General features: G+C 44.0%; 1 protein-coding gene and 1 pseudogene across 1 annotated transcript; both read right to left on the reverse strand.

Annotated features, from left to right (window-relative positions):
- Positions 1-5,467: 5,467 nt before the first annotated feature.
- Positions 5,468-12,961, reverse strand: LOC135567653 (guanylate kinase-like; annotated as a pseudogene).
- A 6,933-nt stretch (positions 12,962-19,894) lies between these two features.
- On the reverse strand, positions 19,895-49,646 carry LOC135567654 (uncharacterized). The gene is made up of 22 exons (XM_065014958.1): positions 49,544-49,646; positions 47,883-47,924; positions 46,771-46,866; positions 46,435-46,626; positions 46,030-46,269; positions 45,790-45,933; positions 45,604-45,693; positions 45,312-45,455; positions 44,945-45,167; positions 44,695-44,737; positions 44,525-44,617; positions 44,412-44,454; positions 43,986-44,066; positions 40,283-40,326; positions 35,174-35,255; positions 34,339-34,441; positions 34,107-34,190; positions 33,930-33,985; positions 33,039-33,129; positions 25,466-25,572; positions 24,693-24,766; positions 19,895-19,936 (listed from the first exon to the last, which is right to left on the reverse strand). The coding sequence occupies exons 1-22, from the start codon at positions 49,644-49,646 to the stop codon at positions 19,895-19,897; spliced, it is 2,217 nt and encodes a 738-aa protein (XP_064871030.1).
- Between the last annotated feature and the right edge of the window lie 15,760 nt (positions 49,647-65,406).

Here is a 65,406-nt window from a genome sequence, read left to right on the forward strand (position 1 = left end):
CCCTGCCCAACCCCTCCACGCCACTCCGCCAACCACCAGGATGCCCGGCATCAGAACATTCCAGGCATTCCCGTGATTGGCAGATAGCAGGTTGATTGACATGTCGGACCTCACGAACACCGGGTACTGGTCAGTACAACACAACCACCTCCTAGCCTAACACATAACACACAGCTGTCTGTGCGGGTCGCTACAATACATTCAATTAGTATTTGGTAGCATGGTCTTTAAATTGTTTAACTTGGGTCAAGCTTCTAGGGTAGCCTTCCACAAGCTTTCCACAATAAGTTGGGTGAATTTTGGCCCATTCCTCCTGACAGAGCTGGTGTAACTGAGTCAGGTTTGTAGGCCTCCTTGCTCGCAAACGCTTTTTCAGTTCTGCAATCTATGGGATTGAGGTCAGGGCTTTGTGATGGCCACTCCAATACCTTGACTTTGTTGTCCTTAAGCCATTTTGACACAACTTTGGAAGTATGCTTGGGACCATTGTCCATTTGGAAGACCCATTTCCGACCAAGCTTTAACTTCCTGACTGATGTCTTGAGATATTGCTTCAATATATCCACATACATTTCCACCCTCATGATGACATCTATTTTGTGAAGTGCACCAGTGCCTCCTGCAGCAAAGCACCCCCACAACATGATTCTGCCCCGTGCTTCAAGGTTGGGATGTGTTCTTCGGCTTGCAAGCCTCCCACTTTTTCCTCCAAACATAACGATGGTCATTATGGCCAAACAGTTCTATTTTTGTTTCATCAGACCAGAGGACATGTCTCTAAAAAGTACGATCTTTGTCCCCATGTGCAGTTGCAAAACGTAGTCTGGCTTTTTAATGGCGGTTTTGGAGCAGTGGCTTCTTCCTTGCTGAGCGGCCTTTCAGGTTATGTCGATATAGGACTTGTTTCACTGTGGATATAGATACTTTTGTACCCGTTTCCTCCAGCATCTTCACAAGGTCCTTTGCTGTTGTTCTGGGATTGATTTGCACTTTTTGCACCAAACTACGTTCATCTCCAGGAGACAGAACACGTCTCCTTCCTGAGCGGTATGACGGCTGCGTGGTCCCATGGTGTTTATACTTGCGTACTATTGTTTGTACAGATGAACATGGTACCTTCAGGCATTTGGAAATTGCTCCCAAGGATGAACCAGACTTGTGGAGGTCTGAGGTTGTTCTGAGGTCTTGGCTGATTTTTTGATCTTTTGATTTCCCATGATGTCAAGCAAAGAGGCACTGAGTTTGAAGGTAGGCCCTGAAATACATCCTCAGGTACACCTCCAATTGACTCAAATGATGTCAATTGCCTGTCAGAAGCTTCTAAAGCCATGACATCATTTTCTGGAATTTTCCAAGCTGTTTAAAGGCACAGTCAACTTAGTGTAGGTAAACTTCTGACCCACTGGAATTGTGATACAGTGAATTATAAGTGAAATAATATGTTTGTAAACAATTGTTGGGAAAATAACTTGTGTCATGCACAAAGTAGATGTTTTAACCAACTTGCCAAAACTATAGTTTGTTATTAACAAGAAATGTGTGTAATGGTTGAAAAACGAGTTTTAATGACTCCGACTTCAACTGTATATAGGGGGTCCCGTGGGGATCAGTTAGTAGATCGTTGTGCTTGCAACACCAGGGTTGTGGATTTGATTCCCAAAAGCCATAAGAATCTAGTCAACACAAATGACTGGTTACTGTAATGTAAAGTTTCTCTGTAATATGTCATGCAACTACATGCATTATCTGTCCTGCATTTCCTGCAGTCAAATTACCTCGTGGCCTCATAGGTGAAACGTTATTCAAATTGTTCATAATTTCATAATTAATAAACATTATTTAAATGTTTCCATGTCAAAGGGTTCTGTGATGTATATAAATTGTAATATTGGGATGAAAACTATAAATGGAATACATTTCAACTCTACAGTGCCTCCCGGAAAGTATTCAGATCCCTTGACTTTTTCTAAATTTTGTTATGATACAGCATTTTTCTCAAATGTATTAATAAAAAATACCTTCAGCAATCTGCACACAATGACAAAACGAAAACAGGTTTTTAGGAATGTTTTCAATTTTAGCAAAAAAATAAAACAGAAATACCTTATTTACAAGTATTAAGACACTGTTATGAGACTCGAAATTGAGCTCAGATGCATCCCTTTCCCAATAATCATCCTTGAGATGTTTCTACAACTTGATTGGAGTCCACCTGTGGTAAATTAAATTAATTGGACATGATTTGGAAAGGCACACAACTGTCTATAAAAAGGTTCCACAGTTGACAGTGTATGCCACAGCGAAAACCACGCCATGAGGTCAAAGGAATTGTCCGTAGAGCCCAGAGACAGGATTGTGTCCTCCATCATTCTTAAATGGATGAAGTTAGGAACCACCAAGACTCTTCCTAGAGCTGGCCTCCTGGAAAAACTTGGCAATCGGGGGAGAAGGGCCTTGGTCAGGGAGGTGACCAAGAACCAGATGGTTACTCTGACAGAGCTCTAGAGTTCCTCTGTGGAGATGGGAGAACCTTCCAGAAGGACAACCATCTTTGCAGTACTCCACCAAACAGACCTTTATGGTAGTGTGGTCAGACAGAAACCACTCATCAGTAAAAGGCACATGACTGCCCGCTTGAAGTTTGCCAAAAGATACCTAAACACTCTCAGACCATGAGAAACAAGATTTTCTGGTCTGATGAAATCAACATTGAACTCTTTGGACTGAATGCCAAGAATCAAGTCTGGAGGAAACCTGGCATCATCTCTATGCTGAAGCATGGTGGAGGTAGCATGGGGATGTTTTTCAGTGGCAGGGACTGGGAGTCTAGTCAGGATCGAGGGAAAGATGAACGGAGCAAAGTACAAGTCTCTGAATGTCCTTGAGTGGCCCAGCCAGGGCCCAGACTTCAACCTGATTGAACATCTCCCGAATGGTGCAGCAGTCTAAGGCACTGCATCTCAGTGCTAGAGGCATTCACTACAGACCCTTGTTCGATTCCAGGCTGTATCACAACTGGGCATGATTGGTAGTCCCATAGGGCGGCGCACAATTGTCAGAGTGTCGTCTGGGTTAAGGTTTGGTTGGCCGTCATTATAAATATGAATTTGTTCTTAACTGACTTGCCTAGTTAAATATATTTTAAAAATTAACATCTCTGTGAGACGTGATAGTAGCTGTGCAGCAACGCTCCCCATCCAACCTGACAGAGCTTGAGGATCTGCAAAGAAGAATGGAGAAACTCCCCAAATATAGGTGTGCCAAGCTTGTAGCATCATACCCAAGAAAACTCTACGCTGTAGTCGCTGCCAAAGCTGCTTCAACAAAGTACTGAGTAAAGGGTTTTTGCTTTGTCATTATGGGGTATTGTGTGTAGATTGAGGGGGGAAATGATTTAATCAATTTTAGAATAAGGCTGTAAATGTAACAAAATGTTGAAAAAGTCAAGGGGTCTGAATACTTTCCGAAGGCACTGTATGTCTGACATGGTACACTTAGAAAAAAGGGTTCTTCAGCTGTCCCCATAGGAGAACCCTTTTGCGTTCCATGTAGAACCCTCTACAAGGAACCCAAAGAGTTCTACCTGAGTATGATGAAACCAAAAGGGTTCTTCTTGGGCAGATCCTCTAAAGCTCTGTCAGGTTGGACAGGGAGCATTGCTGCACAGCTATTATCAGGTCTCTCCAGAGATGTTTTTAAAAAATATTAAACTAGGCAAGAAGGTTAAGAACAAATTCTTATTTAGAACCCTCTACATGGAATGCAAAAGGGTTCTACCTGGAAAGAAAATTGAGTTCTTCAAAGGGGATTCCTTGGGGACAGATAGCATCTTTTTTATAAGAGCGTACAGGTGACTTTTTAAGCCCATAACCATGTGTGTGAGGTGTGTACTTTTGTTTCAAAGTAGATTTGTTTAAGACCACCAAGAAATCACTGTAGTAAAAGGTTAATCATTGTCTCCAGTCTTTACTAGGACTTATTTACGATAGAAAACACAGCTGTCGCCTGAACAGTCTATTCGGAAATACAGCAATTGTGAGCAGATAGCTTCCACCACACTCAACATGGCATGCCAGGTCTGAGCAAAACGTAGGAAATTTGACTAAAATCCGGGCCATTCCATTTGGTATGGTACTGTATGTTACTTTGTTATATTACATTACATTGGGCTACGTAAATCCGGGACACTTAAATTAGTATGATATGTTATGTTTGGTATGACAGTAGGTTACTTAAGGCAAATATTAAAGGAGTTTAGCTGGTCATGGTGGTTGGGTGGCTACATAGAGTGAAAGTTTAGCAACCGAAAGGTTGCATGCTCAAATCTCATCAAGGACAATTAGCTACTTAGCATATTAGCTAAGCCCTCCCCTAACCTTAACCCTATAACCTAACCCTAACCTTAATCCTAATCTTAACCCCTAACCTAATGTAGTTTATCATACTAAATCAGTCAAAAGTAGCATATCATACTGAACTATCAATACATGGGACATAGAGTATATACAATTCATTACATTGTATGACTGCTATTACATTCTTAGGCCAATGTAATGTAACCTATTATACTAAATGGAGTGACACAGATTTTTGTAAAATATAATACATTTTGCTCTGAGACCAGGTTGTCATGGCACTGCAGCTACAAGACAATGTTACTAGCCTAAGGAGCAGCAAGAGGAACTGCCCATCTCTACCTTCAGACTATGCACAAACCCTACACCTCAACTTGAGCATTTCGTTCTGCCACCGCTGATTTCTTGGCCCTCCCACCCCTATCGTTTTTTGTGTGCAGTGTGAACACTCCAAAGGAACTCAGACCCCACAAAATGTTGTACAAATCCAGAGTGCATGTCGGAAAAAGATCTTGGTTCCTTTCTAAACATAGCAATGTGAATGCAAAGAGGACTCGGTCCACAAACTAGGTGAAGTGAACTGGCAAAAGAGTTGAATCCTCATTCAAAGGCAGTGTGAATACAAAGAGAACTGAATTCTTTCTGGTTTTTGTATTTTTTTGTACCCCAGTTCACTTTAAAGAGGACTGAGATCAGTTCTTTTAAAGAGGACTATATGTGAAAACACCCTTAAATAATCCCACAGCACCCCCATCACACCCACTCCTTACCGCCCTCACCACCCCCAAATAATACCCCAACCCCAAAAAATTATAATAAAGTAATGCCTTAAAGTTGACCCCCTTACTAGCTCTGACTTTGCTGATACAGTAGCTACTTTATTGAGGAAAAATGTACTTACTATGACATGTGGTTGCTATCTCTGTATTGGAGTGTCTGCTAAATGACTAAAATGTAAAAATGTAATACATTGAATTCCAGTCTCTGCGTTCATACAGTAGGCATTTCTTACTAAAGATGGAAGCTTCATTCTGGGCCTGGAGAGCGCCACTGAAATCTTTCTGGGCTTACTGACATGATTCTGTGTTGTGACTGAAAACATTATACTGTACCTTTGCCATCTACCTCTCCTGGACGTGGATCCCGGTTGTATCTGCAAGGACACATTCAGTGAGCATCAATTCAACATCCATCCTATTCTGTGATCATATGATACAGAATGATATCAATAGCCTCAACCCTGACTGTATATGGCTTCTTTAGTGTTCATTGGTCTTCCTCGTGGTCCAGTCGCACCGGGAGATAGATACTGCAGCCCTACTGCTGGAAACTACATCTGGTGATACGAAACGTGACGTGACACGCTGAAGCCGAAGACTCTTGTAGTCCTTCAGCAGTTTCTTTAGCAGAGTGCTCTTCCCTGCTCCTGAGGCCGCTCAGAACAACCGGCCTGGGTCCTGACATACACTGGAGGAGAGGGAGAGGGTTCAACAAAGTGGAAAACATTAAACACGTGAAAAGCTATACTTTTACATTGAATAGTGAAACTTGTTCTCAATTGAACTAACTAGTTTTCTATTGAAAATGTGTGGCTGTGATATGCATAATAACAAATAGCTTCTTACGAATTGCATCTTTCTTTCTTGGTCGACTGAACCTTCGTTATTTCCTGTTGAGACAAGTATAAGAATATCAAGTTTAGTTACAAAGCCATCACATAAATATGACTCAACACTTACTACCGACCACAGGAGATTGGTGGCACCTTAATTGTGGACCACAGGAGATTGTGGCACCTTAATTGTGGACAACGGGCTCGTGGTAACGTCTGGAGGCGGAATATTTGGATATCAAATACGTACATGGTTTCAATATGTTTGATACCATTCAATTAACTCCATTCCAGCCATTATTATGAGCCGTCTTCCCTCAGCAGCCTCCACTGCTACCACTGACTGACAATTATACTTTGTCCCCATACTACATGCAGACAACCATCCTCTTCAGACTCACCTCAATAAGAACACTTTGCAGCTTCTCACGCCTCTCTAAGTCTTCATTGACAATAAGCGCGCCAATTATTCCTGGCTCGTTGCCTGAAATAGAGAGTGATAAATGAATGAAAGCTCTTCTCAAAATCATTGTTAAAGGCATATACGGATAATTCATTGTTCCATCCATATTCTTCAAACATTTGTAGTATGGCCATGTCTATATGGGACAGTAAGGGGGACCTACTAGGCTCCATGTCAACTCGCGCTGTCTCCAGGCGGCTTTCTGCAGACTCTCCTCTGTCTAGTATTTCTGTCCCTCAGACGCTTTTCCTGTAAACATCAATGGTCCCCAAATATATTACAATTTGTAAATTTCAAAGTCTCATATCCGACTCAGGATGACCAGCCCAGTCTTAATACTTTTAGCTACTTAGCATGTTTAGCTAACCCTTCCCTAACCTAACTTCAACCCTTTCAGCTAGCCCTTCCCTAACCCTAACTTCAACCTTTTTGGCTAGCCCTTCCCCTAACCCTAACTTCAACCTTTTTAGCTAGCCTTCACTAACCCTAACTTCAACCCTTTAGCTAGCCTTCCTCTAACCCTAACCCTTTAACTCCTAAACTTAACCTAACCCTAAACCCTAGCCTAGCTAACATTAGTCAGCTACCCACCTATTTAGAATTCGTAGCATATTATACATTTTGCAAAATCATAACATATTGTGAATTTTTCTAATTCATAACATATTGAATGTTACGCAAAATCATAACATATAATACAAATTGTAATTCGTAACATATATGAAATTGGTGATGGACATCAACAAACGAATACATACCATACGAAACATAACATATCATACTAAATTGAGTGTCTCGGATTTACTAAATGCTCTGAGACCAGGTTGGCTTGACATGTCTAAGGATGATTATCATATAGAGAAAATAATAGGGGTCCAAGCTCAAAACCTTAAGAAACGCCATAATACAGTAAAACTCTCTGCGTTGTATGATTGTTGACTAGTTACAGAGTTTACAGACGCAGAGCCACGATAGTCTGTATTCCATCGTGACATATATCTGCACCTCAGTAAGAGCATATCAAATGAGTTCGTAAATGTTTTCTATTGGACCATGCGGACTATGGAAGCTCTGAACTCTGAATTGGACTTTACCAGGATCTCAATAGAGGGGGGCTGGATAGAAACATAGATGGGGTCCAGATCAGTCTCCTTGATGTTCTTCACTCCCTGGATCTCCACATCTAAGATGCAGATGAGGCCCTTGGCCCTCACGTCATCTACAGAAGACTTGCTGTGTAGAAAATAGACAACATAAATGATGCTCATTAATTGTTTAAGGATCCCATTGAACAGCACAAGAACGCACCTTTCCACCTAGGTATGTACTATAGGCTTATAACAGGGGATGGGGAGTGACATTAGACCAGTGACTATTCCTCACATGCGACAGAATAGCTAGGGTAAGAGGATAGTAACATTAATCATAACACCAAAAGCTATTATCAGGGTTTAGTTGTTCAGATTAAGAGTGACACTGCAGGTGTTGAGTTCTGTGTGCTATCAAGTGCTATCCTGATATGTACAGTGCATTCAGAAAGTATTCAGACCCCTTGAATTCTTCCACATTTTTTTGCGTTACAGGCTTATTCTAAAATTGATTAAATAGTGTGTTTTTTTCACTCACCAATCTACACACAATACCTCATAATGACGAAGTAAAAACAGGTTTATAGAAATGTTTTTAAAAAATGTATTCAGGCCCTTTACTCAGTAATTTTTTGAAGCACCTTTGGCAGCGACTCAAGTCTTCTTGGGTATGATGCAATAACATCTGCTAAACATGTGTGTGTGGCAAATAAAATTAGATTTTTAAGCTTGGCATACCTGTATTTGGGGAGTTTCTCCCATTCTTCTCTGCAGATACTCTCAAGCTCTGTCAGGTTGGATGTGGAGCGTTGCTGCACGTCTCTCCAGAGATGCTCGATTGGGTTCAAGTATGGGGTCTGGCTGGGCCACTTCAAGGACATTCTGAGTCTTGTCCCGACGCCATTTCTGTGTTGTCTTAGCTGTGTGCTTAGGGTCATTGTCCTGTTGGAAGGTGAACCTTTGCCCAGTCTGAGGTCCTGAGCGCTCTGGGCAGGTTTTCATCAATGATCTCTCTGTACTTAATCGTTGTTCATCTTTCCCTCAATCCTGACTAGTCTCCCAGTCATGCCACTAAAAAACAATCCCACAGCATGATGCTGCCACCATGCTTCCCCATAGGGATGGTGCCAGGTTTCCTCAGATGTGACACTTGCTATTCAGGCCAAAGTGTTCGATATTGGTTTCATCAGACCAGAGAATCTTGTTTCGCATGGTCTGAGAGTCTTTAGGTGCCTTTTGGCAAAAAACTGTCGGGCTGACATTTTTACTGAGAGTGGCTTTCGTCTGGCCACTCTCCCATAAAGGTCTGATTGGTGGAGTGCTGCAGGAGATGGTTGTCCTTCTGGAAGGTTCTCTCATCTCCACATAGGTACTCTGGAACACTGTCATAGTAACCATCAGGTTCTTGGTCAGCTCCTGACCAAGGCCATTCTCCCCCGATTGCTCAATTCGGCTGGGTGGCCAGCTCTAGGAAGAGTCTTGGTAGTTCAAAACTTCTTCCATTTAAGAATGATGTAGGCGGTGTGTTCTTGAGGACCTCCAATGCTGCAGAAATGTTTAGTACCCTTCCCCAGATCTGTGCTTCGACACAATCCTTTCTCTGAGCTCTACAGACATTTCCTTTGATCTCATGGGTTGGTTGTTGCTCTTACATACACTGTCAACTGTGGGACCTTATATAGACAGGTGTGTGACTTTCAAAATCATATCAATCAATTGAATTTACCTCAGGTGGACTCAGTCAAGTTGGAGAAACATCTCAAGGATGATCAGTGGAGACAAAGGTGGACCTAAGCTCACAGCAAAGGGTCTTAATACTTATGTAAATATGGTATTTTTAATTGATGTATTTATTTTTTTGCAACCATTTCTAAAAACCTTTACTTTGTTATCATAGGATATTGTGTGCAGCTTTTGATGAGGAAACATGTTTTTATTTAATCCATTTTAGAGTAAGGCTGTAACATAACAAAATGTGGACAAAAGGAAACTTTTCTGAACGCAGTGTATTTAAAAAACAAAAATTAAATATATATATTTTTTTACCTTTATTTTACTAGGCAAGTCAGTTAAGAACAAATTCTTATTTTTCAATGACGGCCTAGGAAGAGTGGATTAACTGCCTGTTCAGGGGCAGAATGCATAGATTTGTACCTTGTCAGCTCGGGATTTGAACTGCAGCCTTTCGGTTACCAGTCTCAACGCTCTAACCACTAGGCTACCCTGGAGGATAAAGCTCATTCTGTCCCCGCCTGTCTCTTTTGCTAATCTAGCTGGACTCTGCATTTAAAGATATCTTTACAAAGCAATGACAGGAGAAAACCCTACTGGATTCTAGTCACCAGTGGAGCAAGTACTCTGCTTGTTCATTTTTGATGTATCAATATCACCGGTAGGGCAACATAAAAGCAAATTAACTAGCATACTGTTCCAAAACTCCAGTAATGTTCCCAAAATTATCAGGTTTTCAGAAATCCAGGTTAGAGAGTTCTTGTATTTCTGGTTATTCCCTCTTGATTCCAGGAATCCTCCATCTGGGATTTCTAGAAAGCCTGAGAATTGTGGTGTCATCAGAAGGGTACAAAGCCTACATGTAATTCAAGATATTTTTGGGTGTCAACAGAGGTTATCAACATGTACTCTACCTTGTTCCCACCTTACAGGTTGCCGGAAAACTCAACATTCTCAATGTATTTTCCCATCATCAATATCCTCCTGCATAGCCTCCCTGTTTGAGAAGTGGTAATCTTCAAATGGACAGAGAGGAGAATGATCAATTCATTGTCATTCAGGCTTGAAAGCAGATTTGAAGTTACAAAACCAGCTTGGATTCAAATCAGGAGAGCGTCACTGATATCCTTCTTGGTTTACTGACATGATCTGTGTGCAAGGATCGACGCTGGTAGACGAGAAGCAGGGACAGGAGGAACATTTCCATTTAGCAACAGACATGGAACAGGACAAGACAGCGTCAAGACATGACACATACCGACATTAATGCTGACATAGGAACAAACGGGAGCAGACAGAAATAAGGGGAAGGGCAATCAAAAAGTGAAGGGAGTCCAGGTGAGTCCAGTGAACGCCAATACGTGTAATGATGGTGACAGGTGTGCGTAATGAAGGGAAGCCTGGCAGCCCTCGAGCACCAGAGACAGCGGGAGCAGGCGTGACACTGTGTTTATGAGTCAGAGAATATTACTGTACCTTGCCATCTACCTCCTGGACGTGGCCCCGTGTTGTATCTGTAAGGACACATTCAGTAAGTATCAACATCCATCATCCATATCCATCATCAACATCATTCATCAACCTCCATCATCAACATCCATAATCAACACCATTCATCAACATCCATCTTCAACACCATTCATCAACATCCATAATCAACATCCATAATCAACACCATTCATCAACATCCATCATCAACACCATTCATCAACATCCATAATCAACATCCATAATCAACACCATTCATTAACATCCATCATCACACCATTCATCAACCTCCATCATCAACATCCATCATCAACACCATTCATCAACCTCCATAATCAACATCCATCATCAACACCATTCATCAACCTCCATCATCAACATCCATCATCAACACCATTCATCAACTTCCATCATCAACATCCATCCTCATAATCACCATCATCAACCTCCATCATCAACATCCATCATCAACCTCCATCATCAGCCTCCATCATCAACATCTACCATCATCCTCCATAATCAACATCCATCATCAACATCCATCATCAACCTCCATAATCAACATCCATCATCGACATCCATCATCAACATCCATCATCAACCTCCATAATCAACATCCATCATCAACATCCATCATCAACCTCCATAATCAACATCCATCATCCACATCCATCATCCACTCCATAATCAACATCCATAATCAACATCCATCATCAACCTCCATAATCAACGCATCCATCACTTCAACCTCCATCATCAACATCCATCATCAACATCCATCATCAACCTCCATAATCACATCCATCATCAACATCCATCATCGACCTCCATAATCAAATCCATCATCAATCCATCATCATCCATCATCAACATTTTATCATCAACATCATCAACCTCCATAATCAACATCCATCATCGACATCCATCATCAACATCCATCATCAACCTCCATAATCAACATCTATCATCAACATCCATCATCAACCTCCATAATCAACATCCATCATCCACATCCATCATCCACCTCCATAATCAACATCCATCATCAACATCCATCATCAACCTCCATAATCAACATCCATCATCAACATCCATCATCAACCTCCATAATCAACATCCATCATCCACATCCATCATCCACCTCCATAATCAACATCCATCATCAACATCCATCATCAACCTCCATAATCAACATCCATCATCAACCTCCATCATCAACATCCATCATCAACATCCATCATCAACATCCATCATCGACCTCCATAATCAACATCCATCATCAATCTCCATCATAACATCCATCATCAACATTTATCATCAACATCCAGCATCAACCTCCATAATCAACATCCATCATCAACCTCATAATCAACCTCTATAATCAACATCCATCATCCACATCCATCATTCACATCTATCATCCCTCATAATCAACATCCATCATCAACATCCATCATCGCCTCCATAATCAACATCATCATCAACCTCCATCATCAACATCCATCATCAACATCCATCATCGACCTCCATAATCAACATCCATCATCAACATCCATCATTTACCTCCATAATCAGCATCATCATCAATCTCCATAATCAACATCATCATCAACATTTATCATCAACATCCATCATCAACCTCCATAATCAACATCCATCATCGACCTCCATAATCAACATCCATCATCAACATTTATCATCAACATCCATCATCAACCTCCATAATCAACATCCATCATCAACCTCCATCATCAACATCCATCATCAACCTCCATCATCAACTCCTGGTCATAAGGAAGGCTATCAATAACCTCAGCGATGTGCATTCAAAGACATGCCAGCCGACCCTAAAGGTGTGCCGTTTCTGTAGTGTTCAGTGGTCTCCATTGCAACCAACAAGAAGAAGAATGGAGATAGAGGACATCCTCTCTCGTACCAGTCAGCACAACTATAACTAGTTATAATTGTGCTTGAATATGGATTGGATACAGAGCTCTCCCACATCAAAATCCTTTGGCAAACTTGGCCTAGAGTTTGATAAGGCTGAGAGTACCGATAGATAGGGCTTAATGCTGTCCCACTTCCTCCCTGACAGGATATACACAAACGTACGTGACACGCTGAAGCCGAAGACTCCAACATAATCCCTCAGTAACATCTTCATGAGAGTGCTCTTCCCTGCCCCTGAGGGGCCGCTCAAAACAACCGGCCTGGGTCCTTCCATAACACTGGAGGAGAGGGAGAGAGGAAGTACAATGAAAGATACAGTGGAAAACCTTTCATATTGTCACATAGTGTTCCTTTAGCTATACATTTGCTACACATTTTTGGGTCATTTGGGCATTAAATTAAAACATGCTAACTTTTGGACAAAAATGCTAAAGTTAGCATTTGTGCAAGCAGCCAGCTAAACAGAAATAAGACATTGCTCTCTCTCTTTGTCCAAAGACTATTTATAGGGTAACCAATATGTAATTTGTAATTCGGGTGAACAATGCATTTATACAGTTTTTTTTAGGTATAAACAGTGGGCAAAAAAGTATTTAGTCAGCCACCAATTGTGCATGTTCTCCCACTTAAAAAGATGAGAGAGGCCTGTAATTTTCATCATAGGTACACTTCAACTATGACAGACAAAATGAGGGAAAAAAAACCAGAAAATCACATTGTAGGATTTTTAATGAATTTATTTGCAAATTATGGTGGAAAAAGCAAAGAGCTGAGTCCGTGTACCTATGATGAAAATTACAGGCCTCTCTCATCTTTTTAAGTGGGAGAACATGCACAATTGGTGGCTGACTAAATACTTTTTTGCCCCACTGTATGTAAACAAATCTTTCCACTACTGATTTTTGAGAAAGCTATGTACTAGATACTTATACGTCAACTGTGCATTTTAGTTTTGACCTCTACATGGACCTTGTGCTTTTGTCTTCGTGGATTACCTAGGAGATCTGTATTGGTTGCACCAGTCCACTCATGAACTCCAATGCCTTTCAGTAGCCTACTGCTGTCTGGCCGGACACTACCACAACAGATATACCAAACAAAAGGGAATCAAGCACTACCAGGTCTTCTTCTGTAACCTTCAAAATAACCCTCTCTTGCCCAGATTAAGTCTGGCTAACTCAGGAGCCAATCTGTTTAGAGTGCTTGGAGGGTAAACAGCTAGCGAACCTAAAGCTGAGCAGCTCTTCCTTTGGTCCCAGGCTCAGACGCTAGAGATAATCCACTGATCCAGGGAATAAACTCATCTGATGGAATGGCTATGGCACAATGATATATGGGGGACAGCCATTGGGACTGCACTTCAGGACCACACAGGGACCACACATCAAGAGTGTCCAGACGTTAAGGGTTAAAAACAAAACCCACAGAAACCTGAAGAAAGATTCAGCAAATTGCCCTGACTGTTTAATCTAGCAGGTGGTTATAATCACTTCTATAATGTAGCTCATCCATGTGCTGCCATTCTAGTAACACTCTGTTAGCACTATGGGAATTATGTAGCTCTTCCATGAAACCAACATTGGGGACATAGACAATTCCTCACTTTAGCAAAAACCCAACTCAACATTAGGCAAATAAGTCGGAATGCACTAATGAAGCAGATTGGATGATAGGACTTTGTAAAAGGGATTAGGAATAGATTTCACGGTCCAGTACAGACAAGTACCATGCACGCCTTTACTTAAGTCAATCTGGGCCAATGAGGTTGATTAATAGAAAGTGGGCCAAATGGAACACCCGGCACTGAGCTGCGTCAACACTGTATGTCTGCATCATCACCATATATCTGCCTGCAGGAAGTCATATTGGTTGTTCTATTGTGACTCTGAAAATAAGGACATTCCCAGATATAAACCATGTTCAAATAGGCACATTTCAAGTCAATCAGCAGTGGCAAAACATTCGAGTAATGGGCGGATCGCTCTTCATACTGTTGGTGAAATGATGTTGTTGCTGACAGAGTCAATGGCTAATCAGGCAGTCTGACCTATTTCGTGTCCTGGTTGACTCTCTATATTAATGTGGTCCTTAACATTCAAAGATGTTGCATGGGTATAGCACACTAAAGACTATCAAACAGATTGACTTATTTAATTGGAGGGGATACCAGAATCCACTCTAAGATACTCATAGACCAATAAAACCCAGATTCCTGTCTGCTGACCTTAGTTAGGCTTTTTTTTTTTTTGCTATGGGATTGTGGTCATAATTGAATAATTAAGTAAAGGGTCTATTGCCTAGCCCTTAAAAGGACACAACTTTCCAAAGACAACAAATCCTACTGCATGTAGGTACCTGAAATTATACCAAATCATTGTATAATCTTTGTCAATATTTAGGTGCATCTTACGTACGCACAAAACGTATATTTCCAAGCATAGCAACTAAAGAACACTTTAGTGTTCAAAAAACAACATTTCCTGTTTAAATTGATTACTGAAGACAGACCACTTGATGTACTCTAGGCATGTCTCTGCTACCCTGCACTCTTAGAAAAAAAGGTGCTACCTAGAACCTGGCTATCCCCATAGGAGAACCCTTTCCCATAGGAGAACCCTTTCCCATAGGAAAACCCTTTCCCATAGGAGAACCCTTTCCCATAGGAAAACCCTTTCCCATAGGAGAACCCTTTCCCATAGGAGAACCCTTTCCCATAGGAGAACCCTTTCCCATAGGAGAACCCTTTCCCATAGGAGAACCCTTTGATTAACTGTTTTTGTTTGCAAACCCTTTCCACGGAACCCAAAGGGTTGTAGCTGGAACCAAAAAAGGTTATCCTATGGGGATAGCCAAATAACCCTTTTGGAACCCTTTTCTCAAAGAGTGTACAGTATATGAGCTATTCCTGTCCTACAGTATATTAGCTATTCCTGTCCTACAGTATATTAGCTATGTCTGTCCTACAGTATATTAGCTATGTCTGTCCTACAGTATATTAGCTATGTCTGTCCTACAGTATATTAGCTATTCTGTCCTACAGTATATTAGCTATTCCTGTCCTACAGTATATTAGCTATGTCTGTCCTACAGTATATTAGCTATTCCTGTCCTACAGTATATTAGCTATGTCTGTCCTACAGTATATTAGCTATTCCTGTCCTACAGTATATTAGCTATGTCTGTCCTACAGTATATTAGCTATGTCTGTCCTACAGTATATTAGCTATGTCTGTCCTACAGTATATTAGCTATTCCTGTCCTACAGTATATTAGCTATGTCTGTCCTACAGTATATTAGCTATTCCTGTCCTACAGTATATTAGCTATGTCTGTCCTACACTATATTAGCTATTCCTGTCCTACAGTATATTAGCTATGTCTGTCCTACAGTATATTAGCTATTCCTGTCCCACAGTATATTAGCTATTCCTGTCCTACAGTATATTAGCTATGTCTGTCCTACAGTATATTAGCTATGTCTGTCCTACAGTATATTAGCTATGTCTGTCCTACAGTATATTAGCTATGTCTGTCCTACAGTATATTAGTTATGTCTGTCCTACAGTATATTAGCTATGTCTGTCCTACAGTATATCTACAGTATATTAGCTATGTCTGTCCTACAGTATATCTACAGTATATTAGCTGTGCCTGTCCTACAGTATATTAGCTATGTCTGTCCTAAAGTATATTAGCTGTGCTTGTCCTACAGTATATTAGCTATGCCTGTCCTACAGTATATTAGCTATTCCTGTCCTACAGTATATTAGCTATTCCTGTCCTACAGTATATTAGCTATGTCTGTCCTACAGTATATTAGCTATGTCTGTCCTACAGTATATTAGCTATGTCTGTCCTACAGTATATTAGCTATGTCTGTCCTACAGTATATTAGCTATGTCTGTCCTACAGTATATCTACAGTATATTAGCTGTGCCTGTCCTACAGTATATTAGCTGTCTGTCCTAAAGTATATTAGCTGTGCTTGTCCTACAGTATATTAGCTATGCCTGTCCTACAGTATATCTACAGTATATTAGCTATGCCTGTCCTAAAGTATATTAGCTATGCCTGTCCTAAAGTATATTAGCTATGCCTGTCCTAAAGTATATTAGCTATGCCTGTCCTACAGTATATTAGCTATTCCTGTCCTACAGTATATTAGCTATGTCTGTCCTACAGTATATTAGCTATTCCTGTCCTACAGTATATTAGCTATGTCTGTCCTACAGTATATTAGCTATTCCTGTCCCACAGTATATTAGCTATTCCTGTCCTACAGTATATTAGCTATGTCTGTCCTACAGTATATTAGCTATGTCTGTCCTACAGTATATTAGCTATGTCTGTCCTACAGTATATCTACAGTATATTAGCTATGTCTGTCCTACAGTATATCTACAGTATATTAGCTGTGCCTGTCCTACGGTATATGAGCTATGTCTGTCTAAAGTATATTAGCTGTGCTTGTCCTACAGTATATTAGCTATGCCTGTCCTACAGTATATTAGCTATTCCTGTCCTACAGTATATTAGCTATTCTGTCCCTACAGTATATTAGCTATGTCTGTCCTACAGTATATTAGCTATGTCTGTCCTACAGTATATTAGCTATGTCTGTCCTACAGTATATTAGCTATGTCTGTCCTACAGTATATTAGCTATGTCTGTCCTACAGTATATCTACAGTATATTAGCTGTGCCTGTCCTACAGTATATTAGCTGTCTGTCCTAAAGTATATTAGCTGTGCTTGTCCTACAGTATATTAGCTATGCCTGTCCTACAGTATATCTACAGTATATTAGCTATGCCTGTCCTAAAGTATAGCTATGCCTGTCCTAAAGTATATTAGCTATGCCTGTCCTAAAGTATATTAGCTATGCCTGTCTACAGTATTAGCTATGCCTGTCCTAAAGTATATTAGCTGTGTCTGTCCTACAGTATATCTACAGTATATTAGCTGTGTCTGTCCTACAGTATATCTACAGTATATTAGCTATGCCTGTCCTACAGTATATCTACAGTATATTAGCTATGCCTGTCCTAAAGTATATTAGCTATGCCTGTCCTAAAGTATATTAGCTATGCCTGTCCTACAGTATATCTACAGTATATTAGCTATGCCTGTCCTACAGTATATTAGCTATGCCTGTCCTACAGTATATTAGCTATGCCTGTCCTACAGTATAATAGCTATGCCTGTCCTAAAGTATATTAGCTGTGTCTGTCCTACAGTACATTAGCTATGCCTGTCCTAAAGTATATTAGCTATGCCTGTCCTACAGTATATCTACAGTATATTAGCTATGTCTGTCCTACAGTATATTAGCTATGCCTGTCCTAAAGTATATTAACTGTGTCTGTCCTACAGTACATTCCTTTATGCCTGTCCTACAGTATATTAGCTATGTCTGTCCTACAGTATTTTAGCTATGTCTGTCCTACAGTATATTAGCTATGCCTGTCCTAAAGTATATTAGCTGTGTCTGTCCTACAGTACATTAGCTATGCCTGTCCTACAGTATATTAGCTGTGTCTGTCCTACAGTACATTAGCTATGCCTGTCCTACAGTATATTAGCTATGTCTGTCCTGCATCGTTCAAGTTGTATGTTGTCTTACCTTCTCTCAGTGGCAGTACTGTGTGGCTGTAGAGGAGGTGTCTTAAGTGATTGGGATGGAGGAGAGGAGCTTGCACGGGTGTTTGAGGTGTGTGTGAGAGTGTGTCTAGGTTGTGTGTGTGTGTGTGTGTGTGTGTGTGCGTGTGTGTGCGTTTGTGTGACCTGTGGCTAGTGTGTGTTTGTCACACTGATTGACAGAGACAGCTTACTGTCAGCATCAATTACCACCTCCTCCCATCAGCTCATCAGCCATTTGCACACCGGCATGCTGGCCTTGTTTACCTGCGGTGTCTAAACAGGTAGCGGCTTAATTACTTCAGGTCATCATGATTGGCTCCGTTGGCTGCATCTTCCCCACACTTAAGGCCTCACAGCTCTGTCAAAACAGTGTAGCCAGTACCTCTCTTAATCCGTTGGTTGACCAATGTAGCCTCAGGCCACCATTGTAAATAATAATTTGCCTCTTAACTGACTTGCCTAGTTAAATGAAGGTTAAATATATATTTTTTTTAAATCACTGGTCAAGAACGTTGTCCTCAGCTCTTAAGCTACCAAACACTGTTTAATGATAACCCTTAATGAAGGAGGAAATGTGATTAAGGGTAACAACAGGCATCCCATCATCTACTTTAAGTACCACAGACACAGTCAGAAGTATAGACCGTGTTGTTTTTGTGTTTTTGTTGTTGTTTGTGGGTAGATCAGCTTTAATGTGCAGATAGATTGTGGCTTCTATCAATGTAATTGTCTGCATTATTTCCGATCCCCATATATTTTTGGGTAAATGTATATATTATTTTATATATGTATTTTTAAAATATATTTCCCTTCTTTATTACTTTCCTAACCCTACCACCCCTCCCCAAATTGGAGTAAGTGTGGACAACAATACTTAGGCTTCCACTTCCCAGCTACATATATTTCACAGACAGTATATTTTCCAAAAGTGATCTTTAGTTTGTTTTTTTAGTCCCATCCTTCAGCTATCCTCACCCCTCCCTCTCTGAAGACCATCCAATTTCTAGCTGACACATACACTACGGTTCAAAAGTTGAGTCACTCAGAAATGTCCTTGTTTTGAAAGAAAAGCAATTTTGTTTGGTCCATTAAAATAACATCAAATTGATCATAAATACAGTGTAGACATTTGTTAATGTTGTAAATGACTATTGTAGCTGGAATATGGAATATCTACATTGGTGTCAGAGGCCCATTACCAGCAACCATCACTCCTGTGTTCCAATGGCATGTTGTGTTAGCTAATCCAAGGTTATCATTTTAAAAGGCTAATTGATCATTAGAAAACCCTTTTGCAATTATGTTAGCACAGCTGAAAACTGTTGTCCTGATTAAAGAAGCAATACAAATGGCCTTCTTTAGACTAGTTGAGTATCTGGAGCATCAGCATTTGTGGGTTTGAATTACAGGCTCAAAATGGCCAGAAACAATTTACTTTTTTCTGAAACTCATCAGTTTATTCTTGTTCTGAGAAATGAAGTCTATTCCATGCGAGAAATTGCCAAAAAAACTGAAAATCTCATACAATGCTGTGTACTACTCCCTTCACAGAATAGCGCAAACTGGCCCTAACCAGAATAGAAAGAGGAGTGGGAGGCCCCGGTGCACACCTGAGCAAGAGAACATGTACATTAGAGTGTCTAGATTGAGACACATACACCTCTCACAAGTCCTCAACTGGCACCTTCATTAAATAGTACCTACAAAACACCAGTCAACAGTGAAGAGGCGACTCCGGGATGCTGGCCTTCTAGGCAGAGTTTTATAAAGATAAAGCCCCATCTCTGACTGGCCAATAAAAAGAAAATATAGGCTAAAGAACACAGACACTGGACAGAGAACTCTGCCTGAAGGCCAGCATCCTGCAGTCGCCTCTTCACTGTTGGCGTTGAGACTGGTCTTTTGTAGGTACTATTTAATGAAGCTTGATGTTTCCAGCTACAACAGTCATTTACAACATTAACAATATCTACACTGTATTTCTGATCAATTTGATGTTATTTTGATGGACAACAAATGTGCTTTTCTTTCAAAACAAGGACATTTCTAAGTGACCCCAAACTTTTGAACAATAGTGTATATTTCCATTGTGCTGTGGTTTCACAAAAGTTCTGAACCTTTCTATTCTCAAAGTTTTTACAGATTGTGAATTAAAGTTAAACACTTTTGCTAAGACTTTATTTATTATTGATTGATTGACTCTGACCAGCAGTGCTATTTCTTCTGTCTTTTTCTGGTTGATGAAACTGAAATTGCAACCACATTTATATTGCTTGTTTAAAAAATAGCGATATTTTGGAGATAGGCCATATAGACCATGTTTGATCTGGTAGATTTGCAGTCTGTATGTAAGAGGTGGCTGTCGTGTTGTTTGCAGTTACGTGTGACATTGGTGTCACATAGAGGATTCTTCAGATGCTCCACCCACTCTCTCTCAGGTGTCAGGTGTTTGTACAGTATTACATGTGTTGTCACATGTGACACTGGTGTTACAAACTCAAATCATAGAGGGCCGAGTGTCTGGAGTTTTTCCCTCCTCCCTTGTACCTGATTGACAAATTAAGGTCATTGATTAGTTAGTAACTCCCTTACCTGGTTATCTAGGTCTGAATTGAGAAGAAAAACAAACACTAGTAGACAGACAGCCCTCCGGGTTTGACACCCCTGATAGAGATAGATGGGTCCTGATGCTACTTGTGCCTTATTGTGAATACTTTTACTTTAGCTCAGCCCATGAAAATAGTTCCCAGCTATGTCTTCCTTCTCTCTCCATCCCTCCTTCCTGCCCTAGAGGGTCAGACTCTTAGCTCATATATCCTTTGTCTTGGCAAGAACAGTGGATGGGCATAACCTTAGGAAAGCTCAGAATAGCAGGATTGAATGGGCTAGTCTTGACCTGACCAGGGCTGGACTAATCCTTAAGTGGTCCAATTGTTTCTTAAAGGACAATCACAAACACATATAACAAGGCTCTGGATTGGCCAAATCAACATGCAAAGGGCTGTTTGGCATTTAATGATGAGACATTTCATAACATAGAGAAGGGCAACAGGTCAGGACTTATTCTTAGACAATATTCTTGCCTACAGGGCTTTGAACATCATTTAGATAAAGATAATTCAGTAAAATGTCATAACTTTCCAGAATCAGCATTAACTATTTATTAACTAAATAAGTAATACATGTTTTTGTTTGAAAATGTAAATGTATATAAACATAACATCAATAATCATTTACAAAGCATTTATAAACATTTATAAGCAGTGGTGGAACAACCACTCAGTTCTCATACTTGACTAAAAGTAAAGATACCTTAAAAGAAAATGTAAGTAAAGTCACCCAGAAAAAATACTACTGAATAAAAGTGTAAAAGTATTTGGTTTTAAATGTACTTAAGTATCAAAAGTTAAAGTATAAATCATTTTAAAATGTCTTATGTTAAGCAAAAACCAGACAACACTATTTTATTTTTCCATTTTTATTTACTGATAGCAAGGGGCACAGTTCAACACTCAGACACAATTTACAACAAAGCATTTTGTTTAGTGAGTCTGCCAGATCAGAGGCAGTAGGGATGACCAAGGATCTCTTGAGAAGTGCGTGAATTGGACCATTTTCCCATCCCTGCTAAGTATTCAAAACTGTAACGAGTACTTTTGGGTGTCAGGGAAAATGTAACTTGTAAAAAGTACATTGTTTTCTTTTGGAATGTAGTGGAGTAAAAGTTGACAAAAATATAAATAATCAAATAAAGTATAGATACCCCAAAAATAGTACCTAAAAGTATTTTTACACAAGTACTTTACACCACTGTGTATAAGCATTTATAACGGCTAACCAGTGTTCATCAAAGTTATAATAAAGACAGATTGTGGTGGTGATCTTTAACATTGTACACACATTGCATCTTCGATGATATCTACAGTGCATGTACCTGTATGTTTTTATGTATTAATGCAATAACCAACATCATTAAAAACCTGATTTTATTTTTGTAACATTTACTAATTACACTTTGTACGCCAGTACAAAGAAACACAACCTCAATGACAAACACAAAATCATTAATCTCAAATTATTACAATTGTTATGTTCACACTTCCTAACTAACTTCCTAACTAACTAACTAACTAAAACCATGACTTCATAAAAAACATGACTGTAAACACAATGGCAGTGTTAATCTATTTCACATACAGCACCAGTCAAAAGTTTGGACACACCTACTCAATCAATGGTTTTCTTTATTTTTTACTATATTCTACATTGTAAAATAATAGTGAAGACATCAAAACTATGAAATAACACATATGGAATCATGTAGTAACCAAAAAAGTGTTAAACAAATCTAAATATATTTTAGATTCTTCAAAGTAACCAGCCTTTGCCTTGATGACAGCTTTGCACCCTCTTGGCATTCTCTCAACCAGCTTCACCTGGAATACTTTTCCAACAGTCTTGAAGGAATTCCCACATATGCTGAGCACTTGTTGGCTGCTTTTCCTTCACTCCGCGGTCCAACTCATCCCAAACAATCTCTATTGGGTTGAGGTTGGGTGATTGTGGAGGCCAGGTCATGTGATGCAGCACTCCATCACTCTCCTTCTTGGTCAAATAGCCCTTACACAGCCTGGAGGTGTGTTGGATCATTGTCCTATTGAAAAAGCAAATGAGAGTCCTACTAAGCGCAAACCAGATGGGATGGCGTATCGCTGCAGAATCCTGTGGTAGCCATGCTGGTTAAGTATGCCTTGAATTCTAAATAAATCACAGACAGTGTCACCAGCAAAGCTCCCCTACACAATCACACCTCCTCCTCCATGCTTCATGGTGGGAATTACACATGCAGAGATCATCCGTTCACCTACTCGTCTCACAAAGACACGGCGGTTGGAAGCAAAATCTCAAATTTGGACATCAGACAGATTTCCACCGGTCTAATGTCCTTTGCTCATGTTTCTTGGCCCAAGCAAGTCTCCTCTTCTTATTTGTGTCCTTTAGTTGTGGTTTCTTGCAGCAATTCGACAATGAAGGCCTGATGCATGTAGTATCCTCTGAATAGTTGATGTTGAGATGTGTCTGTTACTTGAGCATTTATTTGGGCTGCGATTTCTGAGGCTGGTACCTCTAATGAACGTATCCTCTGTAGTAGAGTAACTCTCGTCTTCCTTTCCTGTGGCGGTCCTCATGAGCCAGTTTCATCATAGCGCTTGATGGTTTTGGCGACTGCACTTGAAGAAATGTTCTAAGTTCTTGGCATTTTCCGGATTGATGACCTTCATGTCTTGAAGTAATGATGGACTGTCGTTTCTATTGCTTATTTGAGCTGTTCTTGCCATAATATGGACTTGGTATTTTACCAAATAGGGCTATTTTCTGTACACCACCCGTACCTTGTCACAACACAATTGATTGGCTCAAACGCATTAAGAAGGAAAGAAATTCCACAAATTAACTTTTAACAAGGCACACATGTTAATTGAAATGCATTCCAGGTGACTACCTCAAGAAGCTGGTTGAAGGAATGCCAAGAGTGTGCAAAGCTGTCATCAAGGCAAAGGTTGGCTACTTCGAAGAATCTCAAATATAAAATATATTTTGATTTGTTTAACAATTGTTTGTTTACTACATGATTCCATATGTGTAATTTCATTGTTTTGATGTCTTCACTATTATTCTACAATGTAGAAAATAGTAAAAATCAAGAAAAACCCTTGACTGAGTAGGTGTGGCCACAGAGTCCTCCTCTTAGAAATGGCTCACTAAATGATGAGGTGAGCTTGATACAAATGAATGCTATCTAGGTGGGCAAAGCAAAGGTCAAATGTCAAACCTAAAAGGTCAAATGACATGAAGACTAATCATTGTGCAATACCCAGTCATGGGTGCCATTTTGTCATGGGGTGGCCCCATACGTGGTTTGGGAGGGGGGTTTAGAGGACAGGTTAAGGTGCAAAGACAAGGGTAATCTCTGACAGGCCAGCTGTCCTTATGTCCCCTTCAAAGGTCAAAGGTTAATACTTCAGAGGTCCTGCCCCCTCAGGGGTCTGTGCTTCTCTGGCCCTGCCCAGTCACAAAAATACCTGTCTCAGGTCCCCAGGAGAAGTGATGGTGTTACATTGTGGACACAGCTTCTTAGCCCCTAGAACATAAACACTGCAATTTGAGACTGCTTTGGGCTCAACAAACATCTGTATGAAATTTGTGCACATTACATTGTGTTGTATGAAAAAAATCTAATGGGCTGTAACAATCAATCAAACTTTATTATCCCTGAAATGTAGGAAGAAAGCAGGGTTAACGTGATAAAATACAATAGAGTCATGTGTATTATAGCTTTATAGCATTATTTGACAAACATCTTACCAGAGTGCGGAGCCAACACTCCTCACAGTGGGCATGCCAGCACTGGATGGAGGTGAGGGTGTTGTGTAAGTGTCCTACAGAGAGAGAGAAAGAGAGGTGGGGGAGAGAGTTAGAGGGGGGGATGGAGACAGAAGATGTAGAAAATTAAAAACGACCCGTATGGATGACATTATAGGGCCTCATGCAGCAACACACAGTTGTGTGTTAAATGTATCGATTGCATGAAAGAGTGTTGTCACTAGATGGTGCTAAGTGCCTGTATCTGCTGTGTCAGTGCAGCTGGAGGAGGATAGGTGAGACAAGGACCTAGGAGACCTATGATACCTAGCTGTGGGACATTCAGCAACAGGCCAGATTTAAACAAATGTTCAAAATGTTTCTATTTGTTTGCTTTGGGGCTCCGTTTTACCCATACTGAAATTAAACTATTCACAACTATGCTTATCGATAGGTTGAATGAAAGGTTCTGTGTGGCTCAACTGGTACGGCATGGCACTTGCAACACCAGGGTTGTGGGTTTGATTCCATGGGGGACCAGCACAGGAGTATGTGTCCACTCTCTACTGCAAGACACTCTGGATACATAATGTAAAATTCTTAAAGGATACACTTCAGTATTTCTATTGAATTAGCTTGATTCCTGTGCAACGATCTACTCACTAGCCCGGTACCAGACCTGTTAGAGCTCTTCCCAACTCCATTGCTCATTGTCAAGGTAAACAATGAAAAGGAGTTGGCATGACAACACAAACAGACTGGGACTCAGGCTATACTCCTCACCCTACAGATAAGACAGCTGTGTCTGTCTCCTCTGGACAGCTGCTTCTCTAGGTCCCGTATACGACTTCTTAGTGAATCCAACGTCGTCAGCTCAGAGACCCTGAACATATGCACCACACACACACACAGAGGAGGGGAGTGAGGGGGACAGGAGAAGAAGATGCCAGAGAGTTAATCAAAAATCAAAGACAGATTAAATGATTTGTTGGCCAACATGGACATGGAGCATGACATTTAACTGCAGTCACATAGGCAGCATCCACTGTCTCATTCATCATTGGAAGAGGAAGGTGAGCTGAGAGAGTGGAGGGCAAGTAACCCCACACACCACAGGCTCACCACAGGCACACCACAGGCTCACCACAGGCACACCGCAGCCACACCACAGGCTCACTACAGGCTCACCACAGGCTCACTACAGGCTCACCACAGGCACACCACAGGCACACCGCAGCCACATCACAGGCTCACTACAGGCTCACCACAGGCACACCGCAGCCACACCACAGGCTCACCACAGGCACACCGCAGGCACACCGCAGGCTCACCACAGGCACACCGCAGCCACACCACAGGCTCACTACAGGCTCACCACAGGCACACCACAGCCACACCACAGGCTCACCACAGGCACACCACAGGCACACCGCAGCCACACCACAGGCTCACTACAGGCTCACCACAGGCACACCACAGGCTCACCACAGGCTCACCACAGGCACACTACAGGCTCACCACAGGCACACCACAGGCTCACCGCAGCCATGCCACAGGCTCACTACAGGCTCACCACAGGCAAACCGCAGCCACACCACAGGCTCACCACAGGCACACCTCAGCCACACCACAGGCTCACTACAGGCTCACCGCAGCCACACCACAGGCTCACTACAGGCTCACCGCAGCCACACCACAGGCTCACTACAGGCTCACCACAGGCACACCGCATCCACACCGCATCCACACCACAGGCTCACCGCAGGCACACCGCAGGCTCACCACAGGCTCACCACAGGCTCACCACAGGCACACCACAGGCTCACCACAGGCTCACCGCAGGCACACCGCAGGCTCACTACAGGCTCACTACAGGCTCACCACAGGCTCACTACAGGCACACCGCAGCCACACCACAGGCTCACCGCAGGCACACCACAGGCTCACCACAGCCACACCACAGGCACACCACAGGCTCACTACAGGCACACCAGGCTCACTACAGGCTCACTACAGGCACACCGCAGCCACACCACAGGCTCACCACAGGCACACCACAGGCACACCACAGGCATAAAGAGTCGTCCTGTCTGAGTTGAGCAGGACTTATGCCTAACTCGTTCATTGGTTAACTCTTGAGGTTTCCAGGGTCTCCACCGTGCTAGGAAAATCTGATTTGAGTTTTAATTCAGGATATTGCTGGATATTGAAGTTCTAAATACATTTTAATCTTGATGTTCTGGTGCCGTTACGGCAATTTAAAGTATTGATTGGGGACTTCTTTTGGAGGATTATAACTGTTTTGCTGGGTGATTTGTGATGTCTTACGTGTGCTTCCATGATAATATACACATTATACACAAACTATGTTGCATATACAGGACACATATGCAAAAGAGACCTAGGTCACATAATTAAAATGAATATATAGCTGAGCTTTTTTGTAAATATATATATATATAGAGTGCATTCAGAAAGTATTCAGACCCCTTGACTTTTTCCACGTTCTGTTAAGTTATAGCCTTATTCTAAAATGGATTAAATAGTTTTATTTTTCTTCATTAATCTACACGTAATACCCCATAATGACAAAGCAAAAACAGGTTTCTATAAATTTGTGCAAATTTATAAAAAATGTAAACTGAAATATCAGATTAACATAAATATTCAGACCCTTTACTCAGTACCTTGTTGAAGCACCTTTGGCAGCGATTACAACCTCAAATCTTCTTGTGTATGACACTACAAGCTTGGCACACCTGTATTTGGGGAGTTTCTTCCATTCTTCTCTGCAGATCTTCTCAAGCTCTTTCAGGTTGGATGGGGAGCGTCGCTGCACAGCCATTTTCAGGTCTCTCCAGAGATGCTCGTCGGGTTCAAGTCTGGACTCTGGCTGGGCCACTCAAGGACACTCAGAGACTTGTCCGAAGCCACTCCGGCATTGTCTTGGCTGTGTGCTTAGGGTTGTTGTCCTGTTGGAAGGTGAACCTTTGCCCCAGTCTGAGGTCCTGAGCGCTCTGGAGCAGGTTTTCATCAAGGAACTCTGTGTACTTTGTTCCGTTCATCTTTCCCTCGATCCTGACTAGTCTCCCTGCCACCGAAAATCATCCCCACAGCATGATGCTGACACCACCATGCTTCACCATAGGGGTGGTGCCAGGTTTCCTCCAGATGTGATGCTTGGCATTCAAGCCAAAGAGTTCAATCTTGGTTTCATCAGACCAGAAAATCTTGTTTTACATGGTCTGGGAGTCGTTTAGGTGCCTTTTGGCAAACACCAAGCCGGCTGTCATGTGCCTTTTACTGAGGAGTGGCTTCCGTCTGGGAACTCTACCATGAAGGCCTGATTGGTGGAGTGCTGCAGAGATGGTTGTCCATCTGGAAGGCTCTCCCATCTTCACAGAGGAACTCTGGAGCTCCGTCATAGTAACAATCGGGTTCTTGGTCAGCTCCCTGACCAAGGCCCTTCTCCCCCGATTGCTCAGTTTGGCCGGGCAGCCAGCTCTAGGAAGAGTCTTGGTGTTTCCAAACTTCTTCCATTTAAGAATGATGGAGCCCCCTGTGTTCTTGGGGACCTTCTATGCTGCAGACATTTTTTGGTACCCTTCCCCAGATCTGTGCCTCGACACAATCCTGTCTCGAAGCTCTACAGACAATTCCTTCGACCTCATGGCTTGGTTTTTGCTCTGACATGCACTGTCAACCGTAGGACCTTATATGGACAGGTTTGTGCCTTTCCAAATCATGTCCAATCAAATGAATTTACCACAGGTGGACTCCAATCAAGTTGTAGAAACATTTCAAGGTTGATCAACGGTAACAGGATGGACCTGAACTGTAACAAAATGTGGAAAATGGTTAAGGGGTCTCAATATTTACCGAAAGCACTGTATATATATACTACCATTCAAAAGTTTGGGGTCACTTAGAAATGTCCTCGTTTTTGAAAGAAAAGTTAATTTTTTTGTCGATTAAAATAACATAAAATTGATCAGAAATACAATGTAGACATTGTTAATGTTGTAAATGACTATTGTAGGTGGAGACAGCAGATTTTTTATGGAATATTTACATAGGTGTACCAGAGGCCCATTGTTAGCAACCATCACTCCTGTGTTCCAATGGCATGTTGTGTTAGCTAATCCAAGTTTATCATTTTAAAGGCTAATTGATCATTAGAAAACCCTTTTGCCATTATGTTAGCACAGCTGAAATCTGTTGTACTGGTTAAAGAAGCAATAAAACAGACGGGCGGCTCTGGCGGCTCAGGACAGACGGGCGGCTCGGCTCAGGACAGACGGGGAGGCTCCGGCTCAGGACAGGCGGGAGGCTCCGGCTCTCAGGACAGACGGGAGGCTCCCGGCTCAGACAGACAGGGAGGCTCCGGCGGCTCAGGACAGACGGGAGGCTCCGGCGGCTCAGGACAGACGGGAGGCTCCGGCGGCTCAGGACAGACGGGAGGCTCCCGGCTCAGGACAGACGGGAGACTCCGGCTCAGGACAGACGGGAGACTCTGGCGGCGCTGGGCAGGAGGAAGGCTCTGGTAGCGCTGGACAGGCAGGAGCACCTGTAGGCAGAAGACAAAGAGACAGCCTGGTGTGGGGGGCTGCCACCGGAGGGCTGGTGCGTGGAGGTGGCACTGGATAGACCGGACCGTGCAGGCGCACTGGAGCTCTTGAGCACCGAGCCTGCCCAACCTTACCTGGTTGAATGCTCCCGGTAGCTAGGCCAGTGCGGCGAGGTGGAATAGCCCGCACTGGGCTGTCCTGGAGAACCGGGGACACCATGCGTAAGGCTGGTGCCATGTACGCCGGCACAAGGAGACGCCCTGGAGACCAGATGTGTAGAGCCGGCTTCATGGCACCTGGCTCGATGCCCACTCTAGCCCGGCCGATACGAGGAGCTGGAATGTACCGCACCGGGCTATGCACACGCACTGGGGAAACTGTGCGCTCCACCGCATAACACGGTACCTGCCCGGTCCCTCTCGCTCTCCGGTAAGCACGTGAAGTTGGCGCAGGTCTCCTACCTGGCTTCGCCACACTCCCCATGTGCCAACCCCCAATAAATGTTTGGAGCTGCCTCTCGGGCTTCCAGCCGCTCTGCCGTGCTAGCTCCTCATAATGCTGCCTCTCTGATTTCGCTGCCTCCAGCTCTGCTTTGGGGCGGCGATACTCCCCTGGCTGTTCCCATCCTTTGCCGTCCAAAATCTCATCCCAAGTCCATTTCTCTAAGTATCGCTGCCTCTCCTGCTGCCGCTGCTGCTGCCTGTTACCACCCTACTTGGTCCTTGGTTGGTGGGTGTTTCTGTAACGGCAGATCTCCTTTTCGTCTGAAGAGGAGTAAAGATCGGACCAAGATGCAGCGTGGTAAGTGTCCATAATGTTTTTAATACAGACAAATGAACACTCGTACAAAAACAATAAACAATAACGTGAAATCTACAACAACCGAAACAGTACCGTGTGGCGACAAACACACACACGGAAACAAACACCCACAAACCAACAGTGAAACCCAGGCTACCTAAGTATGATTCTCAATCAGAGACAACTAACGACACCTGCCTCTGATTGAGAACCACACTATGCCGAAACAGAAACCAAACATAGAAAAACAAACAGACTTCCCACCCCAACTCACACCCTGACCACACTAAATAAAGACAAAACAAAGGGAATAAAGGTCAGAACGTGACAGCTTCATTAAATAGTACCCTCAAAACTCTGGGATGCTGGCCTTCTAGGCAGAGTTGCAAGAAAAAGCTATTTTTTCTACAGCTGATGTATTCGGTGCATGTGACAAAAAAAATTGATCTTATTTTATTTTGTTGTTTTTAGTCCTACCCTTCAGCTCCACTCAAACCCTCCCATCAATCTCTTAACACCATTCATTTGTACATATATTTTTTAACTGTGCTGTTTCACAAAAGTTCTGAACCTTTCCATTCTCATAGTTTCTACAGATTGTAAATTAAAGATACAACATTTTCTTAAAGTATTATTATTTTATTGATTGACTATGACATTTCAAATCACCCAGCAGTGCATTTTGCAATTCTTCAGCCATTGCTGGACCTGCGACCAAAAAAAGCTACATATGGACAGTCCCCAAACAAATTCTCTAATGATTCTGTCTCTTTGCAGCAAAATCTGCAGAGCAGGATGGTTGTATCCCCCATAATATATAACATTCTACTGGTTGCAAGAATTTTGTATAATCATTTTAATTGAAAACATCTACGTTTTGAATCTGGCGTTGTTTTACATATCAGTACATAAACCATGTGCCATGGAATCAGTGCCAGGTGCCATGGAATCAGTGCCAGGTGCCATGGAATCGGTGCCAGGTGCCATGGAATCGGTGCCTGGTGCCATGGAATCGGTGCCTGGTGCCATGGAATCGGTGCCTGGTGCCATGGAATCGGTGCCTGGTGCCATGGAATCGGTGCCTGGTGCCATGGAATCGGTGCCTGGTGCCATGGAATCGGTGCCTGGTGCCATGGAATCGGTGCCTGGTGCCGGTGCCTGGTGCCATGGAATCAGTGCCTGGTGCCATGGAATCAGTGCCAGGTGCCATGGAATTAGTGCCAGGTGCCATGGAATCTGTGCCAGGTGCCATGGAATCAGTGCCAGGTGCCATGGAATTAGTTGAGAAATCTCTTCCCAACTTTTTTGCAATCTATATGGCACAGATGTAAATGTGTTGGTCCTTACATGAAACCGGGATACTTTTTTATTCATCACAAATTTCTTTAAACAATTTTGGTCTTTAATGCAGGGCCGACATACGAGTTCCTTACTTTTTCCCCCTTCCACTTGCATCTTCCATTTTTGCAGTAATGCTGTTGGTTGTAATTTTGGGTAGAGCAGACATTTCCATATATTTTTGTTAGCTGAATGTGTGATGTAACTCCACCAGTCATATTTATGATATCATTTACAAAGATTATACTTTTTTTTTTTCCCCCAAATACATATTTTTTTTATCAATTAGTATATTTGACTTTAACCATAATATTTGTTGTATTATTTGTTCTGTCTTTTCTGTTGGATTAAAATTGAAACTGCAACCAACTTTCTATGGCATGTGTTAAAAATAAATAAATATTTTGGAGATGATTTCATTTTCAAATCACCAAAAGTGAGAGGTAGTAATCTGAATAAAGGGAAAAAGACCATTCTTGAATATGGTGTGAGACATTCTTATTAATCTGCTAGATAATTAGTTTGGATTTAAGTATAACTTTTGTATGACTGAAGCCTTTAGTAAGAGGTTTAATGCTTTAATATTAAATCATTTCTGCCCTCCGAATTCATCTTCATTATATGAATAGGCCCATTAAATTTTGTCTGGCTTGCCGTTCCAAATAAAATTGAATAATTGTTGCTCATAGAATTTTAAAAAACAGGTTGCTAGGTGTAGGCATGGCCGTAAGCAAATAGGTAAACTGGGATATGACTAAAGAGTTAATCAGGGCAATTTTTTTCACAAATAGACAGGCATTTTCCTTTCAATGTTAGAAAGATCTTCTCTATTTTTGCAAACTTTCTATTCACATTTACAGTAGTGAGATCCTTTCTTTCTTCCGGGATATGAATACTGAATACTGAGTATGTCCACATCATCGTCAGAACATTTCATTGGTAAACTACACGGTTATGTAAAATATGTATTTTTTTTATGATCCAATACGTAATATAGTAAGTAGTACACTTCATTTGGTTGTAATCCAGAAGTTAGAAAAAGGATCTAGATCCTCCATGAGGCTGTGGAGGGATCCAAATAGTGGATTTAAAGAAAACATGAATCATCAGCGTCCAATGACACCTTTGTTTTTAATCCCTGGATTTCTAGCCCCTTGATATTAATGTTGGATCTAATTGTAACAGCTAACATTTAGATGGCAATAATAAATAGATATGCCGATAGTGGACAACCTTGTTTTACTCCTCTTGACAGTTTAATACTTTCTGAGATGTATTCATTATTTAGTATTTTACACCCAGGGTTACTATACTTAACTTTAACCCATTGATTCTCCAAAATTGAAATATTCGAGGCATTATATATAAATTCCAGTCATACGTTATCAAAAACGTTTTCAAAGTCAGTTATGAGTACCAGGCCTGGTTTCCAAGAGTTTTCCATTGTTTCCAGTACTTGTCTTACAGTATATTATATCCAATGTATCCAATGTCCATGTAAAAAAAAACTGTTTGATTAAGAGGAATAATATGCAAAAACACATTTTTAATTATATTTTTGGAAAGGTTTACAGTATCATGAAGTCAATGGTAATGTAGAACATTTTAACAGCTGACACTTGACATTTAATTCAGAACTTACATATCAATGTCACTATGTTTACAGGTCCTGTGTAGGGAGGCTATGCTGTTATCCAGTTTGTTGCTCTCTCCGTTGCTAGTTGATGGACTTCCTGTAGCAAAAGAGGACTATAATTTTAGATCAGGACATCCACTCTTAAAATCCAATTAATGAAGTATGGCGGCAGGTAGCCTAGCGGTTGGAGCATTGGACAAATAACCAAAAGGTTGCTGGTTTGAATCCCCGAGCTGACAAGGACGTCGTAGGGCACTCAGTCTGGCTTTCAACTTACTCTTCAAAGTTGTAATCGTAGAATGCACAAGGTGTCATTTCAAAATGTGGGTAGTGTATCATCAGAGAACTATGTATAACTTGTCAGAAATGTCCAGATCAAATAGTCGAAGTCAGTTTATGTTTCTTTAGCTAAGTTCGTTAGCCTTAGATTTTGTTGTAATGTTTGAGTCACTCAAATATGACATGAATAAACATTAGACATGGCAAAATGTATAGATTTGCAAGAAAATGTGCTTCAAAATTGCAAAATTGTATCTGCACCCCATGACAAAAATGCATAGAATTGCAGGAAATAAGCTTTAAATCTGCAAAACAGTCTGTCGCCAACAAGAGAGGTGTGAACCATTTTTGTCATGAACAGTGCTTGTGACTATAGAAATAGACGTGGGGCGCGGGATGTTCCCCAATGCCTTGAGGGAAAAAGTTTGGGAACCCCTGTTGTAGGGTGTCTCAAGGTGTCACAGGGAGAGTTGGGATATGCAAAAAAAAAACACATTTCCAATTCACACCTGAGTATTAATACACACATGTACATGAGATTGGACAAATATAAGCACTCCAAAAAATATATTATAGGTACTAAATATTAATTAATTAAAACTCAGTAGCTGTTCTCACCCTCATTTGTCCATTTGGAATGTTCCAGAGTTACTCTGTTGGACAGTGTACCACCACTGAGAAACAAAACCAATGACACAGTTAATGCAGACATTGCTAACCACACAGGCATGACGATTTGTTGTGTAGTGATGGAACACAGAAACAGGCCATGGGACTACAGGGTGTGGTGCGTACTTTAAAACCGCCCCCCTCAGTGCTTCCCTCTCCTCCACCACCCCAGGATCCTTCCCTGAACAGGGGATGTCTGCCTCCATACATCTGGATCACCATGTTAAGGAAACATAAGGACTGCATGCAACCATGTACAATTATATAGTACTGCCATATTGGTGGATCCTTACAATGATGTGGAAAACATAGGATTCATGATTAGATCTTATAAAATCTGATATGTTTTAAAGGATACTGTACTCTTCCATACTGCAGAGTGTCATCTCCATCCACGTCCAGGTCAGCGGCACGGTCACCACGGCTTTCCTTAGACGTGCTGCTGCTCACAAACACCGACCCTGAGGACGTCATAACACTCTGTGACTTATATTCATTCAATATATCTTCACTTTCAATATACCTTCACTCTCCCCATATCTTCACTTTCAATATACCTTCACTCTCCCCATACCTTCACTCTCCCCATACCTTCACTCTCCCTATACCTTCACTCTCCCTATACCTTCACTCTCCCTATATCTTCATTCTCACCTAGAACATTCTCACATAGTGGGCAGTGTTAACTGACTATCGAGTGTTAAGGGCAGATGTTTAAGGCCTTTGAGAGGTGAGACTTTTTTTTGCTAATCTGAGGCCATTGAAAGGTGACACTTCCAAATGTGTGGAGTGATTCGTGTCACCTATGCTGTCAAGCCAACTCATTGTCACTCATTGTCAATGTTTGGCTTGACATGTACAATATGTCTCCTTTTCAAAGGTTGAAAAATTCCCTTAACTTTCTCCAAATTCCCAGATTTTCCAGACATCCTGGTTGGAAGAGAATAAGATTTCTGGAATACCTGAGCATTTTGGGAAAGTTACAAGAAATGTATAACCCTATCAGCAACCCATATAATCAAGGTAGAGCTTTGCTGTTGGTAAGAGAAAGCAAAACAGCCTTATAGGTAGGCTAATAGAGTATACTGTGTTAAGTTCAAGGCCTTTGTAACTGCCACTCAGTCACATTATCCACCCCACTGCACCAGATCCAAGACCCAGTCAGAGGGTCTGGTACGGGGGATGTGTTTTACCTTCACACCCTCCCAGTATGGATGTCATCCGTATTCTCCTCCGCTCACCCCACTCCTCCCCCCCCAGGTCCAACAAAATGTCCTGAAAACACACACAGACACAGGCAGGATGAAGCCATACAGCCACGTGCACACACACACTTTTCTATGTAAATACATATCTTATAGCCCTTGGTTGTTAATGTATCTCCGAGGCGTAACCTGAGGTACAGTAACCTGATGTACGGTATCCTGAGGTACGGTAACCTAAGGTACGGTAACCTAAGGTACTGTAACCTGAGGTACGGTAACCTGATGTACGGTATCCTGAGGTACGGTATCCTGAGGTACGGTAACCTGAGGTACGGTAACCTGAGGTACGGTATCCTGAGGTACGTACGGTAACCTGAGGTACGTACGGTAACCTGAGGTACGGTAACCTGTAAAAGCAGGCCCTCTCCACATGAACACACTGAGCCTAATGGGCAGAAAACAATACCAGGAGTTTAATCACAGGTGGCCACAACATGCTGTTAACCTCTGATTATTTCAGTAGCCCTGTTTCCAGACCAATCCACCTGCTCTATCCATCATCACTCTCTCTAAGACATCCAGTACAGTATACAGTATGAGGAATAGCTAGGCTTGCTGTCGTCTACAGTACATCTGGTCGCATCCGCGCTTCGGTCTGCAGGTTGTATAACTTTTTCATTACATTTCATTACATTTCATTATAGTACAACGGTCTGATTTGTCTAATCTTAGCAATTTCCTCTTAGCTAGCTACATAGTCGTCGTTGTATCGAAGATAATTGCGTAATTATCGTATTTCGTCGTCTCCTATCTGTCCAACACGTTCACCGTCTACCGTAGCACTGTAGTACTATCACACTCAACTGAACGTCTTGATTAGTGTAGTGTTAGCTAGCTACATAGTTAGCTACATAGTTGTCTTTGCTGTCTTCGTATCCAAGATAATTGTGTAGCTTAGAGTGTGGAGTCTTAGAGTGATAATTGCGTTATTATCGTATTTCGTCGCCCTCCTATCTGCCTAGCAGCTAGCCAGCTAGCATACGTTCACCGGCTACCGGAGCACTGTAGTAACTATCACACTCAACTGAACGACTTGATTAGTGTAGTGTTAGCTAGCTACATAGCTAGCTACATAGTTGTCTTTGCTGTCTTCGTATCCAAGATAATTGTGTAGCTTAGAGTGTGGAGTCTTAGAGTGATAATTGCGTTATTATCGTATTTCGTCGCCCTCCTATCTGCCTAGCAGCTAGCCAGCTAGCATACGTTCCCCGGCTACCGTAGCACTGTAGTAACTATCACACTCAACCGAACGACTTGATTAGTGTAGTATTAGATAGCTACATAGTTGTCTTTGCTGTCTTCGTATCCAAGATAATTGTGTAGTTTAGAGTGTGTAGTCTTAGAGTGATTATCTTAATTCACCGAGGTTAGCTAGCCAGCTATTTTGTCGTCCTTAACGTAGGAGACACTCCTAGCTAGCCAATAGCCAGCCAACGTCTACTGAATAGAACTTTCGCATTCCGGTCGCATTCCGCGTCGCTCCACAGGTAGTATCACTTTTTCACTTCATTTCATTACAGTCCCAACGGCGTGATTTGTTTGATCGCAGCTAGCTACATAGCTAGCTACATAGCCGTCTTTGTTTCAAAGATAATTGTGTAGTCTAGAGCGATTTTCTAGGTTAGCTAGCCAGCTATTGTCGTTCTCCTAACGCAACGTAACGTAACCAACACTGCTAGCTAGCCAGCTAGCTCCCGATAAGCAGCATTGTAGAAACTTCACACTCAACGGTACGACTTGATTAGGGTAGTGTCAACAACGCAGCTAGCCTACCCCAGCAGTACTCTATCATTTTAATCATTTTAGTCAATTAGATTCTTGCTACGTAAGCTTAACTTTCTGAACATTCGAGACGTGTAGTCCACCTGTCATTCCAATCTCCTCTGCATTAGCGTAGCCTCTTCTCTAGCCTGTCAACTATGTGTCTGTCTATCCCTGTTCTCTCCTCTCTGCACAGACCATACAAACGCTCCACACCGCATGGCCGCAGCCACCTAATCTGGTGGTCCCAGCGCGCACGACCCACGTGGAGTTCCAGGTCTCCGGTAGCCTCTGGAACTGCCGATCTGCGGCCAACAAGGCAGAGTTCATCTCAGCCTATGTCTCCCTCCAGTCCCTCGACTTCTTGGCTCTGACGGAAACATGGATCACCACAGACAACACCGCTACTCCTACTGCTCTCTCTTTGTCCGCCCACGTGCTCTCGCACACCCGAGAGCTTCTGGTCAGCGGGGTGGTGGCACCGGGATCCTCATCTCTCCCAAGTGGTCATTCTCTCTTTCTCCCCTTACCCATCTGTCTATCGCCTCCTTTGAATTCCATGCTGTCACAGTTACCAGCCCTTTCAAGCTTAACATCCTTATCATTTATCGCCCTCCAGGTTCCCTCTGAGAGTTCATCAATGAGCTTGATGCCTTGATAAGCTCCTTTCCTGAGGACGGCTCACCTCTCACAGTTCTGGGCGACTTTAACCTCCCCACGTCTACCTTTGACTCATTCCTCTCTGCCTCCTTCTTTCCACTCCTCTCCTCTTTTGACCTCACCCTCTCACCTTCCCCCCTACTCACAAGGCAGGCAATACGCTCGACCTCATCTTTACTAGATGCTGTTCCTCCACTAACCTCATTGCAACTCCCTCCAAGTCTCCGACCACTACCTTGTATCCTTTTCCCTCTCGCTCTCATCCAACACTTCCCACACTGCCCCTACTCGGATGGTATCGCGCCGTCCCAACCTTCGCTCTCTCTCCCCGCTACTCTCTCCTCTTCCATCCTATCATCTCTTCCCTCTGCTCAAACCTTCTCCAACCTATCTCCTGATTCTGCCTCCTCAACCCTCCTCTCCTCCCTTTCTGCATCCTTTGACTCTCTATGTCCCCTATCCTCCAGGCCGGCTCGGTCCTCCCCTCCCGCACCGTGGCTCGACGACTCATTGCGAGCTCACAGAACAGGGCTCCGGGCAGCCGAGCGGAAATGGAGGAAAACTCGCCTCCCTGCAGACCTGGCATCCTTTCACTCCCTCCTCTCTACATTTTCCTCCTCTGTCTCTGCTGCTAAAGCCACTTTCTACCACTCTAAATTCCAAGCATCTGCCTCTAACCCTAGGAAGCTCTTTGCCACCTTCTCCTCCCTCTTGAATCCTCCTCCCCCTCCCCCCTCCTCCCTCTCTGCAGATGACTTCGTCAACCATTTTGAAAAGAAGGTCGACGACATCCGATCCTCGTTTGCTAAGTCAAACGACACCGCTGGTTCTGCTCACACTGCCCTACCCTGTGCTCTGACCTCTTTCTCCCTCTCTCTCCAGATGACATCTCGCGTCTTGTGACGGCCGGCCGCCCAACAACCTGCCCGCTTGACCCTATCCCCTCCTCTCTTCTCCAGACCATCTCCGGTGACCTTCTCCCTTACCTCACCTCGCTCATCAACTCATCCCTGACCGCTGGCTACGTCCCTCCCGTCTTCAAGAGAGCGAGAGTTGCACCCTTCTGAAAAAACCTACACTCGATCCCTCCGATGTCAACAACTACAGACCAGTATCCCTTCTTTCTTTTCTCTCCAAAACTCTTGAACGTGCCGTCCTTGGCCAGCTCTCCCGCTATCTCTCTCAGAATGACCTTCTTGATCCAAATCAGTCAGGTTTCAAGACTAGTCATTCAACTGAGACTGCTCTTCTCTGTATCACAGAGGCGCTCCGCACTGCTAAAGCTAACTCTCTCTCCTCTGCTCTCATCCTTCTAGACCTATCGGCTGCCTTCGATACTGTGAACCATCAGATCCTCCTCTCCACCCTCTCCGAGTTGGGCATCTCCGGCGCGGCCCACGCTTGGATTGCGTCCTACCTGACAGGTCGCTCCTACCAGGTGGCGTGGCGAGAATCCGTCTCCTCACCACGTGCTCTCACCACTGGTGTCCCCAGGGCTCTGTTCTAGGCCCTCTCCTATTCTCGCTATACACCAAGTCACTTGGCTCTGTCATAACCTCACATGGTCTCTCCTATCATTGCTATGCAGACGACACACAATTAATCTTCTCCTTTCCCCCTTCTGACGACCAGGTGGCGAATCGCATCTCTGCATGTCTGGCAGACATATCAGTGTGGATGACGGATCATCACCTCAAGCTGAACCTCGGCAAGACGGAGCTGCTCTTCCTCCCGGGGAAGGACTGCCCGTTCCATGATCTCGCCATCACGGTTGACAACTCCATTGTGTCCTCGTCCCAGAGCGCTAAGAACCTTGGCGTGATCCTGGACAACACCCTGTCGTTCTCAAATAACATCAAGGCGGTGGCCCGTTCCTGTAGGTTCATGCTCTACAACATCCGCAGAGTACGACCCTGCCTCACACAGGAAGCGGCGCAGGTCCTAATCCAGGCACTTGTCATCTCCCGTCTGGATTACTGCAACTCGCTGTTGGCTGGGCTCCCTGCCTGTGCCATTAAACCCCTACAACTCATCCAGAACGCCGCAGCCCGTCTGGTGTTCAACCTTCCCAAGTTCTCTCACGTCACCCCGCTCCTCCGCTCTCTCCACTGGCTTCCAGTTGAAGCTCGCATCCACTACAAGACCATGGTGCTTGCCTACGGAGCTGTGAGGGGAACGGCACCTCACTACCTCCAGGCTCTGATCAGGCCCTACACCCAAACAAGGGCACTGCGTTCATCCACCTCTGGCCTGCTCGCCTCCCTACCACTGAGGAAGTACAGTTCCCGCTCAGCCCAGTCAAAACTGTTCGCTGCTCTGGCCCCCCAATGGTGGAACAAACTCCCTCACGACGCCAGGACAGCGGAGTCAATCACCACCTTCCGGAGACACCTGAAACCCCACCTCTTTAAGGAATACCTAGGATAGGATAAAGTAATCCTTCTCCCCCTCCCCCCTTAAAAGACCTAGATGCACTATTGTAAAGTGGCTGTTCCACTGGATGTCATAAGGTGAAAGCACCAATTTGTAAGTCGCTCTGGATAAGAGCGTCTGCTAAATGACTTAAATGTAAATGTAAATGTACAATACAACGGCAGTTTCTATTTAGGAACATACCTGGCCCACGTAAGGACTCCTCCTCTTCAGCTTGCCGATCCTGACTGAAAGAGAACCCACACAAAGAGACAGACAGGGAGCAGAGAGGGTTAGCTAGAATATATCTGTAGAGCTATGTAATAGCTAGGTAATAGCAACACATGGTACTGTAGTGTAGACACAGCCATGCAGTAAGACCCAAAGGAAGGAGTTAAAGTTGAAGGATGTTGCTTCTGCTTTGTGACAATGGGGGTAAATGTGACAGAGTTGTTAGCTACTGTGTATAAAAACAGACCGGAATACACACGAATGCATACACAAGCACACACACACACAAGCCCGCACACACACACACACACAATAACAAACGTAACACAGAAGAACACCAACTGTGAACTTTTCATCTTGTTCCTGACTGCATCCTGCCTGTGTTGTTCCTGACTGCATCCTGCCTGTGTTGTTCCTGACTGCATCCTGCCTGTGTTGTTCCTGACTGCATACTGCCTGCGTTGTTCCTGACTGCATACTGCCTGTGTTGTTCCTGACTGCATACTGCCTGCGTTGTTCCTGACTGCATACTGCCTGCGTTGTTCCTGACTGCATCCTGCCTGCGTTGTTCCTGACTGCATCCTGCCTGCGTTGTTCCTGACTGCATAATGCCTGCGTTGTTCCTGACTGCATCCTGCCTGCGTTGTTCCTGACTGCATCCTGCCTGCGTTGTTCCTGACTGCATCCTGCCTGCGTTGTTCCTGACTGCATCCTGCCTGCGTTGTTCCTGACTGCATCCTGCCTGCGTTGTTCCTGACTGCATCCTGCCTGCGTTGTTCTTGACTGCATCCTGCCTGTGTTGTATCTGACTGCAACCTGCCTGTGTTGTTCCTGACTGCAACCTGCCTGTGTTGTTCCTGACTGCAACCTGCCTGTGTTGTTCCTGACTGCATCCTGCCTGTGTTGTTCCTGACTGCATCCTGCCTGTGTTGTTCCTGACTGCATCCTGCCTGTGTTGTTGTTCCTGACTGCATCCTGCCTGTGTTGTTGTTCCTGACTGCATCCTGCCTGTGTTGTTGTTCCTGACTGCATCCTGCCTGTGTTGTTGTTCCTGACTGCATAATGCCTGTGTTGTTGTTCCTGACTGCATAATGCCTGTGTTGTTGTTCCTGACTGCATAATGCCTGTGTTGTTGTTCCTGACTGCATCCTGCCTGTGTTGTTCCTGACTGCATCCTGCCTGTGTTGTTCCTGACTGCATCCTGCCTGTGTTGTTCCTGACTGCATCCTGCCTGTGTTGTTCCTGACTGCATACTGCCTGTGTTGTTCCTGACTGCATACTGCCTGTGTTGTTCCTGACTGCATAATGCCTGTGTTGTTCCTGACTGCATAATGCCTGTGTTGTTCCTGACTGCATCCTGCCTGTGTTGTTCCTGACTGCATCCTGCCTGTGTTGTTCCTGACTGCATCCTGCCTGTGTTGTTCCTGACTGCATCCTGCCTGTGTTGTTCCTGACTGCATCCTGCCTGTGTTGTTCCTGACTGCATCCTGCCTGTGTTGTTCCTGACTGCAACCTGCCTGTGTTGTTCCTGACTGCAACCTGCCTGTGTTGTTCCTGACTGCAACCTGCCTGTGTTGTTCCTGACTGCATCCTGCCTGTGTTGTTCCTGACTGCATCCTGCCTGTGTTGTTCCTGACTGCATCCTGCCTGTGTTGTTCCTGACTGCATCCTGCCTGTGTTGTTCCTGACTGCATCCTGCCTGTGTTGTTCCTGACTGCATCCTGCCTGTGTTGTTCCTGACTGCATCCTGCCTGTGTTGTTCCTGACTGCATCCTGCCTGTGTTGTTCCTGACTGCATCCTGCCTGTGTTGTTCCTGACTGCATCCTGCCTGTGTTGTTCCTGACTGCATCCTGCCTGTGTTGTTCCTGACTGCATCCTGCCTGTGTTGTTCCTGACTGCATCCTGCCTGTGTTGTTCCTGACTGCATCTTGCCTGTGTTGTTCCTGACTGCATCCTGCCTGTGTTGTTCCTGACTGCATCCTGCCTGTGTTGTTCCTGACTGCATCCTGCCTGTGTTGTTCCTGACTGCATCCTGCCTGTGTTGTTCCTGACTGCATCCTGCCTGTGTTGTTCCTGTCTGCATCCTGCCTGTGTTGTTCCTGACTGCATCCTGCCTGTGTTGTTCCTGACTGCATCCTGCCTGTGTTGTTCCTGACTGCATCCTGCCTGTGTTGTTCCTGACTGCATCCTGCCTGTGTTGTTCCTGACTGCATCCTGCCTGTGTTGTTCCTGACTGCATCCTGCCTGTGTTGTTCCTGACTGCATCCTGCCTGTGTTGTTCCTGACTGCATAATACCTGTGTTGTTCCTGACTGCATAATACCTGTGTTGTTCCTGACTGCATCCTGCCTGTGTTGTTCCTGACTGCATCCTGCCTGTGTTGTTCCTGACTGCATCCTGCCTGTGTTGTTCCTGACTGCATCCTGCCTGTGTTGTTCCTGACTGCATCCTGCCTGTGTTGTTCCTGACTGCATCCTGCCTGTGTTGTTCCTGACTGCATCCTGCCTGTGTTGTTCCTGACTGCATCCTGCCTGTGTTGTTCCTGACTGCATCCTGCCTGTGTTGTTCCTGACTGCATCCTGCCTGTGTTGTTCCTGACTGCATCCTGCCTGTGTTGTTCCTGACTGCATCCTGCCTGTGTTGTTCCTGACTGCATAATACCTGTGTTGTTCCTGACTGCATAATACCTGTGTTGTTCCTGACTGCATCCTGCCTGTGTTGTTCCTGACTGCATCCTGCCTGTGTTGTTCCTGACTGCATCCTGCCTGTGTTGTTCCTGACTGCATCCTGCCTGTGTTGTTCCTGACTGCATCCTGCCTGTGTTGTTCCTGACTGCATCCTGCCTGTGTTGTTCCTGACTGCATCCTGCCTGTGTTGTTCCTGACTGCATCCTGCCTGTGTTGTTCCTGACTGCATAATACCTGTGTTGTTCCTGACTGCATCCTGCCTGTGTTGTTCCTGACTGCATCCTGCCTGTGTTGTTCCTGACTGCATCCTGCCTGTGTTTTTCCTGACTGCATACAGAGGAGAGCGTAGTTTCCTCAACAAAAACAACACACACTGGAGAGATAGAGGAAGAGGAATGGTATGTTTCTCTACTGGCTACTGGACAAAGCACTGATACAAGAGTAGCTACTAGGTTATACACGATGTGCAAAGGTAAGATACATAGGTAAGATACACAGGAAAGATACACAGGTAAGATACACAGGTAAGATACACAGGTAATATACGAAGGTAAGATACATACACACACGCTGTGCACAGGTAAGATACACAGGAAAGATACACAGGAAAGATACACAGGAAAGATACACGCTGTGCACAGGTAAGATACAGAGGTAAGATACACAGGTAAGATACACAGGTAAGATACACAGGAAAGATACACAGGAAAGATACACGCTGTGCACAGGTAAGATACAGAGGTAAGATACAGAGGTAAGATACGGCGAACTATCAGCAGACTACAACCTACAAGGTATGAAATAATTTTATCTTGTGTCAAATTCATTGATGGTTTTATGGTAGAACATCCTCCTAAATCTGTTCCCTGAAATATATAACGTATAAACTAAATAGTCAGTGAGTGTAGTCTGTGATAATGGGTGGAAAAGTACTCAATATAAGTATTGGGGTGTACAAGGTCGCCCATATAGTGTCTTGTGTCTCTTACCAATTCTTTTGCAGTCTGGGGTTAGATGACTTCTGTTGTGGGGACTTAAAGGAGCGGGTTTGGCGTAGCACCAATCATCGACTGTTAACATATCAAGAGGTTAAAGGTCAAGGGTTAGTAGATCCTCTGCTCATGTGGGTGCTAGGTCAAAAGGTACCGTGCTCTCAGTGACAGGAGTCACAGGGGTCACAGTCAGGCTAGTTTATCATTTTGAATGATCTTCAATGCAGTTGAGGGAGGATAGAAGCTCCCATTTTCATTCCTTCCTTGAAAATGTCCTCCATAATATATCGTAGCTGTAAATAGGCTATTGAATATAATTTTACAGTCAATTACTCCAATGCAAAAGCAATAACCCAACTAACCCACCCATCTGAACAAACAACAGATCTGTCTTTGAAATGGTATGTATTTCTGAACACATACCATTCAGTCTTGCATGTCTGTTTGTCCTCACACGCAGAAACGTCTGTGGAAAAAGGAGAGTTGAAGAACCTTCAAAGAAGTGTGTGTGTGTGTCTTTGTAGTGAAGAACCTACCTGGTATCTGTCTGTGTGGGGCTCTTCAGGAGGGCAGGAGAGAGAGGTGGGGGACCCACCCTCACATTTAATGTGCAGAGATAGTGAGAGGGTCTGTGGACAGAGGACAGGGACAGAGTCAAAGAAAGATGTGTGTGTGTGTGTTTGTGTGTGTGTGTGTTCTTATTTACCTTAGTAGCTCCTAATGGATGGTTCCTCTGCACTGAATTAGTACTGTTGAAAGAGGAAACACTTAAAGGGGGTCAGGAAACTAATACTACAATATTCACACTGTTTATTGTTGTTTAGTGTTGTGTGTTGTTATTTGTTGTTTATTATTGTTTGTTTTTATTGTTGTGTGTGTGTGTGTGTGTGTGTGTGTGTGATTTGTAACGGTGTCAGTCTGCTATTCCCCTGCTCAGATCTGTTCTAAACGCCTACCTGATTTGTAACTGTGCCAGTCTGCCCATCTCCTGCTCCATGTGCTCCTGTAGCTCACCTGGTGGTAACACAGCATGGCACACTGGACACACTGGGGGCAGGGAGTCATACAGGACATTACCCTTACCTACTGACACAGAGAGGAGCAGGGAGTCATACAGGACATTACCCTTACCTACTGACACAGAGAGGGGCAGGGAGTCACACAGGACATTACCCTTACCTACTGACACAGAGAGGGGCAGGGAGTCATACATGACATTACCCTTACCTACTGACACAGAGAGAGGCAGGGAGTCATGCAGGACATTACCCTTACCTACTGACACAGAGAGGAGCAGGGAGTCATACATGACATTACCCTTACCTACTGACACAGAGAGGGGCTGGGAGTCATACAGGACATTACCCTTATCTACTGACACAGAGAGGGCCAGGGAGTCATACAGGACATTACCCTTATCTACTGACACAGAGAGGGGCTGGGAGTCATACAGGACATTACCCTTACCTACTGACACAGAGAGGGGCAGGGAGTCATACAGGACATTACCCTTACCTACTGACACAGAGAGGGGCAGGGAGTCATACAGGACATTACCCTTACCTACTGACACAGAGAGGGGCTGGGAGTCATACAGGACATTACCCTTACCTACTGACACAGAGGGGCAGGGAGTCATACAGGACATTACCCTTACCCACTGACACAGAGAGGGGCTGGGAGTCATACAGGACATTACCCTTACCTACTGACACAGAGAGGGGCTGGGAGTCATACAGGACATTACCCTTACCTACTGACACAGAGAGGGGCTGGGAGTCATACAGGACATTACCCTTACCTACTGACACCGAGAGGGGCTGGGAGTCATACAGGACATTACCCTTACCTACTGACACCGAGAGGGGCAGGGAGTCATACAGGACATTACCCTTATCTACTGACACAGAGAGGGGCTGGGAGTCATACAGGACATTACCCTTACCTACTGACACAGAGAGGGGCTGGGAGTCACACAGGACATTACCCTTACCTACTGACACAGAGAGGGGCTGGGAGTCATACAGGACATTACCCTTACCTACTGACACCGAGAGGGGCTGGGAGTCATACAGGACATTACCCTTACCTACTGACACCGAGAGGGGCAGGGAGTCACACAGGACATTACCCTTATCTACTGACACAGAGAGGGGCTGGGAGTCACACAGGACATTACCCTTACCTACTGACACAGAGAGGGGCTGGGAGTCACACAGGACATTACCCTTACCTACTGACACAGAGAGGGGCTGGGAGTCATACAGGACATTACCCTTACCTACTGACACAGAGAGGGGCAGGGAGTCACACAGGACATTACCCTTACCTACTGACACAGAGAGGGGGCAGGACATTAGTACCACTGACACAGAGAGGGCTGGGAGTCATACAGGACCTACTGACACCGAGAGGGGCTGGGAGTCATACAGGACATTACCCTTACCTACTGACACCGAGAGGGGCAGGGAGTCACACAGGACATTACCCTTATCTACTGACACAGAGAGGGGCTGGGAGTCACACAGGACATTACCCTTACCTACTGACACAGAGAGGGGCTGGGAGTCACACAGGACATTACCCTTACCTACTGACACAGAGAGGGGCTGGGAGTCACACAGGACATTACCCTTACCTACTGACACAGAGAGGGGCTGGGAGTCACACAGGACATTACCCTTACCTACTGACACAGAGAGGGGCTGGGAGTCATACAGGACATTACCCTTACCTACTGACACAGAGAGGGGCTGGGAGTCATATAGGACATTACCCTTACCTACTGACACAGAGAGGGGCTGGGAGTCATACAGGACATTACCCTTACCTACTGACACAGAGAGGGGCTGGGAGTCATACAGGACATTACCCTTACCTACTGACACAGAGAGGGACAGGGAGTCATACAGGACATTACCCTTACCTACTGACACAGAGAGGGAGGAAAAGCTGAGTAAGGAGTGGAGAGTTTCATTAGAATTGTCTGTGTCAAATAAATATAAGGTTTGCACGCACGCACACACACCCCACTCCCCCTCACACTCAGCACCACCCTGTCAGTGAACCTGCATCATAGCCTGTCAATGGGAACATTAGCCAGGCCCACCCGGCCCACGCACACACACCCCACTCCCCCTCACACTCAGCACCACCCTGTCAGTGAACCTGCATCATAGCCTGTCAATGGGAACATTAGCCAGGCCCACCCGGCCCATTCGGTTTCCCTTCTGGATTATTGCCGTAAGCAGACAGCTAGGATGGGAGGTATGCTAAATAAACATTTCACCAGGTAGATGAGGTCATGTACTCCTGAAAGCCATCAATCACATGTAGAGAAGTAAGACCATCTGTCTACATCATATCTCTCTCTGTATCTCAACACAATCAGACAAGAACCTCGTCATATAGCCAACGATGAGGGACTACACACCATGGTCAATATCAGTGACGTAAAGAGAAATGAATACATTTGACACAAATAAAAACAAAGGCTCATTAGCCTACTCATCACCATTAAAAACACTGAAACAGTTCAAGTATCACAGGTCTACACTAGCCATTTCTAACCTGAGAGCCTAGGGACCCCGAAGCGTGAAGTCTAGTACCCCACTGTCTCTTCTGTCCTCAGGAAGCTATTGTCCAGCACACCAGCCACACTCATAAAGGCCAAGAGACATGCGGTGCAGCATGCTGGGAGCAGGTTGGCGTCCCCTCTAACATCAGCTGAGTAATGAGCGACTAATGAGGACTCAAATAGGGACAAAATGGCTATTAAATAAGACATGGCAGCAAATCGCAAAAAGACGCTCAGTGTCCTTGGGGAAGAGACAGGTCGTTCCGTGTTCCTCGCAGGCTTTTTGCATCCCCCATCGAAGCCTTAATGAGTTTTACCGACACGCATCAAGTGTTCTCGGGCCTTCAGCGCTCCCCGGCCTGAAACACACGGGAGTCAGTAAACAATGAAATCTCGGGGCTGAAATGGAATTCATAAGCACATTACCTGGAGAGATAAGTGTCTCTGAATGGCGCCGTGATAAAAGGAATGGGATTAGATTTGCAGGTGGTTTATTGTCCCTGTTTTTAGAACCTCTCTCTGCCCCAGTTTCAGTATCCTGACACCTGTGTCTGGCAGGCCACTACCAGGCAGCCTGCAGTAGTAAGGGCCAGATTCCCGGACCCAGAATGAGTCTTTATCTGTACTAAATGCACTTTTAATGGCTGAGAATTGAATACGAAAGTGTGTGTCAATGTGTGTGTGTGTTTGTGTACATCCTCCCCCTCCTTCTCTCCCCTGCCCAGTCCCAGATGAACCCTGTCAGCATCAGTCAGCCTCAGCAGCACTCCAGCCTGGGGGGTCTCACACGAATAACGTGCTAAAGAAGGAATACGTCCGGTCTTCTTTAGACTAGTTGAGTATCTGGAGCATCAGCATTTGTGGGTTCGATTACAGGCTCAAAATGGTCAGAAACAAAGAACTTTCTTCTGAAACTCATCAGTCTATTCTTGTTCTGAGAAATGAAGGCTATTCCATGAGAGAAATTGCAAATAAACTGAAGATCTCGTACAACGCTGTGTACCACTCCCTTTACAGAACAGCTCAAACTGGCTCTAACCAGAATAGAAAGAGGAGCGGGAGGCCCCAGTGCACAACTGAGCAAGAGGACAAGTACATTAAAGTGTCTAGTTTGACAAACAGATACCTCACAAGTCCTCAACTGGCAGCTTCAATAAATAGTACCCGCAAAACACCAGTCTCAACGTCAATAGTGAAGAGGTGACTCCGGGATGCTGGCAACTACAGTGTAGAGAATCATTGTACCACTTAAACTCATGTGTATTATCTTTTCCATAATAACAAATATTGTATTTTCAGCTCTTTAAAGCTGGTAAACAAAACCAAAAGTAAAAGTCACAAAAACAAAACTTAAGAACCAGAAGCAAAGAAATAGCAGGCAGCCTAGTGATTAGAGCATTGTGCCAGTAACCGAAAGGTTGCTGGATCAAATCCCTGACCTGACATGGTGAAAATTTGTCGTTCTGCCCCTGATCAAGCCGGTTAACCCACTGTTCCTCAGTAGGCCATCATTGTAAATAAGAATAACTCTTGACTAGTTTAAAAAAATGTATATAGTGCACATAGAACAGATATACCACTTTCAATGAGAATGACGGATTTACAACTCTCATTTCTACGTGAATTTGTTCAGGTTGCCCAAAAAGTTACTACAGATTTAATTCCTTAGAATCTAAGACATTGGGGGGAAAGGGGTTGCTTAGCTGAAATATGGAAATGTTTTATGATGGTCATATGGATCATTTAGCTATTTCAATTGGAATTTTAGGACCCCTTTAGGTATTAGAAAAGATATAGAAAACTGATTTGATAACATAGATTTTGGCTTTCACTACTAAAGCCGATAGAAATGCATTGAATAACACATTCCTCAACAGCAAAAAGTTCAGTCAAATAATGTATCATAAGAAACAAGGTTTTGAATTGTCTGTTCTAAATCTAGGAGATATAAATAAATAAAAAACGTTAAAACCGGTACTGGTTACCTTCAGACAAGTCCCGTGACAGTTGCGGGGGTTGTAGAGTAAAACGGAGCACACCTTCGTGTTCGTGACGATCTCCCCTTTCCACAGGGGGGTCATAATAGTATGTTAAACCGTTCGGACGCTACAGACGTTTTCGTGAGAAGACTGATTTCCAGGACGTCTCATGGTCTGACAAACACTGCCACTTTTCATAGTGCTACATAGGATGTCTCATGGTCTGACAAACACTGCTCTAGCTCTGCCACTTTTCATAGTGCTACATAGGATGTCTCATGGTCTGACAAACACCGCTCTAGCTCTGCCACTTTTCATAGTGCTACATAGGATGTCTCATGGTCTGACAAACACCGCTCTAGCTCTGCCACTTTTCATAGTGCTACATAGGATGTCTCATGGTCTGACAAACACCGCTCTAGCTCTGCACCCTTTCATTGCAGATGTCTCATGGTCTGACAAACACCGCTCTAGCTCTGCACCCTTTCATTGCAGATGTCTCATGGTCTGACAAACACCGCTCTAGCTCTGCACCCTTTCATTGCAGATGTCTCATGGTCTGACAAACACCGCTCTAGCTCTGCACCCTTTCATTGCAGATGTCTCATGGTCTGACAAACACCGCTCTAGCTCTGCACCCTTTCATTGCAGATGTCTCATGGTCTGACAAACACCGCTCTAGCTCTGCACCCTTTCATTGCAGATGTCTCATGGTCTGACAAACACCGCTCTAGCTCTGCACCCTTTCATTGCAGATGTCTCATGGTCTGACAAACACCGCTCTAGCTCTGCACCCTTTCATTGCAGACGTCTCATGGTCTGACAAACACCGCTCTAGCTCTGCACCCTTTCATTGCAGATGAGGAAGTGCGACACTGGCGGATGTGGTGGATTGAGACGCATCCAATGCAAAAAAAATCCTTAGTGGTGACGGACAGAACTGTTGATATTGTAGACTATGGGATCCTGTTAGCATAGGAAGTGCTTAAAGTCATACTGTATGTAGGGGATAATCAAACCTCTCTCATATGCCACTCCACCAATACAGAGAAATCAGACAACCACACAAACACATCCTTGAAAACACCATAGTCACCCTGTTGCCTGATGCCAGCCCCCTGTGGGCTGATGCCAGCGCCCATATGACAGGTGCCAGTACTGTAGAGACAAACAGAGCTGAGATGTCATTCTGTGAAGGTCACATCAGCCATTGGGCTAGATGTCACCCTGGTGCATTAGGCCAGAAAATGAACACGGCTATAGGAACAGGCTGTAAAGAATAACCTGCCGTAACCGTGGTGTAGCTATGATTGACAGACATGGGCATCTGTGTCTTTCTGTATGGCAATCTTGCGATGCTGTCCTCGTTCATCAGTCATCACTCGGCTACTGGAAGGAAGGAAGGAAGGAAGGGGGGGGGGGGGTAGGATTGTGTGGGCTGTAGTTGGCAAGCGTTCAGAGGAGACCTGAGTCATATAAGTCATTGGATCCCACCACACCTGTGCCTGCCTTTTCCAGTCTCCCACAGCAACCTGATTCCTATTGAAAACATCACATCAAGGATATTAAAGGATATTACTCAGCGCTTCAATTCCTACATGCAGCACAGGCTGTGTCCTATAGTGCACTACCTTTTACCGGAACCGTATGGATCATGGTCAAAAGTAGGGCACTATGTAGGGAATAGGGTGTCATTTGGGAGAAATACACTCTCTCTGAAGTAGAGGGGGAATAATGTTTTTATTGGGGGAATAATGGCCAACGCTATTTAACAGTACCATAGGCATGTCGCTACTAATTAACATAATAGGCCATGTTGCTACTAATACATTAACATAATAGACCATGTTGTTATTCCCACATTAACATAATATACCATGTTGTTATTCCTACATTAACATAATAGCCCATGTTGTTACTAATACATTAACATACTAGAACATGTTGTTATTCCTACATTAACATACTAGACCATGTTGTTATTCCTACATTAACATAATAGACCATGTTGTTACTAATACATTAACATAGACCATGTTGTTATTCCTACATTAACATAATAGACCATGTTGTTATTCCCACATTAACATAATAGACCATGTTGTTATTCCTACATTAACATAATAGACCATGTTGTTATTCCTACATTAACATAATAGACCATGTTGTTACTAATACATTAACATACTAGACCATGTTGTTACTAATACATTAACATACTAGACCATGTTGTTATTCCTACATTAACACAATAGACCATGTTGTTACTAATACATTAACATAATAGACCATGTTGTTATTCCTACATTAACATAATAGACAATGTTGTTACTGCTACATTAACATAATAGACCATGTTGTTACTGCTACATTAACATAATAGGCCGTGTTGTTACTAACACATTAGCATAATAGACCTTCGTAACAACATGGCCTAATACATCTGCTGAGGAGAGCCACTTCCCTTTTCCGTGATTTTTAAAAGTCTGGTCGTTTTTATTTTTATAGCATTTTTATTCATCTCAGAATTCCCCGGGAATACAGTACAAAACAACAAATCCCTTCCGTAACTCGTTTCACTGGACAATTACCGTAATACACACATCCTCCGAGTCCCAAATGGCAACCTACACCCTATTTAGTCGACTACATTTGACCAGAACCCCGTGGGCCCTAGTTCCCAGTTTCACCTCACACTGCCCAATCCATTGTGTATAATGTCCTAAGGATACCCCACCACCACCACACTTACTCACTGCCTTTAATCAATGTCTCATCAGGACTGTAAGGATTATTCATTGATTAATAAAGGCTGTATTAAGTCATTGTTGAAGGGCCTTATGTCTACATTGTACATTAGAAGTGCACATGGAGGACCGCAGCTGGAAGTCACAGTAAGGAACCAAACAATAACAAGTAAACCTGTGTTTGTGTGTTTATACTGTAGGCCTACAAGGTCAAGTGTATGTGTGTGTGTGTGTGTGTGTGTGTGTGTGTATATGTTGTGGGTGTGGAAGTGCATCTAAGCAACTTTTTGCTTTGAGCTGAGCAGCTGTGTTCCCTTTTTCAACTTGAATTAAACCTCAAATCAGACCTCAAATTGACTCATTGTGAACCACCTCAGCCCCATAGCCCTTCTCTGATGACGCCAGATCAATAATAAGGCCTTTTGACCACGGGTCAATCGGAACATAGACCTCCAACCAATATTACAAATTCTCTCTCTTCTATGTCTCTCCCTCTCTTCTCTGTCTCTCCCTCATCTCTGTCTGTCTCTCTCTCTCTCTCTCTCTGCTCTGTCTCACTTCTATGTCTCTCTCTGTCTGTCTTTCTCTCTCTCTGTCTTTCTCTCTCTCTCTGTCTCTCTCTCTCTCTCTGTCTTTCTCTCTCTCTCGCTCTGTCTTTCTCTCTCTCGCGCTCTGTCTTTCTCTCTCTCGCGCGCTATCTTTCTCTCTCTCTCTCTCTCTGTCTTTCTCTCTCTCTCTGTCTTTCTCTCTCCGTCTGTCTGTTTCTGTCGGTCTCTCTGTCTTTCTCTCTGCATGTCCATGTCTCTCTCTCTCGCTCTCCTTTTATCTTCTTCATTACAGGTCACTTTAGTTCCATCAGCTGTGTCCACGGCCGTGCACGTCCTTAGCCAATCATCTCTCTCTATCCATAAATGAGGACAGTGACCGCCATGTCTCAACCGCCAGGCTCTCCTCTTAGACCATGTTCACCCCGAAGGCAATGAATGAATTCTGCCTCTAGTCTTCTAACTGTAATCAATCTAGCCTCATTGAAATACAGGCTTAATGATGTTTGAAACTGATCTAGGAATCAGTAAAAAAAGGGAAAGGACAGTGTCAGTTGGGTCGTCATTCGTTACCACAGCCAGAAAGTCAGAAAGCTACCAATCACATGAGGCAGTGTGATGTGTGATGACGCTTATGGTTTGTGGGAAACAACCAATCATACGAGGGAGTTGGATGACGCGCATGCCGACCAGATTGCAAGGGCCATCGAGAGACATGCTTTTCTTTTATCTTGTGATCCATCAAAGTTTTGGTTATTTACTAGATTTAATGAAACCAACCATTCTAAATGCAAAGTGGTAATCAGATGTCTTATTCGAACTCAGATTGCAAAGCTTATCATGATGTTTGCCCTTAGTCAAAGTTACTCCACTATCTGCATTGTTTAGAAAATGGCATGTAGGTAAACAAATTAACACAAATCCACAAGTAAAATGTACAGTTTCACAGAACTGTTTCACAGATTGGTATTTATTTATTATTGGTGTATTATTGTCTGATTAAAGATGAAAACATGTTACTTAAATACATGACTGTAGTAAGTGCCTATCTAATACAACATAGCCTTGCAGTTCACCTTTTTGGTAATTATTAAAATAACAACTGACTGGACTTACAGTATATGGAACTTTCTAGACACCCAAAGCTCTTCACAGTGCAAGGGGTAACTCACCAGCCTAACCCCACTCTATAGAGGGGTAACTCACCAGCCTAACCCCACTCTATAGAGGGGTAACTCACCAGCCTAACACCACCCTATAGAAGGGAAACTCACCACCCTCATCCCACTCTATAGAGGGGTAACTCACCAGCCTAACACCACTCTATAGAGGGTTAACTCACCACCCTAACACCACTCTATAGAGGGGTAACTCACCAGCCTAACACCACTCTATAGAGGGGTAACTCACCAGCCTAACACCACTCTACACAGGGGTAACTCACCAGCCTAACACCACTCTATAGAGGGGTAACTCACCAGCCTAACCCCACTCTATAGAGGGGTAACTCACCAGCCTAACCCCACTTACACTCTTAATATATTTATTTTATTGGCCCATCCACCCCCCTCTTAGGAGGACAAAAGTTACTTTGTTTTACATTTTTACAGATATTTTGTTACATATACATGATTTATACCCTTTACATACATGGTACTTTTCTAGCCCTAGACAATATTACATGATAGGAATACAGTTTGATATATACATTACACATAAAACGGTACTGTAAAAAGTGCCACGGGAGTTGGGAAACCCGTTTAAAAGCCCCAACTTCTTGCATTTTATTGAGGAACATTCCATTGTTAGTTAGTAATTCAACATTAATCAAATGAAATGAATGTTGTAAACGTGTATGGAATTAATTACAGTGATCGGTCTTTGAAAGTACTGCCCTCTTGTTAATCTCAGCAGCATATTTGTCTTTTGTTTGTCTGTCTTCCCCCTCTGGTGGCATTCATACATCCCTGTGCCCACAACATGAGACAGATCACCATTCAATTGAAAGCTTTTAGTCTCCCAACTGAGTTTGTTTTTCCTGACAATCGGTTGAAGGTCAAGAATATGATCCTAGTACTATTAGAATGAAAGTGTTGTAGGGAAACTAATAACTTTGCTCTATCAAACAGAATAAGTCCTCTGTGCTGGGAACGTATTCCCTTATGCTAGCTAGTTAGCTAGCTCATCTTAGATAAGAGTAGCAACAGTCAGCTACAGTGACTATTCACACCCATGATCTTTTTCCACATTTGGTTGTGTTATAGCCTGAAATAAAAATGCATGACATTTTTACAAATGATTAAGTATTCAAACCCTTTATTATGGCAAGCCTAAACATGTTCAGGAGTAAAAATCTGCTCAACAAGTAATTTAATAAGTTGCATGGAATATGTGTGCAATAGTATTTAACATGACTACCTCATTTCTGTGTCCCACACATACAATTATCTGTAAAGTCCCTCAGTCGAGCAGTGAATTTCAAACACAGATTCAAACACAAAGACCAGGGAGTTTATCCACTGCCTTGTTAAGAAGGGCATCTACTGGCAGATAAGTGAGAAAAAAAGAACAGACACTGAATATCCCTTTGAGCATGCTGAAGTTATTAATTACACTTTGGATGGTGTATCAATAAACCTAGTCACCACACAGACACAGGCGTCCTTCCTAACTCAGTCGCCAGAGAGGAAGGAAACCGCTCAGGGATTTTACCATGTTGCCAATGCTGACTTTAAAACAGTTACAGAGTTGAATTAATCTAACAGGAGAAAACTAAAGGATAGATCAACAACATTGTAGTTACTCCACAATACTAACCTAATGACAGAGTGAAAAGAAGGGAAAAAAATATTTCAAAACACACACCCTGTTTGCAACAAGGCACTATGTAATGCTGCAAAACATGTGGCAAAGCAATTCACTTTTTGTCCTGAATACAAAGTGTTGTATAGGACTTTCCCCAAACACAACACATTGTACCACTCTGCATATATTCAAGCATAGTGGTGGCTGCATCATGCTATGGGTATGCTTGTAATCATTCAGGACTGGGGAGTTTTTCAGGATAAAAACATGTATGGAATAGAGCTACGCACAGGCAAAATACTAGAGGATAACTCAGTTCAGTTTGCTTTCCACCAGACACTGGGAGATTAATTCACCTTTCTGCAAGACATTAACGTAAAATACAAGGCCAAATCTACACTGGAGTTGCTTATCAAGAAGACAGTGAATGGTCCTGAGTGGCCAAGTTACAGTTTTGAATTAAATCCACTTGAAAATCTATGGCAAGACCTGGAAATAGTTGTCTAGCAATAATCAATAAACAATTTGTCAGAGCTTGAAGAATAATGGGCAAGAGTTGCACAATCTAGGTGTGGAAAGCATAGAGACTTTCCCAGGAAGACTCACCGCAGCAGAATGGCCTTTCTGAAGAGCTAAATTACTTTCAACGTGGCAATGTCATAGGATGCCACCTTTACAACAAGTCAGTTCATCAAATGTTTGCTCTGCTAGAGCTTCCCTGGTCAACTGTAAGTGCTGTTATTGTGAAGTGGAAACGTCTAGGAGCAACAACAGCTCATCCCCAAAGTGGTAGGTCACACAAGCTCACAGAACGGTATCACAGAGTGCTGTAGTGCGTAGCTTGTAGAAATTGTCTGCCCTCGGTTGCAAGACTCGCTACCGAGTTCCAAACTGCCTCTGGAAGCAATGTCAACACAATAACTGTTCGTCGGGAGCTTCATGAAACGGGTTTCCATGGCCGAGCAGCCGCACACAAGCCTAAGATCACCATCCGAAATGCCAAGCGTCAGCTGGGTGGTGTAGAGCTGGCCGCTATTGGACTTTGGAGCAGTGAAAACACATTCTCTGGAGTGATGAATCACGCTTTACCATCTGGCAGTCCGACGGACAAATCTGGGTTTGACAGATGCCAGGAAAACGCTACCTGCCCCAATTCATAGTGCCAACTGTAAAGTTTGGTGGAGGAGGAATAATGGTCTGGGCCATTTTTCATGGTTTGGGATAGGCCCCTTAGTTTCAGTGAAGGGAAGTGGAAGAACAATTCTGTGCTTCAAACTTTGTGGCAACAGTTTGGGGAAGGCCCTTTCCTGTTTCAGCATGACAATGCCCCCGTGCACAAAGAGAGGTCCATACAGAAATGGTTTGTCGAGATCGGTGTGGAAGAATTTGACTAGCCTGCACAGAGCCCTGACATCAACCCCATCGAACACCTTTGAGATGAATTGAAATGCCAAATGCAAGCCAGGCCTAATCGCGCAACATCAGTGTCCGATCTCACTAATGCTCGTCACTGAATGGAAGCAGCAATGTTCCAACATCTAGTGGAAAGGGAGGGGACCAACTCTATTTTAATGCCCATGATTTTGGAATGAGATGCTTGACGAGCAGGTGTCCACATCATTTTGGTCATATAGTTTATAAACCAGTTCACTGTCTGAGCGCTAACAGCTGTCCCAGGCTAGGTGACAGTTATGGGACATACGCTGACTAGTGTTCACCTTGGGCCTGTAACTCAAATGCTTTACACTTGCACTCGTGTGACAGTAAAGGAGATTGAAAGGGAAATCAAATGTAGCATCTGATCATAGATCCTGCAGTGACAGTTGGATTCCGCTGTCTACTCTACCATCTGGCTATAAAGCATGGTCAACTCCTCTAGTTATCTGAACTGTGAGTGTCCCAGTCGATGCACCTAAAAGAAAGACATTTCTCTCTCGGCAATAAAGTGTGTATGTGTGTGTGTGTGGCATGAGTGGGTCTGGATGAGGTGACATTAAGAGGCTAATAGAACCATCAAAGCCCCTCGTTATGCTCTAATTAGATGGGCTCTTAAAATACAGATACAAAATACTCTCTCTGTGGCTCTGTCTCGCTCGCTCTGTCTCCCTCTTCAATTAAGGGTCTTTATTGGCATGGGAAACATATGTTTACATTGGCAAAGCAAGTGAAATAGATCATAAATAAAGTGAAATTGACAATTAATAGTAAACATCACAATCACAACCGTTCCAAAGCAATAGGGACATTTCAAATGTCATATGTCTATATATAGTGTTGTAACGATGTGCAAATAGTTAAAGTACAAAAGGGAAAATAAATAAACATAAATATGGGTCGTATTAACATTGGTGTTTGTTCTTCACTGGTTTCCCTTTTCTTGTGGAAATGGGTCACAAATCTTGCTGCTGTGATGGCACACTGTGGTATTTTACCCAATAGAAATGAGAGTTTATCAAATTTGGATTTTATTTCAAATTCTTTTGTCGGTCTGTGTAAAATGAGGGAAATGTGTGTCTCTAATACTCACTCACTGCTTAATGGGGGGAAATGAAAGGCTCATTCTACAAAGCTGATTGTATCAAGCACTTTGGCCCTGAACAATCACATACAACGGGACTAGGTAGCAGGGGACCTGGAGTTACGGATGCACAAATACATGAAGGCATGCAGACACACACGCAGACACACACGCAGACACACACGCAGACACACACACACCTGTCCTCCATACACCACAGGTGTGAGGGGGTGGAAACAGTAAAACAGGACTAATATGAACCCGCAGTAGAAAGACCACACATAGCCCTCAAAGTGACCCTGCTTCCTCTCCTCATACAGATAGCATCAGAAACTGTCTCAGTCACGTACCACTGCTGCGGGTATGAGGGACATAGTATAAAAAGAACTGGACCCGTATTCATGAATCGTCTTAGAGTGGTGATCTAGGATCAGCTTTTTAACTCTAGAATCATAATGAACAAGATCACATGGACAGGGGTCCTGATCAGTCTGTCTGTCCAACTGTCAGTCTGTCCAACTGTCAGTCTGTCCAACTGTCAGTCTGTCAGTCTGTCCAACTGTCAGTCTGTCCAACTGTCAGTCTGTCAGTCTGTCCAACTGTCAGTCTGTCAGTCTGTCCAACTGTCAGTCTGTCAGTCTGTCCAACTGTCAGTCTGTCAGTCTGTCCAACTGTCAGTCTGTCAGTCTGTCAGTCTGTCAGTCTGTCCAACTGTCAGTCTGTCCAACTGTCAGTCTGTCCAACTGTCAGTCTGTCAGTCTGTCCAACTGTCAGTCTGTCAGTCTGTCCAACTGTCAGTCTGTCAGTCTGTCCAACTGTCAGTCTGTCAGTCTGTCCAACTGTCAGTCTGTCCAACTGTCAGTCTGTCCAACTGTCAGTCTGTCCAACTGTCAGTCTGTCCAACTGTCAGTCTGTCCAACTGTCAGTCTGTCAGTCTGTCCAACTGTCAGTCTGTCAGTCTGTCCAACTGTCAGTCTGTCAGTCTGTCCAACTGTCAGTCTGTCCAACTGTCAGTCTGTCAGTCTGTCCAACTGTCAGTCTGTCCAACTGTCAGTCTGTCAGTCTGTCCAACTGTCAGTCTGTCAGTCTGTCCAACTGTCAGTCTGTCAGTCTGTCCAACTGTCAGTCTGTCAGTCTGTCCAACTGTCAGTCTGTCAGTCTGTCCAACTGTCAGTCTGTCAGTCTGTCCAACTGTCAGTCTGTCAGTCTGTCCAACTGTCAGTCTGTCAGTCTGTCCAACTGTCAGTCTGTCAGTCTGTCCAACTGTCAGTCTGTCAGTCTGTCCAACTGTCAGTCTGTCCAACTGTCAGTCTGTCCAACTGTCAGTCTGTCAGTCTGTCAGTCTGTCCAACTGTCAGTCTGTCAGTCTGTCAGTCTGTCAGTCTGTCCAACTGTCCGTCTGTCCGTCTGTCCGTCTGTCCAACTGTCCGTCTGTCCGTCTGTCCAACTGTCCGTCTGTCCAACTGTCCGTCTGTCCAACTGTCCAACTGTCCGTCTGTCCAACTGTCCGTCTGTCCAACTGTCCAACTGTCCGTCTGTCCGTCTGTCCGTCTGTTCGTCTGTCCGTCTGTCCGTCTGTCTGTCCGTCTGTCCGTCTGTCTGTCCGTCTGTCCGTCTGTCCGTCTGTCCGTCTGTCCGTCTGTCCGTCTAACTGTCCGTCCGTCCGTCTGTCCGTCTGTCCAACTGTCCGTCTGTCCATCTGTCCGTCTGTCCGTCTGTCCAACTGTCCGTCTGTCCATCTGTCCAACTGTCCGTCTGTCCGTCTGTCTGTCCAACTGTCCGTCTGTCCAACTGTCCGTCTGTCCAACTGTCCGTCTGTCCAACTGTCCGTCTGTCCAACTGTCCGTCTGTCCGTCCAACTGTCTGTCCGTCTGTCCAACTGTCCGTCTGTCCAACTGTCCGTCTGTCCAACTGTCCGTCTGTCCGTCTGTCCGTCCAACTGTCTGTCCGTCCGTCCGTCTAACTGTCAGTCAGTCAGTCTGTCTGTCTAACTGTCAGTCAGTCAGTCTGTCTGTCTAACTGTCAGTCAGTCAGTCTGTCTGTCTAACTGTCAGTCAGTCAGTCTGTCTGTCTAACTGTCAGTCAGTCAGTCTGTCTGTCTAACTGTCAGTCAGTCAGTCTGTCTGTCTAACTGTCAGTCAGTCAGTCTGTCTGTCTAACTGTCAGTCAGTCAGTCTGTCTGTCTAACTGTCAGTCAGTCAGTCTGTCTGTCTAACTGTCAGTCAGTCAGTCTGTCTGTCTAACTGTCAGTCAGTCAGTCTGTCTGTCTAACTGTCAGTCAGTCAGTCTGTCTGTCTAACTGTCAGTCAGTCAGTCTGTCTGTCTAACTGTCAGTCAGTCAGTCTGTCTGTCTAACTGTCAGTCAGTCAGTCTGTCTGTCTAACTGTCAGTCAGTCAGTCTGTCTGTCTAACTGTCAGTCAGTCAGTCAGTCTGTCTAACTGTCAGTCAGTCAGTCTGTCTAACTGTCAGTCAGTCAGTCTGTCTAACTGTCAGTCAGTCAGTCTGTCTAACTGTCAGTCAGTCAGTCTGTCTAACTGTCAGTCAGTCAGTCTGTCTAACTGTCAGTCAGTCAGTCTGTCTAACTGTCAGTCAGTCAGTCTGTCTAACTCTCCGTCTGTCAGTCTGTCTAACTGTCAGTCTGTCAGTCTGTCTAACTGTCAGTCTAACTGTCAGTCTGTCTAACTGTCAGTCTGTCAGTCTGTCAGTCTGTCTAACTGTCAGTCTGTCAGTCTGTCTAACTGTCAGTCTGTCTAACTGTCAGTCAGTCTGTCTAACTGTCTGTCCGCCTGTCTGTCTATGTCTGCCTGCCTGCCTGTGTGTTTTCTCATTTAGCGGGCCAGAGGGACTGAACATAGCAGTGGTTGCTTTATTCAGGGCTAGGTAGTCAACCAGCCAGCCAGACAAGACAAGACACATCGACCCAGCACTATCACTGGGATAAGGGCAGCCAAGTAAACAGAGCCTTTATAACACAGTGGAGAAACACAGTGGCTGATGTTCTGTGCCAGCGTGTGTGTGCGCGTTTACACACATGCACGCGTTCGACCGCATGTGTCTGTAGCCCTGGTGAGCTTGATCCTGTGTGGTGCTCATCAATACCCCCCAGCGATATTCCCTCCCGGTCTGCTAACACTGAAGAACAAAGAGGTCTGGCAGCGTCGGCCAGTTATAGATCCTCACCGCTCTGTTTTTGTTCAATCAGGTCATGATGTGGTGCTGTAGTGAGGACACTTTCAGTTCAAAGTTCAATCTCCTATGAACATGGCTTCAAAAGAGAGACTTGAGCATGCGCTAATGAGGCAGGATCACCTCCAGTTAGAAGCTAGAGCCAGCGGCAGGTTGGTTCTAGCCCACCCAGACATAGGGATAGGACCCTGCGATAATACTGACTGTCCTGGGATTCTGGACATTTAATAGTGCATAATTCTGTATAACATTCTCCGCTTTACAATGTGCCTGGCTGGCACAGAATATAATGGATCATTTCCGTGACACCCACAGTAAAGCTGCTAAATCTGCTGATCGTTTTAGATTTTTTCTTAGACATTTACATACATTTACATTTAAGTCATTTAGCAGACGCTCTTATCCAGAGCGACTTACAAATTGGTGCTTTCACCTTATGACATCCAGTGGAACAGCCACTTTACAATAGTGCATCTAGGTATTTTAAGGGGGGGGGGGGGGGGGAGGGGGAGAAGGATTACTTTATCCTATCCTAGGTATTCCTTAAAGAGGTGGGGTTTCAGGTGTCTCCGGAAGGTGGTGATTGACTCCGCTGTCCTGGCGTCGTGAGGGAGTTTGTTCCACCATTGGGGGGCCAGAGCAGCGAACAGAGAGACAGCTTGACTGAGGAGTAAACATACCCCACAGCAAGAGGTGTGGATAAAGGTCACTTCACACTGTCACAATTCCTAAAAGAATTTGGATTATTTTATGACATGGGGTTGATTTCAGTACAGACTGACCTCTTCATTTGCCTGCCCCTAACCAGGCTTGTACTGTCCAGCACAGCTTGTATGTTCTATGGGAGTCAATTAGTGTCATCTCCATACTAACGACTTGTGTAACAGAGAGTGTCTGTGTTACTGCAATGAGTGGCTATTGAGATGGCTTCAGATCGCTTATTCATTTAGGGTAACCCATCCACTATCCAGCCTCCTCAACCCAGTCTTCTGCCAGAATAGCCTTGACACAAACACACACACACACTAGTGGTGCCCAGGTCAGCTGTTTGTTCAGCCACTCCCGCCCACAATTGCTAATAACCGTTCCGCACACGTCCGACTATACGTAATAAAGTGGAAATCTGAGGCTACTATGGCCAATTTATTGCCTGTATATAGACTTTTCTATTGCATTATTGACTGTATGTTTGTTTATTCCATGTGTAACTCTGTGTTGTTGTTTGTGTCGCACTGCTTTGCTTTATCTTGGCCAGGTCGCAGTTGTAAATGAGAACTAGCTCTCAACTGGCCTATCTGGTTTTAAATAAAGAACAGGGACAGAACAGGGGATGTGTTCAGTGATCCAAAACCGCAGCCCCCGCCACCTCACCTTAGACCTCATCACCCTATTCCCTATATAGTGCACACCCCCACACAAGGCTCTGGTCAAAAGTAGTTACGATATATGGAATAATAGGGGGCCATTTGGGACGCAACCTTCCCTACATCCAGCCACCCAAAGCCCCCCCGCCACCCTCCATCTCCCTCCATGGGTCTATGAAGTGAGATCAGAGAGAGAGGCGTTCAGACCATGTGATGCGGCAGGTCCATCAGGTGCAGGGAGACAGAGGCTCTGTTGAAGCAGACTTGTTGTTTTAACGACCCCTGGTCCTCTCTCATAATCTCTCTCTGTCCTCTCAACCCACGTCCTCTCAGTCTACACTGCTGTTCAATATGAGGAGAATGCAGAAAGATAAGATGCACACCATTAGGAATAGGGTGCCATTTAGGACGAAGCCTTACACTCTCTCTCCCCATGTTACTGTAAAATTCATCCTTTAACTGGGCTCCTTTTAGACCTGAATGAGGACATATGGATTCCATGTCACTCGCAGACAACCCCCCTTGTGTCTATACACTGAGTGGGTGTGTGTGGTTGCTGGTTGAGGATATGGGCACTACAGACGACAGACAGTACAGTGAATGTTACTTGGGACTATAGAGGTTGGTTGGAGTGGGAGGCAGTCTAGGGCAGACGGTTACGAGCCAGTCTAGGGCAGACGGTTACGAGCCAGTCTAGGGCAGACGGTTACGAGCCAGTCTAGGGCATACAGTTATGAGGCAGTCTAGGGCAGATGTGGTGTAAAGAGGTTGTTATATATTAAATTAATGTTAGGGGTTGGATTAACAAGTCCTAAGGATAGTTTGGGATGGGGGTTTCTACTCTGTGTGTGGGTGGTATGGATGGAAGGATAATGTATCAATGCGCTGTGTGGGTGGGTGGGTGTTATGGAAGGATAATGTATCAATGTGCTGCGTGGGTGGGTGTTATGGAAGGATAATGCACCAATGTGCTGTGTGAGTGGGTGTTATGGAAGGATAATGCATCAATGTGCTGTGTGGGTGGGTGTTATGGAAGGATAATGCATCAATGTGCGGTGTGTGGGGGGTGGTGTTATGGAAGGATAATGTACCAATGTGCAGTGTGGGCGGGCGGGTGTTATGCAAGGATAATGCATCAGTGTGCTGTGTGGGTGTTATGGAAGGATAATGCATTAATGTGCTGTGTGGGTGGGTGTTGTGGAATGATAATGCACAAATGTGCTGTGTGGGTGGGTGTTATGGAAGGATAATGTATCAATGTGCAGTGTGTGTTATGGAAGGATAATGTATCAATGTGCTGTGTGGGTGTTATGGAAGGATTATGCATCAATGTGCTGTGTGGGTGGGTGGGTGTTATGGAAGGATAATGTATCAATGTGCAGTGTGTGCGGGTGGGTGTTATGGAAGGATAATGTAGCAATGTGCAGTGTGTGCGGGTGGGTGTTATGGAAGGATAATGTATCAATGTGCTGTGTGGGTGGGTGTTATGGAAGGATAATGCATCAATGTGCTGTGTGTGTGTTATGGAAGGATAATGTATCAATGTGCAGCGTGTGTGGGTTGGTGTTATGGAAGGATAATGTATCAATGTGCAGTGTGGGAGGGTGTTATGGAAGGATAATGTATCAATGCGCTTTGTGGGAGGGTGTTATGGAAGGATAATGTATCAATGTGCTGTGTGGGTGGGTGGGTGTTATGGAAGGATAATGTATCAATGTGCTGTGTGGGTGGGTGTTATGGAAGGATTATGCATCAATGTGCTGTGTGGGTGGGTGTTATGGAAGGATAATGTATCAATGTGCAGCGTGGGTGGGTGTTATGGAAGGATAATGTATCAATGTGCTGTGTGGGTGGGTGTTATGGAAGGATAATGTATCGATGTGCGGTGCGGGTGTTATGGCAGGATAATGTATCAATGTGCCGTGCGGGTGTTATGGAAGGATAATGTATCAATGTGCCGTGTGGGTGTTATGGAAGGATAATGTATCAATGTGCAGCGTGTGTGGGTTGGTGTTATGGAAGGATAATGTATCAATGTGCAGCGTGTGTGGGTTGGTGTTATGGAAGGATAATGTATCAATGTGCTGTGTGGGTGTTATGGAAGGATTATGCATCAATGTGCTGTGTGGGTGGGTGGGTGTTATGGAAGGATAATGTATCAATGTGCAGTGTGTGCGGGTGGGTGTTATGGAAGGATAATGTAGCAATGGGCAGTGTGTGCGGGTGGGTGTTATGGAAGGATAATGTATCAATGTGCTGTGTGGGTGGGTGTTATGGAAGGATAATGCATCAATGTGCTGTGTGTGTGTTATGGAAGGATAATGTATCAATGTGCAGCGTGTGTGGGTTGGTGTTATGGAAGGATAATGTATCAATGTGCAGTGTGGGAGGGTGTTATGGAAGGATAATGTATCAATGTGCAGCGTGTGTGGGTGGGTGTTATGGAAGGATAATGTATCAATGCGCTTTGTGGGAGGGTGTTATGGAAGGATAATGTATCAATGTGCTGTGTGGGTGGGTGGGTGTTATGGAAGGATAATGTATCAATGTGCTGTGTGGGTGGGTGTTATGGAAGGATTATGCATCAATGTGCTGTGTGGGTGGGTGTTATGGAAGGATAATGTATCAATGTGCAGCGTGGGTGGGTGTTATGGAAGGATAATGTATCAATGTGCGGTGCGGGTGTTATGGCAGGA

This window comes from Oncorhynchus nerka, unplaced genomic scaffold, assembly GCF_034236695.1.
Source record: "Oncorhynchus nerka isolate Pitt River unplaced genomic scaffold, Oner_Uvic_2.0 unplaced_scaffold_1880, whole genome shotgun sequence".
NCBI lineage: Eukaryota > Metazoa > Chordata > Actinopteri > Salmoniformes > Salmonidae > Oncorhynchus > Oncorhynchus nerka.

Coding starts and splice junctions, on each gene's coding strand:
- LOC135567654 (XM_065014958.1), bottom strand. CDS start 49,646: ATGACCCCCCTGTGGAAAGGGGAGATCGTCACGAACACGAAGGTGTGC. Junction 46,627..46,770: donor GCCCCTCTCTGTGTCAGTAG/GTAAGGGTAATG, acceptor CTGTGTCAGTAG/GTAAGGGTAATGTCCTGTGT. Junction 45,934..46,029: donor GCCCCTCTCGGTGTCAGTAG/GTAAGGGTAATG, acceptor CTGTGTCAGTAG/GTAAGGGTAATGTCCTGTAT.